The 70,183-nt window shown below is 51.9% G+C and overlaps 2 protein-coding genes and 2 long non-coding RNA genes across 8 annotated transcripts in view; 2 read left to right on the top strand and 2 right to left on the bottom strand.

Moving 5' to 3' along the window:
• Positions 1-11,060: 11,060 nt before the first annotated feature.
• On the top strand, positions 11,061-44,793 carry Angpt4 (angiopoietin 4). The gene is made up of 9 exons (XM_048445615.3): positions 11,061-11,499; positions 26,717-26,872; positions 28,385-28,506; positions 30,120-30,358; positions 33,791-33,906; positions 36,216-36,317; positions 38,589-38,755; positions 42,721-42,851; positions 43,950-44,793. Exons 1-9 carry the CDS (start codon positions 11,185-11,187, stop codon positions 44,108-44,110), a joined length of 1,509 nt encoding a protein of 502 aa, XP_048301572.3. The 5' UTR covers positions 11,061-11,184; the 3' UTR covers positions 44,111-44,793.
• LOC146892801 (uncharacterized) lies at positions 20,992-49,485 on the bottom strand. Its single transcript, XR_015004303.2, has 4 exons — positions 48,607-49,485; positions 36,145-36,298; positions 22,758-22,951; positions 20,992-21,483 (listed from the first exon to the last, which is right to left on the bottom strand). It is a non-coding gene; the product is annotated as an uncharacterized LOC146892801 (long non-coding RNA).
• A 15,165-nt stretch (positions 49,486-64,650) lies between these two features.
• Positions 64,651-70,183, bottom strand: part of Fam110a (family with sequence similarity 110 member A) — a 10,932-nt gene continuing 5,399 nt past the window's right edge. For 2 of the 5 annotated variants that reach the window (XM_048445616.3, XM_048445617.3), the window contains exon 2: positions 64,651-66,187. In XM_048445616.3, the coding sequence (XP_048301573.3) occupies positions 65,221-66,111 (891 nt within the window). In that variant the 5' untranslated portion in view covers positions 66,112-66,187 and the 3' untranslated portion in view covers positions 64,651-65,220. Of the gene's footprint in view, positions 66,188-67,519; positions 68,568-68,665; positions 68,803-69,093; positions 69,519-70,183 lie in introns of those variants that run through there. The other 3 variants (XM_085697229.2, XM_085697231.2, XM_085697230.2) reach the window with 3 other exon arrangements.
• Positions 68,865-70,183, top strand: part of LOC125407781 (uncharacterized) — a 2,268-nt gene continuing 949 nt past the window's right edge. The window contains exons 1-2 of the long non-coding RNA XR_015739043.1: positions 68,865-68,950; positions 69,633-70,183. The exon at positions 69,633-70,183 is cut by the window's right edge and continues 144 nt beyond it. This is a non-coding gene — a long non-coding RNA (uncharacterized LOC125407781). The remainder of the gene's footprint in view (positions 68,951-69,632) is intronic.

The raw sequence follows: 70,183 nt of genomic DNA, 5'->3' as shown, positions 1-70,183 counted from the left end.
TCTCCTCAGCAAGGGTGGCCACTCAGAGTCAGGTGTATTTGCCTCTCTGCTGGTCACATGACCCACTGTCCCACAGAGGAAGGAAATCCCTTTGTTGTAGTGGTGGTGGTTTGCTTTTTTGAGACAGAGTCTTCCGTGTTCTAGGCTGGCCTTGAACTTGCTGAGGACAACTCTATGTTTCTAATCCTTCCACCTTCACCTTTGGGATCTAGGACCCCAGGCATGCACCACCATGCCCAGTTTATGTGGTGCTGGGGATCGAACCCAGGACTTCACACTCTACCAAATGAGCCACACCTGAAGGACTCACTTGAATAGGACAGGAGGTCAGCATGAGAAAGAGTGGCTGTTGGAACCAATTAGTGTCTTTCTAGGGTTTCAGAGGATTTGAGACAGGAGGAGAATCCCTTGGAATGCTTTCTGTTATCCCCAAGAGGGATCCTGTGTGGTATTCAGTTTTCTCCTAGCTGAGAGTGTGGCCTTAGGGTCCAGCGGGTTTTTGGGGGTTTTGTTTTTTTATGTGCCCTCACCCCCCACACACACACACACACAACCACTGCCACCGACCCTGCTTTCTGTCAGGGTTGCACGATGGTGTGCAATCCAGGCTGCAAGCTCATCTTCAAAGCAAGAGGAAGCAGGAGGGCACGGACACATCTGTCCCTTGGATCTTCCTGCAGGTCTTCCCTGCAGTGATGTTCACCCACATGTCCCAAGCTGAGCTTGTCATATAGAACGACAGGGAAAGGCATATTTGACTGCACAGCCCCCAGAGGAGGACTGTGCTCTGAGTTAGCCAAGCCTGGGTCCCACTCCAGGGTGCAGGTCTCTGGGCATTCAAGAAGGCCTCTCAGAGAGCACATAGGGAGCCTGGGTAGGGGAGCAGGAGAAACACAGGGACCAGGATGAACATAGCCATGGCAAGCCCAGTCTGTGTCAGAAGCCTGAGGGTGGGGGACAATGGACCAAGAAGCAGGGCTCTGCAGCAGCTGATGCTCAGCCACGGAGAAATGGACGAAAACAGGTGGCTGGAACAACTCAGGAGTCCCCAAGATTTTGCCTTCTGTTTCAGAAAACCACTGAAACCACAGAGGTGAGCCTTAAATAAGCATTTGTCTGTCTGAAATTCTAGCCCATGGGGCTTGAATCTGCCTTCCAAGAGCTCATGGTGCCCCTGTTCTGCACGGCTGGGGCACCTGCCTGCAGATTGTGGGGCCAGCCACACTCTGTAGCACACGGAGATGAGTGTGGAAGAGGGGGTGACTTCCCTGGGTTCACTAACCTGGGGGGCGGATGATGAACCAGGGTGTGTGAGTCCAGAGCCTGAAGTATGCCATTATTGGCAGCTGGCATGGCGTGTAGACCAGCTCGGTAGTGCACACAGAGTCTGTGGTGTGGACAAATTTGGCAATGAGACTTAGTCTGCAGTGTAGACCACTTGAGTCAGTGATGTGGACTGAGCGAGTGCTGCCCCTTGGGCTCATTAGGACTCCATCAGGTCACTGCATTGTCCTCAGTCACAGAGTCCCTAGCCTGTGGGAAGTCCTTGGTAAATGTTCTAGCAGCCAAATGACAATGATAACAATGCCCATAGTGTGAATCTGGCCAACCTTTGTTCCAAGAACTGACGGTGTTGAATGCAGATCTAGTATCATCGCCCTGTAATAATACATGGTTGGTGAGTACAGGACTAGACCCATTTTGCAGGTGAGGGAACTGAGGGTCATGGACACCAAGCCTTTCACTCTCTCCCTGTCACTCTTGCTGTCAGTGTCCATCACTGACTGCGGGAGTCTGGTAAACACCAGCCTCAAGTGTCTACACCCAGATTGTCATCTGAGGGCCAGGAGCTGGAAGATGTCCGTGCCTCTCAGCCCCTTGGCACTGCTACCCTGACCCCAAGAGCTGAGCAACAGCCTTTAACAGTACGGGCAGAGCACACAGTACAGTCCCCCAGGCAGGTGCGGGAGGCTCCAGGGCTTGGAAGCAAGACACGTTGTAGGGCTTGCAGGGACCTAGACCACAGGTCTCACTGGGCCAGCCAGAGCCCAGGACAGATTCCTAGACATCTCAATAGTTTTGGTTTTGGTTTTTTTGAGACAAGAGTTCCTCTGGGTAGCTCTGACTATACTGGAACTTGCTCTGTAGACCAGGTTGGCCTCGAACTCACGGAGATCCCAAGTGCTGGGATTAAAGGTATGTGCCGCCACCACCCGGCTTGCCTGTTTTAATGAGTGTTTCTATTATTGGATTTGGATGCCTCTTCACAAGTACCTAACTCTCCCGTCAGATACATATTTTGCAAAATTTTCTGTGGTTTTCTTTTTTAATTGTCTTACACTAATAATTTTTAAAATGTAAAATGGCTAAGTTTGGTGAAGTTCGACTCAGGAGCCTCTTGTCTTGAGTCGCATGTCCTGTGACTTGATTTTGTGACTCCGAGATCACACCTGACAGAAACTGTTTGCGGTAAGACAAACATTCTCGCCACCCTCATGACCTGCCTCCACCAGACAGGCCACGTCGCCTGAAGTCCCGCAGCCAACATAGTGCAGCTGAGTTCAAAGCCTGAGCCTGTGGGGCACTTTACAAACTGGGATGTGTGTTTCGAATTTTTGTTGGTTATGGTTTCTTTAAGACACGTGCACACACACACACACACACTGCAGCCCTGGCCGTCCTGGGATTTACTGTGTAAACCATACTGGCCTTGAACTCACAGTGATCCACCTGCCTCTACCTCCCAAGTGCTAGGATTAATCAATGAGGTTTTTAACTGTGTGATCCACTTGGAGTCTTGCTCTGGGATACTGAAGGCTCTGGGTTTGCTCCAGTTCCCTAACCCACTGGAAAGGGTAGGCTCCAGGCAGACACCAACCAGTCCCCACAGGCATGGGTGGGGTAGTGGTGGGGGTGGGGGACCCCTTTAGGTTCAGGTGACAGCTGAAGAGTCTCCCTGTGGCCATGCACCACACAGGTGTCTCTCAGTGCCTGCCCCTCCCATCCGTGTAGAGTGGGCACTGCCTGGAGAGAGGGCTGGGCACGTGTGGTTGTACAGTCCACAAATCAGACAGAAACAGGAATAAATGGACGTGACAAACCAAGCATGTGCCCAGTGCCCAGAAAGCCTCCCTTGGTAGCCATATTAGTCAGTGGATTTTAGTAAGTCCCTTTCCCAGGCTACCTGAAGTAACTGAAGTGCTACCTGAAATGAGAAAAGTGGGCCTCCCCAGAGCTTCGGGACCAGAAACCTGTCATCACTATACATCTCCTTCTGGGACTCAACCGGTCCTTCCCTGCATCTTCCCAGCCTCTGGTGGCGGCCATGGTCCTGGTTGACAATAGCTTACAGTCACATTGCTTCATCTTTGGTGACATCGTCACAGGAAGCCCTGCCTGTTGTCCTCTGTAAGGACACCAGGTGAAGGGTTAGGGAGCTTTTCTGCGGTAGGAGTGGGGGCTGTTCAGCCGGAAGTAGGAGTGGGGGCTGTTTAGCTGTAGGATTTGTCACACTCAGCCTTACAGTCCCATATCCACATCTTCCAGAATACTCCATCAGGCTAGCGAGCTCAGAATAGAGCAATCAAGAAGAAGCAGAGAGGTCACTGGTCATGCCTGAGACCCGACAGCGGCAGGAACTGTGGGGATTGAGTCCTCCCTGCGTGGCACCCACATGCACCGCTCATTCCATCCCAGTGACAGTTGGATGCATACTCATGTTCACCCATTTAGAGTCTGAGGCTCAAAGCCTATAGACTGGCTGACCAGAGCTGCTTTGGCTCCTGTTTTCTCACAAACTCCAAGACTGGGTGTCTTGAAGAACCAATGTCCTCCTCTGTGATTCATGTGGGCTCCATAGTCCAGGATGATCCAGTCCGTCGGTCTAAGGTGGAGTGACAGGAAGACTTACTTGGTCATATGTCTTGTCCTCTAGCGGGCTCGCTCAGTCTCACTCACGAGGTGGCCACAGGGTTCCAAGGAAGTAGAAGAACAAACCCCAGGCCAGGCCAAACCTCTGTAGGCCTCTGTTTGAAAGTGTCCCTCCGGCCAAGGCAGGTCGCAGGGCCAAAACCAGATTCAAGGGCTGTGGAAGAGAGCTTACCTCTTCATAGGTTGAGCTGAGGGCATGGGGACATGGGAGAGGAACTTGTTTCTAGGTAGTGGGGAGGCCTACCACAGAAATACCCCACTGTCCAACAATAGGGGGCACTTAGAGAACTCCCACTGGAGGCGAGGAGGCCTAGGCCACTGCAAACACAATGACAGAAGATTGTGCTGAGGAAAGTGTGTCATCCTTGTGTGTCATCATGTAGGAAGAGAGAGTTCCCAACCCCCAGACAGTCACAAAAGTAAAACTGGACAATACCAGCGGCAGGTGGAGTGGTGACCCAGATGGGTGGGGAGTAGCCTATAAAGCCACATCTCAGCAGGGACACCCTTCACTCAATCCCTTAGACACTGGACACTTGCTCTGGGCCAAAAGGCTCTGAAGAGGGAGAAACACAAATTCACTAGGAAAAGCAAAAGTTCCTGAATGGAGCCAGCATCTATCTGCAGGACTGAAGGAACACGGGGTATAATTACAGAACACAGCACCTCCCAGCAGGAGGGAAAATGACCCTAGGCTTGAGACCAAGGCAGGATATGCAATCTAGACAGACCTGGAAAGAGTGAGCTGGAAACAGCGGGCAGTAAAGCATATCCCACAGAAGACTGCCTGCCTGCCTTCAGAAAATAAGAAAGTGCCTGTATCAATTGTACATATCCATAGGAACCGAACAGCCTGTGAAGGCGCATGCCTGCATTGCCTTGGCTGCTGCAGTCCTCTCAAAGTTGAAGACAAATTTAAAAACTCTTGATCTAAGTGAGGGGTGTGTGCACTGCAGGGTGGTTTGCTATGACGTTTTTCCAAAAGAAATCTGAAATAAGTAAAATAAAATTTAATTAGAAACTAGCTCTCATGGGTGTGTATGTGTGTGTGCGTGCGCGCACGCACGTGCACAAGTCTAGGAAAACATCACTGAAAGCCTATGTAGAAATTGCTCAGGGAAATGACTGTGGAGCTGACCGTGGACTATGCCCCAGCTGGGGAGCACTTTCCACCAGGGACATACTGTGCTTGTTAAATGAAAATAAACAGAATCCAGAAGGGGCTGTTGGTTCTCTGGGTCATAGGCTCCTCTAGGCCTCTGCAGGGTCCCAGGTTCCAAAATAGATCTACACCCCCACCACCACCCTGACCTGGCAGGCCTGGTCCCCTCATCCTGGAGGAGAGCCAGAGGCAAGCTGGGCTAAGCTCCTAGCCTGAGAAAGGACAGGCATGGCAGTGGCCCAGGCTATCCAGGGCCGAAAAGAAACATCTTCCACTGTGGTCCTCGGGGTCCCTGGTTTAACAGGACCGAGGTAACACAATGGCTCAGGAGCTCAGAAGGGAAGGCAGAGGCCAAGAGGATCTTACATGGAGCTCGTGTGTCTGACCACAGAGGTAGTTGTGTTTGAGGCTCATCTTCCTGGGATGGTGCTGACCCATTGGGTGACTTGGGACAGAGTCAGTGCAGTCTCTGGACCAGTTTCTCCAGCAGCATGCAAGGAAAGAATCCTGCCTTCCATCACACCTTCGATGTCACGGGGACAATCTGATGCAAAGAGACGCTGGCGCTTTCCGGCGTCAACACAGGTGGCAGCAGGCCACCTGGAGTTCTCTGGTGCTAACACTTAAGTTGTACTTCCTCACACCACCCTGTAGTGGCCAACATACCACCCAGGTGCAGTACCTCACATCCTGCTCCTCGCTAAGGGGTGGATCTCTTTGGCCTGTCCTTGCCTACAATGCTGAAAGCTCGGGCCTGAGGGACTTGGATGCTTTCTGTCCCGCTTTGGGATTCTCTGCCTTGGAAGCCAAAGAGCTGCCATGTATATGGAGCCCAAGCCTCTCCGTGACTGGACTGTCTCAGCCAATAGTCAGAGCTAAGGTTGCATGTAGTGAGGGAGGGAAATGCTGTTTCTTTTCTCTCCTTCTGGTGTGTGGTGTGTGCGTATGTGTGTGCATATGAATGTGAGTGTGTGTGTGTGTGTGTGTGTGTGTGTGTGTGATGTGTTCTGCATCCCTGAGTGCCAGGTACTGGAGTAGAAAGCATGTGACACATTGTTGCCTTGGGTGAAAGATTGTTAAGCACAACGTGGTGGCTGCTGCAGGAAACTTGGCCCCTGACTTCCTGGGGACACCGACAGACCATCCTCCAGGGTTGTCACCATCCCCTGAGCTTCCTGCCAAGACCTCACCATGCCCACCAGTGCTGAGGGAAATGCCCAGGTAATGACTTCTGGGAGGTGGGTAACACTATGAGGCCAGGTTGGTGGCAGCCCTCACTCACTACCCAAAGGATGAGAAGCAAGAATCTGGGGGATGTCATCTGGAAGGTGCAGAGTGACCATCAGTAGGGATATAGATGGGTGATATTTATCTTCTTTCTGCTCCAGGTATTTAAGGAGACCAAATTAGCAAGTGACTTAACAGGAATGGCTCGTTTCTCACCTGCGTTCCCGAAAGCAGAAAAATTAACTATTTTGGACCACTCAGGCCTGCGTTTGACTTTGGTGGTGACCTTCGTCTCCCTGTGTCGATTCCCAGTGACAGAAGTCCAAGGCAAGGCCCAGGACCCCACAGGCTCACCGGGGAAGCGCAATGCCTCACTTGGATGTCTGAGCTCCAGCGTGGGTGGACAGGTGGGTCAAAGACTTTGTGACCCCTTGGGTTTCCTGGAAGGCTACCAGGGTCTCAAGAGACCAGACCCTGTTCCCCTGTTCCAGGCTTTAGCATGCAGGGCAGTGTGACTAACCCATTCAGTCCTCCAGCTATTGCAACGGGTCCAGGAATAGCTGTGTGCCCTGAGCTGGAATGTTTCCAAAGCCATTGGGAAAGTGGCTTTCTATTTCTGAGGGCTGCTGAACTGATGGAAGACAGTAGCGTCAGTGGCGGGGATTGTCAGAGGATGAAGCCGAAAGACGAAAATCATCCTGGAGAAGAAGAGGGAAAAAAATCCCCACTACTGTCTAAGCTCCGAGACCCAACCATCTCTGATGCTAGACCCTGACTTCTCAGCTGTATTGCTCACAAAACTCTCTCTTTGACAAACTATTGAGCAAAAGTCGAAGTGTTAAATAGCAAAAGCGTGTTCTGCAAGCTCTGCCTCCATGCTGGAAAAATGAACATTCACCTAGAAGTCTACTCTTGGAGGCAAGACACTTAGAATGGCCCAAATGGAAACTTCCTGCCACCCCAGGCCTGGAGGAGAAAGATGACACTAAGTTCCTCTTTGGGGCTGTACCAAGCCAGTTCCTACCCAACAGTGGGAGTTATTTGTTCAATAAACTCTTATGCATGCTTCTGTGAAGCTGACCTTGGACAAGCTCCAGGCACTAAGTCAGAAAGAATGGCCACAGCCAGAGGGTGCTGAGTCTGGGTCCAAGCACAAGCCTTTATGAGGCAGGGGAGTTCTTTGGTAGGGACACTGTGGCCGGGGCCATTGGAGCAGTAATAAGAGGGAGGGACAAAGCAGGGAAGTGGCATTGCAGGATGCACACGGGGTGACTTCCAAGTACAACTTCATACAGAAATGCGAGCCTTAGGCCTCGGGTGCAGAGCACACACAGAGGACCCATCAGGTGTCAGACGGTCAGAGAACAGAGGATGGGCCCATGAGTATGCAGAAGAGAGCACTTGGTTGCCACATTGGAAACAGACTAGCCTGCCTTCCCAGCAAGAGACAGGCATCCCTCTGTGACCGTGACAGCAGTTTTTTGGTCCACACAGGCTGAGAAGTAGCAGAAATCATTGAGCTGCAGTTCTGGACTTCTTTCAGGAAACCCAAAGCAAGACGCTAGCCGGAAATCCATCTGAGAACAACGTTCTGCACTGCAGCCACCCCAACTGTCACTCAAAATCAACACACCCCTCTCTCTCCTCAGCAATCCCCACCACCACCACCACCACCAAGAACCAAACCCTAAGCTTACCATGCCCTTCTGGACCTCTTTCCAAGGGTGTTAATCCTGTCCATGGGACCCTGCCCTGCCCTCCTTTAGCCTCCTTCCCAAGGCCTTTCCAGTTGATACATAGACTTGATAGGTGCCTACCTACAAACCCTGGGGGCAGTCCATCTCCAGACCACAGGAAGGAGTGACAGCTGGTCTTCATTTAGCATGCACTGTGCACTGACATTATCAGGCAATTGTGGCTAATATCCCCATAAAACAGAATAAAAAGAGTCAGTGAGGTGACTTCACTTGGCCATGGCCACAGACAGATATATACAGGCCATTTAGAATTACATACAGACCAGACCGGTCAGTGGGCTCAGGACACTCAGAACTGGAACAGGACAAAGCAAAGCTGGCTGGATGTGGGGCCGTGCAGAGACACAGAGGGAGATCACGGCTCCTGAGTAAGCCCAGCTACACAGCCCAGGCTCCCACATGGAACACAAGCCAAGTTCTTTGTGCGTCCACTGAGAACTTTAAGACATGATGCAGTGTTACGCGCAGCTTGGTGGAAACACTTGAACTCATCTCTGAAGCCCAATGGTGAGAAGTAGTTCGGCCTTTCACCTGGCTCTCTGGAGCTGGGTACCTCTGTATCCCTCAGTGGCCTCGTGAGAAACCTACATACCTGAAGCCACTACACTGGTGACGACTCTGAAGAGACCGGGAAGGTCAGCTGCTGACAGATGAGAGAGGAAGCCTTCAGATAAAACCCGATCAACCGTCACAATGCTGTGGGGAGGACCGGAGCAGAAGGCCTCAGGGAACACCCACACTCCTGACCTGACCGACAAAAGCAGTTTCTGTGGTTAAAGCCACCAAGCCCTCGGGTCCCTTGTAGGTGCTGTGATGAATGGAGAGGCAGAATAGATGGACGGCAGTGCTCTGGACAGAGAATGTGCACACGTGCAAAGGTCCTCAGAGAAGAAGGGATGTGTCACAGGTAGTGGGGCCAGCAAGTAGCCATCCCAGCACAGCCACTGGAGACCCCGCTCTTCGTCTGGTCTTGCCGATGCTCTTCTGTGAAGTATGCTGAGAGAGAGAGAGCTATTAGCGTAGCCCTGTGTCTATTTGGCAAACCCTGCACAGGGAGTGAAGCCGTGTTACTTTCATTCCTTTGTTCATTTGTTCTCTCCATCACCAAAGGTGTCTCCTGTGCAGGAGACTTTCCACTGTCGTCTGGAGTCCACATCACAGCCCACAGGAGGTGTGAGCACTCTTTTCCGAATCGACTGCAGACAGGCTGGGTTGGTGGAGGGTCTTGCCCGCTGCCAGGGCTAAGAGGCAGAGAACAGTGGGACTGGCGAGGGGCGGGGGTAGAGGGGAAGGTAATGGCTACCGAGCCTGACCTCCTCTCCCTCCCTACCCCCATCCAGCGCAAGGTCTTTCAGACTATGTGTCTTTGAACAAATAACTCAGTTGCTCTGGGCCAGGCTTTGTTTTCTTTGTGGTAAAATGGAGAGGAATCCTACAGGCCTCATTGGGGTCAAGAAGCATGTCAATCAAGAGTCATGGTGACAGCTGTCCTTTAGTCTACATTCCTGTGTGTCCGGCACATCTATGAGGCTGTGCTCCTAGTCTGAATTCATGGGTTTCCTCCTCCACTGCCCCATCTGCAGTCAAGGTGAGCAAGGCAGAGGTGGCCCGCTAAGCAGGCATCTTGAAAGCTAACTTCTGCCCTCATCTCCAGCTGTTTTACCTACCAGAGCCTCACACCTGGTCCAGGGTCCAGGCCCCAATGAGCTCTTGTTCATTTGTTCATTCATTCATTCATTCATCCATTCATCCATTTACCAGGAGTTCACAATACAAAAGAGAAGAAACACTACCATGAAAGTGGACTAACTGCACCCTGAGAGGCAGGACCCAAGGACAGCCCATAAGCACAGCTATCAGTCCCAGTTGCCATGGCCCCAGGGACAAAGCTCTACATTCTCAGACTTTGACTGTAGTATCCACAGGAGGAAGAAACACAAGCTTGTGGTGACACCACACCTCGCTAGTGTGTCCCTGCACGGCATGGCCTCATTCAATTGCTTTCACTCTCTGTAAAGTGAGTACTGGCATTTTTCTTGCTCAAGAAGAAGCCAAGGCACAGAGGTTAAGCGACTTGGTGACAGTCACACAGCCGGTAAACGGTAGGGCTAGATTTTGAACAGTAGACTGAAAATTCCTCAAGTCCGTGAGCCAGGACTTACAGCATTCCTCAAACAAGAGCTGGGCTTTGCTCTGTTTTGCAGCAGGAGTGTGAGATTTAGGGCCAGCCACCTCTGATTCTAGGGGTACTGGCCAGGATACTCCCCAGCCCAAGACTTACCACCCAGAACAGGAAGTCCTGGGACAACCTACCCAGGAGACTTCTGATTCCTGGCGCCACCACGAAGCCAGAACCACCACAGGGCAGAATGCCCCCGCCCCAGGCCCCAAGGGAGAAGGGAGGCCAGGAGCCAATCGTGCTGGGCACCCACAGGACTCTCCTCCAGCCTTGGAAGGCTTTCTGTCTCCAGGCTGCTTCCCCAGCCTCGCCTTGCTCCCTCCTTCCCCAGGCTGCTCTGGGGGTCACTGCCTGTGTTCCAAGCCTAACTTGGAATCAGAGGGGGAAGGTGGTGGAGGGGCCAAAACTTGAGAACCAGTCTTTGGGGGACAAGGGTGGGGGTGGAGGGGATAAAAAACTGGGGAGAGGAAAGGAAGAAGATTCAGATGCTTCCCACTGGGGAGGGACCTTGGATGAGCTGTGGTCCAGCGTGTGCATGTGCGTGCCTGTGTGTGTGTGTGTGTGTGTGTGTGTGTGTGTGTGTGTGTAAGGGCAGCCTCGAGTCTGTCCAGGGAGGACAGGCCCCACTGCACAATCAAAGCCTCAGAAGCAGAACGGGACAGAGAGAGGACAGAGGTGGGGGGGGGAGGTTGGGGGGAGAGCAGGAGGCGAGGCCTCACAGGGGAAGCCAACAGCTGTGGCTGCCCTGAGTATAAATAGCCCAGAGGAGCTGGCCCTCAGGACTTATAGCAGTAGGAATCTGCAGCCACAGTCTGTCTTCACAGGCCCCAGCTGCCCAGCTGCACAGCACATCTGGGCAAGTGCTGACTGTGGGTGGGTGCCCACCCTGGTACCTCTGACAAGATCTTCTCATCACCATTTGTTCTGAGATGCTCTGCCAACCAACCTTGCTGCTAGGTGGCCTCCTCCTGCTGGCCACCATGACTACAGCCCGGCAGAGAGGGTCAGCAGCCAGTAGGCGCCGCAATATTCACCGGGTCCAGCACGGCCAGTGTAGTTACACCTTTGTGTTGCCGGAGCCTGATCTCTGCCAGCTGGCACCTGAGGATTTGGGGGGCTCCAACAGCCTTCAGAGGGACTTGCCTGGCTCCAGGGTGCCCCTGGCAGACTTGCGAGCCCAGCGAGCCCAGCGTGTGAGTCAGCTGGAGAAGCTACTAGAGAATAACACGCAGTGGCTGCTGAAGGTACAGCTGGGGTTGTGTGGCGGGCTAGCGGGTGGACAGGAGACTGCCCTCTTATCAGGGGGAACATCCAGAGATGTTCATCCCAAGACAGAGGGGCCGGGGCTTTATGTTGCATAGAGCCTCTGGGATGTGGGGTCTAGAGAGGGCCTGGGATGAGGATGGCTATCAGGCTTCATATGCAAGGTTGAGCACCATGTGGCCGGGAAGCCAGATGTTCATTCATTCATCTAAGAGGAATTTGCTGAATGCCGACCATGAGTCAGGACCATTCTAAGTGCTGGGCATCCCCACAGGAACAGGACAATACATTCTTATCTAATGGGCTGAGGAAAGGGTGCGAAAAAGTTGTCTGCTTGTGTGGGGCAGAGACAGAAAGAAGGCACAGGTTGGCTCTCCCAGTCAGATCCTTGGAGAATCTCTGAGGAAGTGAAGAGAGCAAATGGGTACCTGGAGGGCACCCTGGCAGAGGTGAGGCTATAAGAGCCCTTAAGTTGGGGTGGGGGAAGGGGCATTCATGGAGGGATAATTGGGCCGCAAAGGCCCTTGGGACTTTGGTGTCTAAGTGACTTGGCTACCACAGTGTTGTGAACAGGCTGAGACTAGTAGATTTGGTGTAAGTAAAAGTCATACTGGGTAGAGTGGCCTCTGGGAGGTCAGGTGTGAGGTCTCCATGGATACTGCAAGCTCTGTACATTGAGGGTCTGGAGCCTATAGAATGGCTACCTGATTCTGATTCATGCTGAGGCTCCCTGATAAACTGGAACCAAAGAGCCAAGAACCAAAAGGTGAGTACATCGCTGCAGTTTGGGCCCAGTTTGGGCCCAGAAGGGTCTCTGGCAATCCTCCCCCACTGCCAGGAAATGCTGCGAGCAGTGTCTGCCTAGGTAAGCGCTGACTGAGTACAGAGTCGAAGACAAACCAGGCTACGAGCGTGTGGGCGGGATCCTGTCCTGTGGGACCTGGATGCTGTCACCCACCAAGAAAGAGGAGACCTCGCGCCATTGGGGGCGGGGGAGTGGACTGAACCAATCCATGGAGGTTTAAAACAAGGCAGACAGTAGACATGCCTGGTAGACAATGAGCCAAACCGGACAATGGCCATCCAGAATGCCTCTCTCGCCCCTGTGGTTTCCAGACTGTTGGGTTTTTTTTTACATTATTATTACATGTATTAACTTATCTGTGTACACATGTGTATTTGGCATGCACATGCCACATGTGTGAAGGTCAAGGGATTCTTGTGGGAGTCACGTCTCTCCTTCTACCACCTGGGTCCCAGAATTCAAAGTTGGGTCATTAGGCATGTCAACAAGTACCTTTATCTGCTGAGCCATCTTGCTAGACCCTGAACTTCTTAAATCATACACTCAGTTGGTAGGGAAAGGTTTGCTCTCGCGTAGAAGATGCACATTTGGGATTTACACACACGAGCTTATATCAGTATAATGCACCCTGGATGGTCTCCCTGTAATGAGCAGGCTATGCTACATGTACTGAAGCCCTGTCCCCACATGCTTTTACACACCCACCCCCACCACACATGTAACCTCTGGTCCCTGCTGCATCCCAGATGCTGCCTCTTGCCTCCTGCCCCTCAGCATCTCTAGCCCACTCCTATCCCGGGTCCCTGTCCCCATGGAAGGCTTTCTCGACTTCCCACACTGGCTGCTCCATGCTGCACAGAGCCTGGTTCTGTGGGCAGCTGTCCCCGCGTTCTAGGAGATGTCTGAGTCAAGCCTTCCTCTGTAACCTTCCCCTTCCCCTCTCCAGCCACCTCGCACCAGATGAGTCCCCAGATCTAATAAACAGTAGAAGCTATGGGGATTGTCCCATGCCTCCCAGTCCCTAGACCTTCCTCAGGCTCAGAGGGAATAGGGCTCCCCTTAACCTCCTCATCTCCATGCTCCATGTCTCTAGGGACTTTCCTCTCTCTGTTGGTCTGCCCCTCAGCCTTTAATCAGCCCCAAGCACCCCATGCTCAGGAAGTTGGAGGTATTGGGAACAACAGCAGCTATGACCCATACTCTGCCTCCTCTTCCTCCTCAAGTCACCTCCCAGGCCCCAAATCCTATGCCCACAACTCAGCTCAACTTCCTAGACTTCAGGACAGTGTTGGCGGCCAGCATCATCCTCTCTCAGGTCTACCCAGGATCCCTCTTCCTACACCCAGTCTGTCCCTCCTAGCCCCGCCATATCACACCTGTACCAGTGTTGGCTTCTCTGTGCTCGCTTACCCAGGACTTGCCATCTCTCCTTTAGACAGTGTCTTTACTTCCTGCTAACTCCCTAGCCCAAGTCCCACGCTCTCGTCCCTTGAACCCCCTAGTACTAGTGTCTGGGAAATAGCAGAGTCAGTAGAAGATTTTGACTTGACGATCACCGAGACCAGTCACTTGACCCAGGTACAGGATCCTACCTGGGTGTCACCCACCTAGATTGATAATCCGGGGAGTCCCGTGGGACTGAGGAATGATGAGAGAGTCCTCCAGCCTGACCTCACATTGGTGGGTCAGGAGGCCCTGATTAGTGACATGGTTGTGAATGAACAAGCTTATTTCCTTATCTCACAGTAGGTCAGGGGGCACTGAGCACATCATGAGACTCCCAGGCACCCTTTCTGTTGTGTCCCATTGGTATCAACCACACCAGCACTGTGCAGTTGGTGCAGCGGCGGTGGGTTGATGGGTTTGTAGTCTCTCAGCACGGTCCACACCTGAGTCACCCCAACTCTGAACTCAGTCATGGTCCCTCTTATTCACACGGAATAAAGGGCAGTGAGCACCCCTTCGGGCAAGGAGCGTCACCCACCCATGCTGGATTCACAACAGGTTCCCAACCTGGGCCAGTCTCTGGTGGGTAGTCTTGCCATCTTCTGGGTAAGGGGCCTCTTAGGTTGAGCACACCCTTTCACAGCCCTCAGCATTCATGCCTGGTCACCCAGCCCCTGTAAAGCCCGCAACACATCAGACCCACGGACCTACACTGGCCTAGAAGTTTCTTGACTTGAATATGTTACCTCCTTGGGTGACAGCAGAGCCCAGAGCTTCAGTTATTCCTTCCCTTCATGACTGAGAGAAGAGGCCTTGCCTCCCCAGGCCTCACCAAGTAATAGCACTGCCCTCTTCTAGGGAGATTTAGCCAGACAATGCCCAGGGCATTCTCTTCTCAGTGGGTCCTTGGTGAGTCCGGGGTGTTTACTCTAGGGTCCTCTGTAAACAGAGGTGAACCCTAAAGGTTTGAGCCTTTCATTGACCCCCAATTGAGATGTGTACCCCTTCTTCTTTGAATAATCACACACACACACACACACACACACACACACACACACACACACACATTGTCCCCCACACATTCATACCCCTTGAACATGTTTCTCATCCGAGGCAGGGAAGTTGGGCCTTCTGTGGCTGCAGCTGGGACTCTCTTTAGGCTTCTGTCCCTTCCCTTCCTGGCATTGCCTCGAGGCCATCAAAACTCCAAGTTTCCTTTTTTTTTTTTTTTCCTAGAGTTTGGAAACATTCCCTGATCATATCTTCACAAAGCACTGCTAAGCCTGCCCGAGTGCTCCATTACAAGTTCCTTCTCTTGAGCTGCAAGGGAGCCCCTCCCTGGTGTAGGCTTAAGCAGCCAGCACTGACCTGCATATCTCTAGCTCCCTGCCTGTTCCTGCAGTTTACCTATGAGGAACCTGAGGTAGGAGGGGTCAACAAGTCCACGTCCAACTGTGTATGTCTTCTCCTGACTGTGGAAGCTGGACGCTGGAGGGCAATGCTGGAGGGAGCCTGTAGCCACGCCTCCCCACCGTGTGGCTGCTGGGGGCCTACCACCCACAGTCATGTGAGCCCCAGCCTCACCTTCCTTCTCGCACTCCTCCTCCCTGCACCCCTCCTTTGCCTTTCTTTACCCTACTCACACAAACACCCCCACCAGAAAACTTCTGTTCAGTGACTCATGACCCACAATGCCTATCGTGGGCTGGATGGTGCTCAGTTCCGCTCCATGCCCCCACCTGGATGAACTGCTGTGGCCGGGAGAGATGAGGGGCGATGAATGAAAGGGGTTCCTACTGAGTAGTGTGGCACAATGGTTAGCCACAGCCCTACCAGGATGACCAGGACCTTTGCTGGGGCAGCAGATATAACACAGAGAAGGAAAGGTCTCCTCGCCTGAGACCTGGCAGGAGAATGCCTGGCCACAGCCGATACCCCAGAGCCCTGCCTTTCCTTACTGGGGTTCTCCGTTCCTTCTCACAGGGTTCACCAGTCTCGGGTCTTCCAGCCATAGAGTGCCTTCCTTGACTTCTCTCTGTCCCCTCATCTGTCTGTGAATGAGGAACACCCACTCCAGGCCCCAGTGCTGGGCCCTAACCAGTGTCCACTGTCGGAGAGCAGCATGTCTTCCCAAGTCTCTAAGGCCACAGGGGAAGAGCAGACATCACCCATGGAGCTCAGGTCCTGTGCTTCCTCGTCTGCTCTGTGTGAGCACTGCCTTGGGGTTCTGAGACCTGACCCACGATCTGTCTCTGCCCCCCTGTTCCTAGCTTTCTTTCTGTCTCTGTCTCTGTCTCTGTCTGTCTGTCTGTCTCTGCCTGTCTATCTGTCTCTTTCTCTCCATCCCTCCTTTCCTTCCTCCCTGTCACCCTGCGCTTCTCTCTTTCTCCCTGTCTCTTCCTGTTTCCTTCAGGCTCTCCCCCAAAGTTCCTAAGCCACCTCTCCTGCCTCTTCCTCTCTGGGTGTCCAATCTGGAGACTTGGATCCAGGACCCCAAGGTGCCCACCCTCAGCCAAGCTGCTTGGCTTGAGTCCCTCTGCCCCCTCTGTCCGCAGCCACAGGAAGAGCAGTGGGGCTCCACCAATGTGCAGGCTCCTGGCAGCAAACAGATTATCTGGGCTCCTCAGCCCGGTGGCCTGGCCTGCAGGCCAAGGGTCAGGAGGGCATTCAGAAGGAACCTAGTGTGGGGTCCTGGCCCCACCCAAGACCCTCCCAGGCTGACAGGGGCTCCCAGAAGCCCTGGTCTCCCCAGGCTGCCTGTAAATTCTTGGCATTTTCAGCCTTCGGTTATGCAAACAAGAAATAAATCTCAGTTGCCACAAGAAATAAATCTTGGTTGCCGAATGAAATAGCTTGGGGTTGGTTTCCTAACCTCTCCACAGGCTTTCTGGGCAGCCGATGCGGGGGATGGGGTGGAGCAACAGCCTCTGCTTCTGAGAGGAACGGGATGACTTTTCCAAGAAGGGCTTAAGAACTGCTGCTCCGGGAGTCCTGGCCCAGGATGAACAATTGGCTGATACTCAACTGGAGGCAGCAACAGTGGCTGCCTAAGGCCCGTCCTGCCCCCAGAGGGACAGGTTTATTTGTTCATGTGGCTTGGCCAGTCAGCCTGTGGGCCAGGGCCACGTGTGTCTAGCTCTGTCTCCTCCAGTGCCTAGAGAGCTCGGGCTAGGATGCACATCCTCCCTGTTTCCTGATAACAGGAAGTGCAAGCCCAGACGGGTCCATGAGCTGTACTTCCTCCGCGACGTTTGGTCACCTCAAACTCAGCCACATTCAGTTACTTCAGCCTCCGAGGGGCCCTGAAATATAGCTGTGTTGACCTTAAGGGCTCCCCGGGGCCTGGTACAGCTGAAGCTGTGGTGAGGAGCACGTCCTAAGGGTGCATTGACCAGCTGTGGGACCCCGGGAGAAATCATCTGTATGGGTGGTTTCTTTAGGAAGTGAAAGTCAACGTACTCCCTGGCTCCCAGCATAACCAAAGGATAAGGACAGGAGAAGTTAAGGTTGACATTTACGGGGCACTTTCTGTGTAGCACACATTTGTGCTGTGTACTCTGTGGAGATTTTAGCATTTCATTCTCATGGTGACCCCAGGAGATGAGATTGTCAGTGATGAGGAAACAGGCACCGGGAGATGGGGTGACCCGTCCACAACCGCAGGGTCAGGAAATGTAGATCAGATAAGAGCCATGCTCTAAGTACCAAGGCCAATTTCTCATAGCTGCGGAGGCTTGAAACCCAGGGAGTGCAGATCCTCTGTCTGGGGATCCCGGCTGTACCGCTCCATCCTTAGCCAGGCCACAGGATGACTTGTGAATCCCAGCGGCATGCCTGCCAACTGTCTTTGCAGCAGCTCGTTCTGTTTTCGGGAGGGGAGACGGCACTAAAGTGTGCACTAAAGCGTGGATATCGAAAAGGCTGACGGACCACCAGGGCTTTTCTCCCAGGACACACTGCTGTGGAGCTGGAGAAGGCAGGGAATTGACACTGGAGTCGGTACCCAGGTCAGCTCAGGTCTCTCCACTTACACAGAGCCTGTTTTTTAAAACTCCCTGAACCTCAGTTTCCACATCTGCGAAGTAGGGATTATAATAAATTCCTCCGGTAAAGACAAAGTAAAGTGAGACCTGAAAACTATCTGGTGGGGTCTCAAGGTAAAGAGATACCTGGGGACCCACTTCCCTCAGGCAGTCAGGCCAGCGGAGCGTGTGGACCCCTGCTCCAGGCCCTAGCCCAGCCTCCATTGGTCTACAGAACAGGAGGTCTAACACGCAGGGGTGAATGAAGGAAGATCATTTCTGAGCAACTGTGGGTACCTCCCTCAGGAAGCTCTACAGAGGTACGATTTGATCTCAGAGGGAGAAGACAGGAGAGAGGGGCCAGCACTGCCCATCCGCCTGGCATAGTCTGCTCCTTCCAGCATTCTCGTCCATTTGCTCAGCTTGATTGGAGACTCATAAAGTCTTTCTGGGCCTCCTCATCAACTCCAGCCTGGTTTCCTTGCATTCCTTTGGGCGCTTTAAATGTTTGCTGAGATGGTTCACGTATATAAAACGACAGGGAGAGGAAGCATCCCGCTACAAAGACCAAGCCTCACCAAGGCCATCATGCTCCTGCCTCTGCCCCCTCCTCCCAGCATAAAAAGCCATTCTGTATTTTGTGCTGGGATGCACAGCCTCTTCTTGTCTCCTCCAAGCATGAAATGCAAGCGGCTGGGCCCAAACCCTGCCCGTCAGCTGCACATCCTCTACCACATAAGGTCACATCAACCTCCTCCGTGACCCTGTACCTGGCCCTGCTCTCTTCCCCCGTGCCGTCTTCAGAGTCTGCCTCCGACTGCTAACGACTCAGGCGGGGCCTGCAGAAGCAGTTCTGCTTACCAGCCTCAGGGGCAACGCTGGGCTCTCCCAGCCTCAGGGGCAACGCTGGGCTCTCCCAGTCTCGGCTTGCTCATTTGGCTAGTAGGGACCATCACATTTCCCTCTGGGATGCTGGGGACCAGGTTAGGGAGAGCCGTGCACTGCAACTGAGCAGGGAGGAAGAAGAGAGCTGGAAGCCGCTCTCGGGATCACAGCCCAGGTGATGTCACAAGCAGGGTGAGGAAAGGCAAGAGACTCCTGTCTGAGTTCTTTTCACAGACCTACTCAGGGGAAGCTGGGATTCTTGACTTTGTTGCAGGGAAGAATTCAGGATGAAGCACAGTTGGATTTTATTTTAATAAGGAACTTTAAGCATGGGGCTAGCAGAAAGAGACACTTTAGAAAAGGAGACGGCACCCTCAAGTGTGGATCCTTAAGGTCTCGCTCAGGCATCTTGGCAGAAACCATGTTTTCGATTTTGATTTTGATGACTCCAGGGTTACATCTCAAAAGGTTGCTAAGAAACTTTTCTCTTTTTTCCTTCTTTATAAAAAAAGTGGGGTTATAGGGTAGTTCTAGGGTCTCTTAGAATGGGAAATAATCTCATAAGATAAAACCATGGGTCATACGGGTGAAAGGGGCTTAAGACATTCCTTTGACTGTAAATTGCATTCCTTGTGAGATTCCTAACAAATTGCAGGTTACAGTGGGGAAAGGAGGGAGGTCTCATGTGCTGAGACCTTAAGCATGACTCATCGCTATTTTGACGTTCTTCTCTGAAAACGTCTTGATATCGAGAGAATACTGTCTGTGTGTTGGCTGCCTGCACAGTCGATATCCACTGTGCTGGAACTGTCGGCTCTCGGGGGAGGTAGGAGGCGAAAGCTTCTACCAGACTCCAGAGCGAAGTGCTCCCTTCCTTCTGTACCACCCGTGGTTCTGGCCCAGGGGACCTTGCAGAGCACGGCCTGGTGGAGCATTCCTGTAAGTCAGCCATTCCCCTTGGAAGGGAGTACTGAGTGAGTTCCGAGCAGGGGTGGAAATAGACTCAGCGATGTGGAGGGCCACTGGGACCGCTCTCCCAGCGGCCACAGCCAGAGGAACTGCAGCTGGACAGGGATGGAGGACCTGCTGTTCACACGGCTCCTCTTGGCTCCTTGGAAGTTTGAACCTTGTGGTTTTATATTTGCCTTCAGAAGAAGTTAAAATTGTAGCCAAATGAGGAGCCCAACTGTAATTCTAGCACTTGGGAGGTAGAGACGGGAGGAACTGGGTGTTCAAGACCAACCTGAGCTACATAACAGCCTGACTTTAAAAAAAAAAAAAAATTAAAGAGTGAAAATTAGAGACATGTGAATTGAAACTGAAACACAACACACACAGAGAGAGAGAGAGAGAGAGAGAGAGAGAGAGAGAGAGAGAGAGAGAGAAAATTACCTGAGGAGAAATATCTGAAAATATCTGAGTTGACCCATGGCCTCACACTCAGGCACATACACACGCAACATTAAATGTTTCGAAACAAAGGAAACAAATTGTCTTGTGAGTTCCTAGAAACAGATCTGTGTCTGGTACAGCCAATCTTGCTTCTCTATTCATCCTTGGACTACATGGATCTGGTAGCAGAGCTGCTCCGTTCTGTGCACAATATCACAGGCGCACGATGATCTAGCGAGGACTCACATCCCTTCTGTCACCAGCAGCTGGGGGCACACCTCCATTGTAATACCCACAGGTATGTGGACATGAGTATATCTGTCATTTCCACTGGTGACAGAGCACAGTGACCACCACTCTGGTCGCTCCTGGCCTAATTCCATCCACATAAGAAAAGTTCGCTTTAGCAAGAAATTATTTGGAGGGAAAAAGATCTTTTTTTTTTTTTTTTTTTTTAGTCTGCAGATTCCCTGAATTCTACTAAGAGATCCTTTGGGAACCCAGGGACACAAGTGAAAAATAAGTAGAGGAGCTGAAGAGATGGCTCAGCAGACAAAAGTGCATAATTGCTCTCCAAGAGACCTGGAATTCAATTCCCAGCACCTACATCAGGCAGTTCACAGTTACCTGGAAATCCAACTCCTCTGGCCTCTGTGGACACCTGCACTCATTTACACACACACACACACACACACACACACACACACACACACTTAGAAATAAAATAAATCTTTGAGGAAAAAAATGAATATCTGGTAGTGTCAGGCAAGGTGGAAGACTCCTATGATCCAAGCACTGAGGAGGCAAAGGCAGGAGGATCACATGTTTGAGGCCAGCCTGGGCTGCATAGTGAGACTGTCTCAAAGAAACAGAAGAATATCTGGTATATATGTTAGTTGTTAAATACATTAATTATACCTGTATTCACCCACAATTTAATTTTGACGTTTATTTATTTTAGTGTGTGTGTGTATGTATGCACATGCATGTGAACACGAACACACATACATGTGTGTAGAGGTCAGAATGTAACTTGCAAGAGGTGGTTCTCTTCTACCATGAGGGCTCCTGATATCACAGTCAAGTCATCAGACTTGACCGCAAGCTCCTTTACCCACTGAGCCATCTTTCTGGCCTTCCATTGCGCTTTTAAAATACAAACGTATTTGAGATGTGTAATGCAAACAGAAGATGACTGTGCCCTCACTGTCACTCCTCCCCAGAGTTTAGTCACACCGGCTAACAGCTTGCCATCCTTGTCCTCCATCTATGCACACACAGCACGCATCACCAGCATCTTCCTTCCACAAGAGTAGGGCCATGTCATGCAGGAGTGGATCTCCACCGTGGCAGGAGTGAGTCTGCACCGTTGATGGTGCTCTGGTCTGGTCGCGACAATGCTCACTCGCACACATCTGAAGAGGAACAATGGAACAAAGAAGAGACTCGGTTGTGGTGTCAGCCAGCATTGCCAGGCGGTAACTGTAGCACACATGTACTAGGGTTTGTCACCTGCTGATTACACAACCACACCAAGCTGTTTACGCAGTCACCTCAACAGGGCTCCTAGAAACCCTGGGGGTAGAAGCTGTGATTATCCCTGTTTCAGTGAAGAGTCGCAGGCAGATGGAGACACTTGTCCGAGGCCAAGTGGTGGCCACCACTGATCCAAGGCTTGACCCCCTTTCTATAACAGTGGCTTTTCTGAACCCTGAGCCTCATGCACCCCAGAAAGACACATGGAGTATGTTGCTCTCACCAGCCTCGACCTTCAAATCCCACACATACTCCTTTCTGCCTTCGGGCCTTCATTCTTGCCTTCCCTCCACCCGAAACCTCTCCATCCTGGCTTTCCTCTGGCTGTTGGGATCTCATCCTCTTACCCCAGATGACCCTAGCCAGCTTGCCTTGAGTGTTCATCCTGCCTGGTTTTGTTCATGATGTATATCACTACTGCAGGTTGACTTGCTTACCTAGTAGGGGCCCTGGAAATAGAATACTTGTTGATTTTGTTTATCCCTGACTCCGTATACTAAGGGCAGGGTTGGTTATGTAGCAAGGGTTCAACAAATACTCCTGAGTGGATATGTGCTCGAAACTCAAGGTCCCATGTTGGTATAAGAAAACAGTTCAAATTATAATTCATATTTATCTGAGACATTTCTAGAAACTTGTGTTGGGTTTCTTTTTTATTGAGGATTAAACCACATATCGCAAAATCCATGTACTGCCATCTCATGGTATAGGGTATTGCCGGCAACCCTAAAAGTTCTCGTGTCCCTTTGAAGACACACATGCCCACTCAAGGCCTGGTGACTGGAGATTATGACTTGCTCAAATGCCCCACTGGTGGGGTCCCACATCTGCAGACACTGAGTCTGTGTTTTTCGCTTTGGAAGCCTGTCACTGTGGCTGGGTACACTAAGGACTCATTTGTTCCTTCTCTTGGAGTGGAGCCCACAGGGTGACTGGGGCTCAACTATTCAGCTTTTGCCAATTAAGATCCAGTTGTATAGATAACAGCATAGCAGACTCCCTTGGACCTGCTCAGTCACCGAAACTACATACTGGGGTCTGCATGGAGGACCCTTCCTTTCTTCCTTAGTCTCTGCCTGCTGAGACGTCTCCTTTCCCCTCCTCTTCTCTGCCCTTTCCACATGCCTTCTTCCAAAGAGAGGATTGTACTTACTGCCTCCATAGAACATATTTGGAAAGTGAGGTCCAGGAGCATCCAGAACGCTTCCAGGGTGCACAAACAGGAAGGCAGCAGAGCGGGGGCTTGAAGGTGAAGGAGTGGTGCCTGCTGGGATAGGGTATGCTGCTGCTTGGCTGCTCCAAGGTGCTAGGAAAGATTCTGATGGTCTGATCCTAGTGGAGTGACATCTGGAAAGCAGCAGAACCCTGCCTGGGTCAGGTTCTCAAGAGGGTTTCTTTCCACATCCATTGACTAGTGCCTGGACCAGCCCTGGCTGCCTGTCTCGACTGGTCTTAGTACCCAGAACCCCAGCCTGGCTGAACCAGGCCATCTGGCTGGGATTATCTGCCGAGGGCCCAGGCCAGTGGGTGGGCTAGCCGGCTGGATAACAGGATCCAGCTGTGGATGGTTTAAGCCCCGCCCAACTACTTACAGTCACAGGCCCAGTGGGGAAAATCACTCAAGAGGCCCTAAGTCACCCTGAGTCCTCAGCCTGGCTCTATAGACTGAGGGAGGCCTCATGGAACCTGCGCTTTCCTATATGTGGGTTCTGACTTGAAATCTACAGTGTGTAGAAGCCACATCAGCCCTGACATGTAGAGAGCTCTCTAGAAAGTTCTCTACTCAGAAATAAACTTGCTGCTGACTGTCTAAGTAGAAGCCAAGGGCCCTGGAGTCTGCACCTGACCCAAGTTCTAGAAGGTTCATTTTGAGCAGAGTCAACAGGCAGATCCGGCCCTGCTCCGTGCACCCTAGCCACACTGGTGGGCCCCAGACAGTCACACAGTAGTGTCCCTGGGGAGCTGAGGGAGGAGGCAAACAGACTGGAAGTTCTTACTGGGAGCTCAGCAGACAGATTTAATAGCAGGATGTGTGGGATGAACAGAAAAGAAGTCAAGATTAAGGTCTGGGCTTGGGTCTTCAGGACTGGGTGAGGCCATTCACTGAGATGAACAAATGGGAAAGGCCTGAGAGATCCAGGGATGTGGAAAGAGGTAGGACTCAGGCCTCTGCTGGGCACTGGAAAAGGCTGGTTGTTTGGTTGCTCGTTTCTTTACTTCTATCTCTACTCATTTGTTTTTGAGACAGGGTCTCAAGGTAGCCCAAACTGGTTTTGAGTTCACTAGGTAGCTGCAGATACCCTTACATTACACGTCCTCCTCTCTACCTCCAAGTGCTGAAATTCCCATATCCAGTTTTAGAGATGCTTGCCTGAAACCTGTGTAGCTATGGAGAGGTGTCCAGGAAGAATTCCTGATATAGAAATGGTAAGTCATGAGCTATGAAAGTCTCAGGAGTGACCAAAGCACACGTGCAGTTCTCAGGGCTTTGGAGCACTGAATCCTTGTGTCTGACCCCAGAGAGAGCCTCTGCGTTTTCTGAGAAACATATACAATCAACAAGGTATGGTAGTACATGCCCATGACCCCAGCACTCAGGAGGCTAAAACAGGAGGGTCGTTGTGAACTCAAGACCAGTCTCCTAAGTTCTGGGCTATAGAGCAAGACCCTGTTTCAAAAGGCCATACAAACACATGCACAAAAGAAAAACTAAAGTCAAGACCCTTGGAAGAGCATCTACTAATACTGTAGCTATAATCTAAATATTAAAGACCAAATTGACAATGAAGTTGTTGCCTCATCCAGTGGTGGGTTGGTAACTCCCATAATTCCATAGTCATACTCAGTGGGGGGAGGGGGAGTTCTGTAGATATTGGGCTAAAAATATAAGCATTCAGAATTTCTCTTTGTCATGGAGTCACAGGACATGCTGAGCCAGCTCGTCTTTGTGGCCTGGGCTAAAGTTGATGAAAATGTCAAATTGCAATCACAAATTCATGTCCAGTGTCACCTTGCACTCACTCAATGCCATGGACTCCTGAAATCTCTTCGCAGACCGTCTGGTCCCCTGTTGAGGACCCCTGGCCTGGGGAAAGAGGGGATAAAAAAGCAAAGAGACCAACACTGAACCTTGAGAAGGAGGATTCAGCAGTGCCCAGGTTGTAAGAGGAGAGTGTATTTGATTGTATGTGTGTCCGGCAGCTTTGCTGGTGATAGTTACAGTATGAGACAAGGTGAATTAAAGGATCTTGGCAGGACTAGTGATAGAACCCAACAGATAGAGCCCTTGCCACACAAGCATGAGGACCTGAGTGTGGATCCCCAGAACCCAAGGAAAGCAAGGTGCTAGTAGCACATGTCTGCCATTCCAGCCCTCCTGCAAGATGGGAGACTGAGACAGGAGAAATCCCCCAGTAGCTCTCAGGCCAGTTAATCGGCAGGGGTGGACAAGAGACCCTGTCTCAAGCAAGACAGAAGGTAAAGACCAAGACGCCGGGGATAGAGAAACTGGGAGGCAACTGGAGGGGGAGGGTTCTAGTTTTTAGATGGGTCTGTGAACACATATCCTCCATGTGCTGCAAGAAAGGGTTAGGACCAGTGATGATGCCGAGGAAGAAGGAAGATGAAGGCAGAGGCCTGCTGATGCTCCAGGTTGCTCCATGTGTCTTCCTTGTGTGTTCCACTTCAAGGTTTCAGTTTAATTAAAGAACACACAGCTGCTCCATGTTTGGTAGTATTGGACCAGGTCTGGAAACCCACGTTTCTAACCAGCTCCCAGGTGAGGCTGCTCCATGGATCACTCTCTAGACATTCCCAGCGCTCTCCCTATGCCCGCTGGGACTTGGCAGTGGAACGTACACTGGAAGTGTTCATGGCAGGAGGAGATGGGTGGGCAGAGGAGTCGGAGAATGAAGAAAGAATCAGCCCAAGGGAGCCAGACCTCCATTCAAGATCCCCACCCCTCCGTGAGAGCCCTGGCCTTCCAAGGGCCCCTTTGAGTGGCCCCCGTGGATCTTAAGGAAGCCTGAGTTCTGGCCTGAGAGACAGAGGGACCCAGGCCGTGGGTGCAGCCAGGAGCAGTGAAGCAGAGGCTCAGCCTGAGGACTCGCTGTTCACCTCTCCAGCTTGATCTTGGCTTCCAGCAGACCAGCGCCATGGCCTCTCAGGAAGAATAACAGCCTTTCCAAAGAAAGCAAGCCAGCTCAAGGCGTCCAAGGCCCTTCCTTGGATGCTATGAGTTCAGCCGTTTGGCAGACAGCAGGGCTAAAAGAAAGTTCGGTTTGGTAGATGGACACAAAAACCTGTACAAGGAAAATATGTGAGCCCACCACATCTCTCCTCTGCCATAGGCCAGTTCTCCCCTAGGAAGCTGGGGAAAGGCAAGGCATGAAGGCTACACTCTGATCCTTGCTGTACCCCTTTTCCTATCATTTCCTTGAACACAATTATTGAGTAGCCACTGTACACCTGGGGGTGTGTTAGATGTGGGAGATGAAATATTGAGCAAGACTGTATCCCTGGCTTCCTGTAACTGACACTCTGGAGGGTGAGAGAGATCAAAGGAAATGCTTGTCATAAAACTAAGGACTGGTAAGTGTGACATCAGTGATATAACATGAGGGAGTGACCGTGTAAGAGGAGAGGGGTTCTGGAGAGTACAGGGGGCGTAGCATGTGGAAAGGCCTAAGGTGGGTGCGTGGCTGCCTAGGAGGGATGCGTGGAGCACGGCCCCTGCAGTAGAATGAGAGATGCAGGGAAGGATGGAGGAGGGAGTGGACTGGCTCTGGAGGAAACAGCAAATCCAGATTTTTAGCTTTTCTTGTAAGATGGGAACCCTGGGGTAACGTAGAGCAAAGGAGGGGTGTGGCTCACCTAGTTTCAACAGGACCCTTCTGGCTGTCCAGTGGAGGACAGATGGTTTGCAACAAGAATAAAGACAGGCCAGTGGGGGAAACCTAGGGAAGGGGAACACTGGCCTGACAGGGCACAGTCTCAGCCAGGGGTCTACCCTAGCTGCTGCTCTGTACTCTGCCATGGAGCTTTGCGGGAGGGAGCAACAGGAGGCTCCTCCCAGCCCCTGCCCTGTCACTGCAGCCCTCTGTCTCCCTACAGCTGGAGCAGTCCATCCTGAGGAGTTTGAGGTCAAACCTGGTGCAGACCAAACAGCACACAGTCCCGAACCAGACAAGCACCATGATAGCACTGGGTGCCGACGTCATGAACCAGACCACGGCTCAGAACCACAAGTTGACTGATGTGGAGGCCCAGGTAACAGGAGAGTCACCAGAGGGCTTCCTTTCTCTGCCACTGTACCAGTGAGGTCAGGGGCCTTCCCTGGGCCTGAAGTCCCCTGGCCTCCTCTCTCTGATGACACATCCATATAGCCAGTCATCTTGCTCTAGACTACAGTCCTGGGTCCAACTTTTCTGTGAAAGCTCAATGACAAGACTGGATTGGGCCCTGGAGGAAGGCAACATTGACAAAGCAGGGAGCAAGGGAGTGGGGAGGAAGGAGCAACTGTTTGCTAAAGCCCTCGTGTGTGCCAGACACCATGTGAGATCCCGGACCCAGGCTAGAGCTGTAAACAAAACAGTCAAGCTTCTGTTGCCCCAGACCCCACCAAAAAGGCAAGCGGATATACGGCCCCTGTGTGTTACTCAGTGGCAGTGCCAGGGAGCCAGCAAGGCACAGAGAGAAAGAGGGGTGTGCTGGGTGTGTGGGTAGAATGGGAGGCTATGAGTCCAGACAGCAAGGTCAGAAGGACACTGGGATGCAGTGCTAATAGGATATGGACCACGTTGCAGAAAAGCTCAGAAGTAGAGCCTGGGCTGCTCCAGGAACATGGAGGAGGGCTAAAGCCTGAGAGATGGAACAAGGAAGCAATAGAGGGAAACTGAGTCAGGGGCCTAGTGAGGATGAGCTTTCCACAGAAGGGTTCTGAGCAGAGGGGCCACAGCATGAAAGGCTGCCTCAAACCGCTTTGTAGGAAAGGGATGAAGGGGGAAAGGCAAGAGCAAGGAGCCTGGTGAGGCCAGCGCTGGACACTGGATGAGAGGCAGCAGACAGCGAACTAGCTGGCTTTCTGTTGCTATGGTAAACACCATGACTAAAAGTAGCATAGGGAGAAAGGGTTTGTTTAACTTTTGCTTCCAGATAACAGCCCATCATCATGGGAAATCAGGGCAGGAACTCAAGCAGGAACAGAGGCAGGAACCATGGATGGATATTGCATGCTGGCTTGCTGTCCACGGCATGCCCAGTTTGCTTTCTTATACGACTCGGGACCACCTGCCCAGGAGTAGCATCATCCTTAGAGGGCAGGGCCCTTCTACATCAATCAACAATCCTGAAAATGCCCCACAGACATACCCTTAGGCCAATCTGAGAGAAACACTCTCCTAGCTGGGACTCCCTCGATAGCTCTGGGCTGTCGACAGCTGAAGCTAACTAGAAGCAGCCAAGATGCGATATGGCCTTAGGGGGAAAGGAGATGGTGAGGGGCCATTGGGAGATGGGGCTGATAGACTGATTTCATGTGGGGTCAAGGATATGCCTCTGGAGCCCAAACAGCTAGAAGATTGGCACTGGCGTGCAACAGCAGTAATGAGGAAGGGTAAGTCAGAACCGGATAAATCAGGGAGGGCCTGAGAAGAGTAGTAAGCTGGTAGCCATGGAAACTCATAGCTCAGGTTGCCATGGGTTAGCAAGTTTCAAGAGTGGCAGGCAGGCCCTTGGGCCTATATAGCAATGCCCCCACAATCCTCCTGCTTGTTGAGACAGGTCCCAAACCAGACATCACACATACAGATCCAAATGCTGGAGAACTCACTGTCCACCAACAAGCTGGAAAGGCAGGTGCTGATGCAGAGCCACGAGCTGCAGCGGCTACAGAGTCGCAACAGGTGAGCGAGGGCGGGGCTGGGGCTAGGCGAGAAGTTAGAGCTTGCCAACGTTGGCATGGGGTCAGGGCCTGGATTTGCACTTGGGTGAAGGATCACTGTGGGATGGAGCTAGGACGAGGAACAAAGCTGGGGTGAGGTTGGGCTAAGGAAGCATCAGAACTAGGCTTGGCATCCAAACAAGCCCTGGTGATGCTAGGGTGGGGCTAAGCACAGGCGGCACCAGGCCTGGCTCCCAGATTTGGTATTGACAGGAATGTTACATTTTCCTCTGATTCTTTTCCTTCCCACTCCCCTTCTTGTTGTGGTGCTGGCAATAGATCCCAGTTCCTTGCACATGCTAACAAGCTCCCCACCTCTGAGTCAACCCTCAGTCCCCCCTCCCAGCCCCCACACACTGCCCTTGTTTGGAGTTTATGTTGGTGGTGGTTTTGTTTATTTGTTTGTTTGTTGTCAGTTTGTTTTGCTTGAGGTGGGTTCTCACTATGTAGCCCAGCTGTCTTCAAACTTACTATGCTCCTGCCTCAGCCTCTAGTACTGGCCTGATAGGCTTGTGCCACCACACCCATCTCTCTCTTCCTGTTTTAATTTTTTTTTATTGTTGCTGTTGGTTTTTCAAGACAGGGTTTCTCTGTGTAATAGTCCTAGCTGTCCTGGAACTAGCTCTTCTAGACCAGGCTGGCCTCAAACTCACAGAGATCCACCTGCCTCAGGCTCCAGAGTGCTGGGATTAAAGGTGTGCACCACTACTGTCTAGCCTGTTCACATTGTGAACTTTAACTGGCTGCCATAACTGTCAGTACACAGTCTGACCTGACCATCCACGCCCCATCCTGGAGAAAGCAGTCCCCGGCATCTGTCCTCACAGTCAGTCTGGTGCTCTGGACGCCTGAACTTACACAGACAAAAACAGCGCTGGGGTAGAGATAAGGCAGGGAAACCCAACACCCAAAGCCCAGGGCTTGGTTCTGCAGCTGAGTGATGCGCATTTTGTTCCTTTCTCCAGCTTCCCAGAGTTGCTCCGTGTCTATTTCCCAGTCCCCAGTCAACGGACGTTAAAGTCATTTCCAACTTTTTACTAATCCACCCAGAGGTGCGACCAGTACTCTCGTACCTCATCTTCCACAGACAGGAGAGAACTCCCAGAGAGAGAGAGATGACTGGAAAGCTTTCTTTTCTTAAACGTGTCTTTGCTTTTTATACCGGGATATTTCTTGTGCTTATTGTGCTAACGGAGCTGCATGAGACTCAACTCGAAAGTGGAACACTCGCTTAGTATGACCCAGGGCCTGGCTTCCACCCCAGCCCTGCAAGTGAACAACTAAAGAAACACTAGCAATGCACTCCAGTCACGTGTCCCTGTCCCTCTACTCACTCCCGTTCCTGTGATTCCACGGCCTCTCTCTCCTCCTTGATCTGAGCTGCAGGGGACACAGACTACAAGGCTCTGTGATCCTGCAGCAGCAGTCACAGACTGAGCAGCTCTGAGCCACTGTACTGCATGTGTGTAGCTGTCATGCTCAGCCCCTAGGAAGCAGTGGTTGGGATTAGTGTTGGGGGAAGAGACCTTGCATCCCTGCCAAGAGACATGAGCATCCCTGGGTCCCACCTGGCAGGGCACTGGAGAGCAGACTGCAGGCTTTGGAAGCTCAGCACCAGGCCCAGATGAGCAGCCTCCAAGACAAGAGGGAACAACTGCAGAACCTCCTCGGCAAGCAGACCGGGACCCTGGCTAACCTAAAGCACAACCTGCAGGCCCTCAGCATCAATTCCAGCTCCCTGCAGCAGCAGCAGCAGCAGCTGAAGGAGTTAGTACAGCGCCTGGCCCGCATTGTAGCCCAGGACAAGCGCACTGGTGAGTAGCATTGGGTGTGCGTGGGTTGGGGTAGAGAGCCAAGGAGGGGAGGGAAGAGACCTTAGCTATGCCCCTGTTCCACTCCTGACCTCAGTTTCCCCATCTGCTGAATAGAGGTGAGATAACAACACAGACAGCCACAGCCTATGTGGACTAGTCTGTGTCTCCATTCCCCTTTTTCTTTTCTTTTTTCTTTTTCTTTTGAAACAGGCTCTTAACTGATAGCTCTGGGTTGGAACTTGTTATGTAGACCAGGCTGGCCTCAAACTCACAGAGATTCACCTGCCTCTGCCTTCCAAGTGTCAGATTAAAGCCATGTACCACTATACCCAGCCACCCAGCTCCTCTTGCTTCGCTTGCTACATGCCTCTCCGGACTTTAGTTTCCACATAAAATGGAGGGGTTGGACACAATGAGTCCCAAGAATTTGCTCCCTTTAATGCTCCTGCCGCTAGGCCTAGAGAGCCACAGGGAGCTGGGAAGAATGTGGTAAACCCAGGCTGCCACAGAAACGAGAAACATGCCCACCTTGCTGCACGGGCCTCTCTGGCACGCCCAGTTCCATCTGCGGTCTCCCAGACAACAAGCATTTATTGAGCATCCACTGTGTGCCACTGTGTGGCAGGAACACAGCAGCACACAGCTGTCATGGTCACTGAATCCGACAAAATTTCCTACCACTTGGCAGGTCTCAGGGGAAGGAGGAATAACGCTTCTCCATTGAGGGCTCAGAAGGCTAAAGGGCTGAGCCAGGAAGAGGGTACTTCAACTTAAGGCCAGCAGGGGCACAAGAGGGGCTACGTGGGGTAGGGCTTCTTTCAGAAAGCACAGGCTGTATGGAATGGATACTGGCTTGACGGGTGAGATACCAAAGGGCCTCCTGGTGTAGGGCAATCTGCAACCACCTTGGGGGAGGCTGGGCCTTTGGTAAGGTACCCAGCTTTAAGTACGTGAAGGAGTTCCAGGATGGTAGGGAAGTGGGGCAAAGGATCCCCCGTGGCTTCTCCCTAAGCCCAGCAGGCCAGGGAATCCATGAGTGGGAGAGGTAGATGCCTTCTAACCCACAGGATACGCAATGACCAAAGCCATTGTTGTGCTTGGGGTTGTGCACAGCCTTGGCAGTGAGACAATCTGAATGAGTCCCATGTGTGGGTTTCTCACAGACAGGACCAGGACCAGGGCTGGTGCCTTTCCCTGCAGGCCTGCAGCTCAACTGCTCAGCCGCTGTGGCTAAAGATCTATTCCCTGAGCCCAGGGGGTGGGTGTGTCAAGCACCCATCCCTCGCTGTTCAAACACCTGCCCACTTGCCTGACTGTCACCAGGAAAAGACTTCTGGGAGTTACTTTTGCCCTCTGTATGGACGGAGAGCTCATGGGAGGCTGAGAGAACAGGAGCTGAGGGGAGGATGGGGCAGCACATGCTGAAGCCGGGTGGGCAGCCAACCTCCTCCTCTGCAGAGCTTCCTCCCAGCCAGTGACGACTGTGGAGAAGAGGGTGAAAAATCCTAGCTATCTCAGAGAGTCAGAGTCACAAAGTGAGAACAGGGACCCAGCCCCGTCCACGTGATAGCAACACCCCTGCAGCAATCCATTTGCCCAGCTTCCCTGTACTCAGATGAGACACCCAACCCCAGGAAAAGATAGAGAGGGGAGGGGCTCACCAGTAGAGGGAGCAAAGTTCAAGCCTGGCTACTTCCCTCACCTCATAACTCACCCAACCTCTTGCTTACATGATAGGACAGGAGCCTCCAGAAGCCCCAGCACATCTGTGCAGAGAACACACCAAAGGCAAAAGGGGCTTCACATGGCACCTAGAGCCAAAAGGGGGTGGAGCCGGACAGCGTTAGCACCAGGCACACATTCCACCCAACTGTTTCATTGGCATATCAGCCCCATTTTATTTTCATGCTGCCCCCTGAATCATTTTTTCTGGCTCCCAAGATGCTCTCAGCAGAAGCTGGCTTCCTAGGAAACCGTCCAGCACAATGGTTTCAAGTAAAGGCACTGTCATTATTGATCTTGTTGCCCTTGCTCACTGAGGAGACGGTCTGTGAGCAGAACCTTGGAGAGAATAGCTAGAGAACCCAGGCCAGCTCCCAGCCCTGCCCTGATTTGTTAGGTATAGCATGTCCTGTCCCTGCCTGCCTCAAAGTCAATACCTCCCCTGTATTTGTCTGGCCTCCCGATTCCCATGGGCTGTGAGGATCTGGGGGTTGCTGACATGTTGGCCCTGGAGACCCCTGCTTAGGAAACATTCTGGAGATTTCATTTGTGGTATGGAGCAGCCTCCTTCAGATGTCTTCCAATGCCAGAATTTGGGAGCCACCATCCAGGTGTAAGGCCCAAAAAGGAAGTCCCGCCCCCAGTAGCATCCTGTCTTTTTATTTGTGTTGATAACCACCCCTCCACAACTTCAACTCCATCCTTAGGTACCTGCCTCCCAGAGAGATTGGGATCTAGTAGAATCCCATCCCAAGCCTACTGCGTGAGACAGACAGACGATTTTTAACTCCCTGTGTGTCCAGAGGATCATGATAGATTCCAGTCATTAAATTAATAGCCTCCTGGCCTCAAGAACACATTGCTTAGGGAGTAGACTGGGCCCTTGAAGACAGGAAGAGCAGAATGAGTGGTCTCTAACTGGGGCTGCAGGGGAGCCAGCCTGTCAGTGGGCCACAGGAAAACCCAGGCCCCACAGGAGGGAGAGGCTGGGAGCCCGTGAGTCAGTCCTCATCCTGTGCCTCAGCTTCCTGCCCTGTGATGTAGGAAGTGTCTCAGTGGGTGGCAGGGTCACCTGCCCTCTTCATGAGCTGGAACCTGGCAGCCCAGCTCCAGTTTGCCTGCTTTGGGCATCCTGCTCCAGCCAATCCACCCAGGCAGAGCACTGTGCCACAGCCTTGCAGCCAGGTTTCTCTGAACCAGGCTTCTTACTGTTCATTCCTTCCTCACCCCATCTGTGCCACCAGTGTCCCCTGATCTCACGGTGGACACGGATGACCTTTCCTTCTCCCCATCCCCTGCACTGAGAGCTTTTCCTATGTGGGGATATTGATAACATGTTGTTCCCTCCACAAACCCCCCCACCTCACGTGGATGGCCCCAGCTCACCATCCTCTCCTGGAAGAGACCTTCATCTTTCTGTCTCCATACCACCCCAGCCAGAGTGTGCACAGAGCAGGCAGGTGTGGCAGCCTGGTCTCCTCTCTCTTCTCGCTCACTTCCAGCTGACATCTTCTTCTCTCTCCCTCTCTCAGTCTTTCTCTCTCCTTCTCTTCTTCCTTTCCGTCCTTCCTTTATTTTGAAACCAGATCTTATGATCCAGGAAGGTCTCAAATTCAAGATGCTCCTACCTCTGCTACCCAAGTGCTGGCATTCCAAATGTGCACTGCCATGTCTGGCCCTCCAGCTGACGTTTGCTTTGTCCCGCTGCAGCCTCCTTAAAGGTCCCTAAGCAGCAGTTCCAGGACTGTGCAGAGATCAAGCGCTCCGGGGTCAACGCCAGCGGCGTCTACACCATCCGTGTGGCCAACATGACAAGGCCTCTCAAGGTTAGGGGCTCCTGGAGATGGTGCTGAACTGAGGGCTTCTCTGACAGACTCTCCCGCCCCACCCACCCCATCAATACTGGACTTTAGGGAACCCTGCTTCTGGAAACTCTCACCAGGCAGGTTTCTGAGGAAGTGAGGAAGCAGACGTTGACAAAGCCGGCAGTATAGCCTTTATCGCTGTCTTCTCCAGAAGCAGGCTTCTAAGCAGAATCTCAGGAAATTGTTCTTTGTTGGTTAAGATGGCCAGCCACTCACGTAACTGACAGCCCTAGGCACTCCTGTATATCTTTGCCCAAGCAAGTTATTCCATTTACATAGTCCAGGAGAAGCAAGAGTTGGGTCTATGAAGCTGGTGATGGGCTGACTGGGGACAGGGTGCCATCTGGTGAGAGCCTCCAAGGTAGCCCCGAGCTTGACAGTCATCCACAATAGAAGGTTAGGGGAATTACAGATGTCAGGAGCAAGGTTTGGGTCAGGCGAGAGGGAACGGGAGTGGTCCTTTTGCTGTACCAATCTGACTTTTCTGCATATATTGGGGGCAGTAACCTGGTTTGACCCCAGACTGACTTTTGTGTTTCTATTTAACCTGCCACACTCCCTTCTCCACACAAAGATCAAGCCAAGGACCTTGCCCTGGCAGAATCTAGCTGGTTCTTCACAACACTCTTGCTTTCCTCGCTGTTCACTGCCATCCGGACAAAGCGAGTATCTCTGGCTTTCCTTTCACAATACTGATAAGACTTCCTTTCCAATGGGCGTTTACCCTGTGGGCGTGAGCCCAGAAATGCCAGCACTTTGAAAGCAAATGTGTCGCGTGAAATTGAGTGAGTTCAGCTGTTCGGCTGTGGTGGAATGTGGGCAGATGTGAATGGCTGGAATTTGGGACCCCTGATGGAGACACGGGAGCTGGCCTGAGAGGCAAGCCTTCTGAGCTCAGACCTCGGTGTGTCTTTGGTCTCGCTTAGCTGCACACCTCTCTAGGCTTCCTGTACCCTTTGAGCTCACCACAACAGGTGCCCTGCCTTCCCTCCCTCTGTGGACCTGCTGAGCCCCACTCCTGCGCTCTCTCTCTCTCTCTCTCTCTCTCTCTCTCTCTCTCTCTCTCTCTCTCCTCTCTCGTTCCATCCACCTCTACTTAGAACCATCCCTTCCAGGAAGCTTTCCAGGAGTCTCCAGGGACTGCCTCCTTGTAGCTACTCAAGCTGTCCCACTCCCAGTAGTCAGCCTGCCCTGTCAGAGCCTCCTTCAAAGCAGCCAACCCTGCAAGTTGATCTATCTATCTCCTATTTACCAATAACTCACTTAATGCAGGGCCAGGCAACATATCCATGCTCATTGTTTGATGAACATGGACTGAACCAATTGGAAGAATGTGCAAGCAAAGTCAGGCTTGAAAGAGTCAGCTGTGCTAGGCTGCAAACCCTTTGGAAGAAAGGCCCTTGTGTCTTATTCACACATCCAACCCCCGCCTTAAACAGAGGTTAACATGAAGGTGCTCAGAAGACCTTCATCCAGTCTTTCCATAGGAAGAGCGCTTCCCGAGTCTACACTGAATCCAAATTCCCTCTGCTTGCTATGGTTCGACCTGAGTACTTGGTCTTGAGCTGAGTACTTGGTCTTCAGCTGGTGGTGCTATTCCAGAAGGTTCCAGAAAGTACAGGCAATAGAGCCTAGTTGGAAGAAGTGGGTCAGTGGATCAGTAGGAGCACACCTGTCAAGCCTCAGTCCTTCTTCTCTGCTTCCTGTCTACCATGAATCAAAGCAATACACGCACATACACACGCACATGCACACACATACACACACACGCATGCATGCATGCATGCATGCACGCACCTGCCACAACATTTTGTCCCAGCATAGCATGCCAAGCAATTGTGTCCCTGAAAACACTCTTAAGCCACAAGCAAAATAAGTCCTTCCTCCCTCAAGTTGTTTCTGTCAGGTGTCTAGTGTGAACTCTGACCCTGGCTGCACCCCTGCAGTACTAACAAATGAGAAGCACCCCATGTATGTGCAGCCTCTATTCCGAATGCTTTCGATGGTTTGCATCGCTTGTGAAGAGGTCACAGTATTAACACCCCCACTTGGCAAACAAGGAGGAGGCTCTGAGAGGGTGTCCCTCACCTGCCTCTGAGAGAGATGATGGCAGTTGAGTGGGGAGTCTGGGTCTGTATTTTTCTGATGCCCTTGACCCCGGGTGCACTGCTGCTGGAGAAGGACAGAGTTCAGGCTTACAGGTTACATTTAGGCTGAGAGTTGGCTGGTGGCGCCTCCAAGAGCTTCCAGCTGTGTTGTGTCCCCGCCAGGTGTTCTGTGACATGGAGACTGACGGAGGCGGCTGGACTGTCATGCAGCGCAGGCAGGATGGAAGCATGAGTTTCCAGAGGACCTGGGATGAATACAAAGAGGTAATATGCTGTCCTGGGGGCTCCCAGCCCAGAGTTTGTGCACAGGGTGCTGTGGGTGGGGACTGGTATGCCCTTACCTCTCCCCAGGGTGAAAGCCCTGCTCACCTAAAGTCAACTGTACTGGCTCCTTTGTTTTTCCAAACCCCGGCCTCAAACTGAGTCCTCTTTTGACATTTCTCATGCACCCTAAGAGTGTAATTTTATTTTTGTTTTAATATTTGGAAAAGTAACACATGCATGTTGGTAACTCTTTTTAAAGACCCCAAAGGAGGGACTGGAGAGGCAGCTCAGTAGGTGAAATGCTCGCCCTAAGTTTGATCCCCAGAATTCATATAAGAAAGCCAAGAAGGGTAGCACACACCTGTGGTTCCAGATCTGGAGAGGCAGACAGACAGATCCCTGGAGTCCAAGACTAACTAGCCTAGTGAACTGCCCAGCTCCTGGGCGACTGAGAGATCCCATCTCAAAACAAAGAGGAGAGTTCCTGAGGAGTGACAGTTGGGGTTGATCTCTGGACTGCACACACACACACACACACACACACACACACACACAGTACATGTACGAACACACACACAACCCACAGCATACACACATAGCACATGCACACAACACGTGCACACACACGCACATAGCTCACATAAACACACATGCACATGCATATGCACACACACATACACACGTTCATACACACACAAATAATGCAAAGAATGAAACAGGGAAAAAACTCCCCATTATCCATTATCCCTGACTACATGGCTTAAATAGATTTTTTTGAGACAGTATCTCTTTACATAGTACTGATTTTCCTGGAACTCATTCTGTAGACCAGGCTGGCCTCAGACCCTGAGTACAGGATTAAAGATGCACGCCACCAGCCTCTACAAATTTCTGCATCTTTGTACACATCTGTAACACATCTACAAGATAAATTTCTCTTCTTCTTCCTCCTCCCCCTCCTCATCTTCTTCTGGATTTCTTGTATTTCAAGTTGACCTCAAACTCTCTTTGTAGTTGAAGATGGCCTTCAGCTTCTGATCCTTCTGTCTCCACCTTCACAACACTAGGCTTATAGGGGTAATTCCCCAAGGTGGGATTGCTGCCTCAAGGAACACACGCTGTATAGGATGGCTCAGCTGCCTTCCAATTTTATGTTTTCAGCTAAATTTTGAACACAGGACTTTTGGCAAGCTGACTTAAAAGCCCTTAAAGTTTTCAAAAGCAAAAGAAATAGAAAGAGATATTTACAAGGACCCAAGCAATCGACATCCACCAACCATCTTCCAGATGAGGACTTTAAAGTAGTTGGCATCAAGCAGCAAGCAAATCAAGGGCACGAAAGACGCCGTGTGCCCCTGTCCTTGGTCCTGAGAGATTTCTCTGCCAAGGTCATCAGTTTCTTGCTACCCTGGAGCTCAGATCACAAAAACACTCTGAGAACTTGTAGCCTTGCATTTCTCTGTGGCTGAAACTGTCTGGTCTCTCTCCTGCCTCTGGGGAAATGTGCTCCTGCCACTCCTGCCCGGCAGCTGGCTCAGCAGCTCAGCCGTTTCCTTCCTGCTGAGGTTTAGCCTGCATGTAGCTGAGTCTACAACTATAAAGCAGAAAGCTCCGTGAATTTTCCCACAGGCTCACCCGTGTGATCTCCATTCACAGCTAAATACCCAACTTCCTGGAAAGTCCCCCTGTGCCTCGTCTCCCTAGGTGTGTCCCCAAAGTAGTGGCTATTTCTTTCTTATGTTTATCTTATTGTCTGTGGGTGTGAGTTTTCCTGTGTGGAGTACCAACACATGTGGGTCTGTGTTCCCAGTCATGCTAGGAGGCCAGTGGGGGATGTCGGGGTCTCTTACTAGCTTAGAGCTAGACCAGTGGCCGGCAAGCCACAATGATACTCTTGTCTCTGCATTGCCCAGGGGTGTCAGGGGTTCGAACTCAAGCCCGCATTCTTGCCCAGCTTCTGTTCTTCCCTCACTGAGCCATTCTCCCAGCTATTCCTATATCTGTCGCCACAAATGAGTTTTGAGTGTTTCTGACTTTAGAGGAATGTGATTTCGGTTATTTTCTAGCGGGCTTCCATCTTACAAACAGTTTATCTTTGTTCTCTGGGAGGAATCTCCTGTCCCAGGGCTGTGCCCACTGTTCTTATGAACTTGCTCATGAGGCATTGACTTCGGATAAGTGGCCACGGAGCCTGGACTGGCCCAGCTCCTCAGCCACAGACACCACCTCCCTCTTCAGCACACAGCCACCCTTTCCTCTCCTCCCCGACAGGGCTTTGGTAACGTGGCTAGAGAATACTGGCTGGGCAACGAGGCTGTGCACCGCCTCACCAGCAGGAAGCCCCACTTGCTGCGTGTGGAGCTATGTGACTGGGAAGGCCACCAGACCTCCATCCAGTATGAGCAGTTCCAGCTGGGCAGTGAGAAGCAGCGGTACAGGTGGGCTTGGGGCCCAGGCTTGTGGGTGGTGCGGGGGCCCAAGGCAAGTGGCTGCAGAGTCTGCACCATGGGTCATTCCCTGGGCGTCTCCTATTTCCACCATCTGGCCCCTATTTGGGCGCACGTCATGGGATCTGGAGGTGGCTGCTTAGCACTCAGCACATGTCAGCCACTGGGTGGGGTGAAGAGACTGTCAGGGACGCCACCGAGCCCCGAGCAGAAGGGAGCTTCCAAGGCTAGTCAGCCCACTTACAGGCAGCAGGAGTGGGGGTTGACTTCTCAGTCTGTGCCCTGTGGTGAGGTGTGAAAGTCCCCACACTAGGAGAAAGAACACGTTCCAGCACTGCTATCTGCAGCAAAACTTGGGCCCAGCCAGGTCAGCATTCTCTGGGCTCCTCAGCGGTGCTGAGCACAAGGGTATGGTCCAGTCATCAGGGTCTCCTGCCCCTCCCTCTGTCCGGTTTGTGGTATGTGATCAGGAACAGCAGCCAGCACTTCCCAGGCGCCTGCTGTGTTCTAGACACAGTTTAGCCCTCTTCTCAGGCTTGTAAGGCGGACATTACTTTCTATGGTTTGATGATGAAGGGACTGAATCTTCAAAGTGACAAGTTAGGTGGATACTGGATTTGAACTTAGTTCTCCCTGTTGTCAAACCCACTGTGTCTCTACTCTGTGATGTCACCTCTCTGAGGCACTCACTGATCTTTAAATTAAGCCAGTATCTTAGCTATCTTTGGATCAGGCTAGAATAAGCTTGTGGACTCACTCATAGGGTTACAAGGATGTCCCCTGGCACCTGGTGCCTCTACAGCTGCAGACAACTTCCAGAAAGCTGGGGAGGCTCTTACTTCCTCCCAGGGAAATCTCTAAATGACTCTTCATGGAAATGTACTTCTGAGAACCTTCCCTGGCATCTCTCCCCCATGCTTCCCTTTTCTTGTGAAAGGTCCTTGCTTCCTCCAGTGGAGTAGGCCTGCCAGCCTCCCTTGTGGGGACCACCCTGAGGCCTGAGGTGCAGGAGGCAGGAGCATCCCTAAGGCTGAGCTGCACAGGGCTGAACCAGATCCTCAGGGCTAGCCAGGGGAAATTTGGCATGTCCTGCGCATGCCTACTGATGCCACTGACCTGTAAAGAAAAGCCGTGTCTCACCCACACCCCTTTCTGAGTGACTCTGAACATACTTCCCTGCCCAGTTCAGAGAGTGCGGGCTCAAATGTGGGGTTCCACCTAAAGCACCCTCACAGTACCTGGAAGGTAAATAGTATTGTAACAGCTGTTCCTGTTGGCAGCCCTATCATGTCACTGGCCTGCTCTGTGAGAGTCAGAGTCTGGCATCATAACCTGTGGCACCTAGCAGACAGTGAGTGCTGGGTAAATGCTGGATATCTTTAAATGCTAGATTCAAAGGCAGAACTACACCACCGCAATATCTGTCTAACAGTGTAGGAGGTTCGCGACTACCACACAAAGCTGTGCTCAGGTCTCCGCCCTCCTGAAGTTCTTACATGTAAACTGGGTGTTTTATATATCTCCAGCTTTGCCTCTGAACCATGGAGAGCTCCCCACTCCCCGCTCTGTCATGCCTCAAAGAGCAGCATGTACTTAATAGCTGCAGAGTCCTAATGACAGGGTATTGAAACTCGCCCTGTGCCAGGCATGTGCTGGTCACTTAGAAAAGACTCCGGCCTGGACCGATTTCCTCAAAGTTGCTCATATCCCAGTGTGGTGACAGTGTGGTGGGGGATAAACATGTTCACAGGCAACCCACTTCCTCCAGAGAGGCAGTAGCTGCCAGGGACAATATCCAGGGCCTTAGAGACCCTGGACACTCAAAGAGCTTCCTGGGAGAGGAAAGGTTCATGGCAAATGAGTCTCTTTCAGAGGGGAATCCCAGAAAATGAGATTTGCTCCAAAGCAGCAGAGAGGGATGGAGAGATAGCTCAGTCAATTAAAGCCCCTGCCTTTCCTGCATAAGGACCCAGGTTCAATCTCCAGAACCCAAAATTTTAAAGCCAGGCATGATGACACATGTTTATATGCCCGGTGCTGGAGACGTCAAGAGGATCACTGAAGCTCACAGGGCTAATGAAATAAATACCCTGTTTCAATAAGTAAATAAAAAGTCTGAGGAAGGACACCCGAAATTGTCCTCTGGCCTCCATGTGCACACAAACATATATGTGCACTTGTACACACAGACACACACACACATTTGAAAAAGACAAAGAGTTGGCATTCAGCTGGGTTACACATTCTCCAAGCCCGAATAAGATGTTCACTAGGGCTTCTGGGGCCAGGAAGACTGACTTAGGATGGGCATGGGGGTCCTAGAAACTACTGAAAGGCCTGGAAACTACCAAAGGAGGAGCAGGGGAGAAGGATGACCGCTTGCACTGGAACCCATCTCCAGGTCAGCAGCTAGGGTGGGAGGACCCACAGGAGAGCCCAGAGGAGGGAATGAAAGGGCTAACAGCCACAGGCAGGAGGTGCCCTTGTATGTCAGATGCAGGGACAGGACCACTCAGAACATAGTGGGACACCCTTCATGCTCTCATTTTGGGGATTCACTAGAGACTCAAGCATCCGTGCTTCTTCAGACACACGTGATCAAAGTGAGGTTTCCCGGACGCTGAGGTAGAGGTACCCAGAGAATCACTGACTCCCATTCTGGTTCCCAGAAAGAAGAGGGACATCACCAAGTTTAATGGCCCGAGGAAGAAGACAGAGTCTATCAGTGGGTGAGCAGCTTGGGAGTCTCCACATTGGAGCCCATAGCCAGTCACACCTCTGTACAACACCTCTGTACCCTGGGGTTAGAGTAATAGGATCATGAATACCCTGCCTTGCCACAGACAGATAGAGCCTGTGGGTGAGAGACATGGATTGAGCCATGCTTCCTTGGGCCTGCAGGTCCTCTCCATCTGCTTCCCTCTACTACAAAAGCGTCTTAAAGGCTCTCAAGTCAGCTCCTGCCTCAGCTGCTCAAGTAAGCTTCCCCTACATTTTTCAGTCAGGCTGACCTGTCCCCAGGACTAAGTCACCAGTCCTGAATGTATGGGGCTCTCACCAACCACCCCCCAACCCCTCAGCACACTCTGCCTGCTGATGTCACTAAATCACAAGGTGAACAAAGTCATAGTAAGTCTCTTGTCACCATTTACATAAAAAGTGAAGACACTGAGTCTCAGTGGGGTGAAGATGCCTTCCCAAAGTCAGGCAGTGGCCAACTGGCCATGCTGGGGTTTGAATCCAGGCATTCTGTCCTACCCTGTTCCCATGGCTATTATTACACTGTAGGCTTGGGCATAGTCACCAGGGATAGAGAGTCTGGCAAAGCATCAAAAGCCCTCTGTCCCCTCGCTGGGGGTTTCCTGAGTGTTGATCTATGGGGGCTGGTGTGCCCTGTTCAGGGAAGGCTTCAGAAGAGATGTGGGATAGAGTGGCTGCGGTGCACGGAGGTTGCTGGGCTGTCAGTTGGTAAGCCAAGGATGTAACCGTGCCCATACCAGGCCACTCCTAACTAGAGTCTAGCTCTGATGGCTACTGGTTCTGAGAACCGAACAGCCTCCTTTGGCTCTTGCTTCCCCCACGTCCTCATGTAGAACAAGGTATTGTGAGGTTTAAATGAAAAACGAGTTAGCTCTCTCAAGACACTGTAACAATGCCTGGCCCAGAGCAGACGCTCAAAAGATTGCTAGCTGCTGTCCTTATTCTGTGCCTCTCACCCAGAGCTCTCTAGGACTCAAATTCAGCAAATAAGGAAGAGCCAGCAGCAGTAAGGGCTGTGACCCCAGGGTGGCAAGTGAGGAGGGTCACCAGGAGGGACAATGGCCTGGGCATCAGAGCGGGCTGTTTCCCCTGCAAAAACATCAGGAAGGAAACTTTGCCAGAACAAAGCCCTTTGGAGAGCATCAACCTGACTCTGCACCCCTTTCTTACCCTACCCCTCTGTCCCCGGCCTCTAGCCTCTTTGTAAATGCAAGCAGCAGCTCATCAGGGTTCAAGAACAGCCTGTCTCCACAGGGCACCAAGTTCAGCACCAGCGACATGGACAATGATAACTGCATGTGCAAATGTGCTCAGATGATGTCTGGAGGTGGGTGTGCCCAGATGATGTCTGGGAGTGGGTGTGTCCAGATGATGTCTGGGAGTGGGTGTGTCCAGATGATGGTCTGGAGGTGGAGGAGGGTATGTCCAGATGATGTCTATAGGTGGGTGTATCTAGATGACGTCTGCTCAGATGACGTCTGGAAGTGGGTGTGCTCAGATGACATCTGGAGGTGGAGGAGGATGTGTCCAGATGATGTCTGGGGGTGGATGTACCCAGATAACATCTCAAGGGGGGGAGGGTATGTCCAGATGCTATCTGGGGGTAGGCATTCCTGGTGAGGCTCCAGCCAATCCTCCCTCTTCCAGGTCATTAGAGTGCCCATGGAATTGTATCTTCTATAGAAGGTACTTCTATAGCAACACCCCTAGAATTCCTTAGAGACTAGCTGGGAGACTCCAAGAGTAGCTCAAGGAAAACACAATGCCCATCAATCCCACTCTCCTGTCTGAGGATTCCCCTGCTCCCCAGGCCAAATGGAAACAGCATCGGGGAGACTAGAGGCAGGAAAGGCAGGTCCATTCCACACCTGTATGTCTGACAGTGCTCTGGTCGGGACAAAAATCAGAGGACGGAGATGGGAAGGGGAAAAACAGAAGAGACTCAAGTCATAGAGACAAGGGCCAGAGGAGGCCAACAGTGACACAAAGTGGTAGAGGCAGAGAGGTGCAGGTGCAGCAGACTGAACAAGGAGAGGAACAAACCCTGGAGATAGATAGGAGGTGTGCAGAGTGCACTGGAGACAGAGCCCCAGGGGAAGGACAGAAACCGCACGAGCCAGATGGCACACAGAGGGACATCCACAAACAGAGACCTCTAGAGAGAGCAACAGGAAGGTGTGATAGAGCATGGTAGGAGCTCATCAAGGGAAGAAGAGGGAGATAGGGTGTCAGGAAGACAGCAGGAAGTCACAGAGGAGCCTGAGCTGTGGCCAGAGTCTCTGCTGACCTCCAAAGCTCTGGCTATACCCAGCCCATGACCTTCAGCAAACCGGTACCCAAGATGACATCCCTCCAGCCCTGCCCTCCTAGAATCTAGGCCAACACATCCCACCTCCTCCAAACTCTGTCCTCCCTCTCCCACTAGGGTGGTGGTTTGATGCCTGTGGCCTCTCCAACCTCAATGGCATCTACTATCCAGTTCGTCAACACTTGAACAAGATCAATGGCATCCGCTGGCACTACTTCCGGGGCCCCGGCTACTCACTGCACAGCGCACGCATGATGCTGCGGCCAATGGGTGCCTGACGCACAGCCCTACAGAGACTAATGCCACGGGAGGATGCTCAACCCAGCCGGCTCGGTGCAAGCTTGGCCCTGCCCAGAAATCAGAGCCCAGGGCTCATCCTTGACATTCTAGGACATCAGAGCCAGCTTACCTTGCCCCCAAATTACAAAGAGTTGCCTGCCTCCTGTGGCCTCCATTGTGAAGTGCTGGGTGCCTAAGGCACTGCCTTCATGGTACCTATAGTCTACTTCCTCCCGCCACCTGCAGGGACTCCTTGCCACAGCCTGAGGAAGACTGAACTTGACACCTCAGAGGGCGGGGTTACAGCAGATAGGAAAATCTTGCAGACTGGGGGGTGCCCTCCTCCAGAGGAGGCTGAAGTCTATTCCCCTTCTCCAATTCCAAGTTTCTCCAGCCTTGAGATGACTGCAGACTTTCTTTCCAAGGCTTAGACACTGTTCCAACTCCCCTACCCACAACCCCAGTACTAGCCGTTATTTCCCAGTGTTCTGTGACTCCTGGACTTCAATGGCTAACCGTCAGACCTGGTCTCTCAGAAGGTTCTAGAAGTACGAGAGGTGTCTTTTGACTCCAGCGTGCCCTAGAGAGTGTTCCCCACAGGTATTAAATAACCAAGGCTCCTCTCTAAAGTACATAGGAGGAGGCGAGAGAAACAGCAGGTCAAATAAAAAGAATAGGTTTTCTTAACTGCATTACTTGTCAGAATCTTGTGTTCTCAAGCCTTGTGGCCACCCATGAAGGGGGTAGGGGAAGCAGCTTTCTCCAAATGTACTTATTTGAAAATGAGGGCTGGCAAGAAGGCTCCATTGGTAAAAATTCTTACCTTGCAAATATGAGGACCCAAGTTCGGACGCCCAGAACCCATGTACAAAGTCGAGTGTGGCCATGAGGACCTGAACTCAGCACTGGGGAGGCAAAGACCAGTGACTCTCTGGAGCTTGCTGGCCAGCCAACCTAGCTGAACCAGTGAGAGAAAAAAGTAAGGTGGAGAAGCGGCTGAGAAAGACCTGAGTTGACCTCTGGCCTCCACATGTATGTATATAACACAGGAACACACACACTTTTTTAAAAAATAAAGTCATTCTTTCTGTCTCAGGGCCATGGGTTCCCTTGGAAAAGCTGGCCCTCACTTGACATGGGGAGGATGCCTAGGGACATGTCCTCCACTTCACTGCTCCACCTTTGCTGGCTAGAAGGATCATCGGGAGGCCTCAGACGGCCTCTAAAATACAACTAGCAGGAACCTTGCATTAAAATAGACACATGCCGGTAAAGACGGTTCAAGAACAGAGACCTTCTCTGTGCTAAGAGTTCATCTCCTCCAGGGTTCCTTCTGACCCCAAGAAGCTGCCCTTGGGGCTCCTCAGCCACCCTGGCTCACTCCGGCAACTGTCATGCCTGACACCAGTGCCAAGGGATCCTTCCTGCCTCATCCAACACAGCGTTGCCCTTCTGTCCCTGGAGGAGGTGAGGCCTCATCAGTCATAGCGCCCCCGTGGCCTCTAAGAGGCTCTAACTGAAAAGGGGGACACACAGCGTGCTCTTGCCTGGTGCTTCACTGTGCCCCCTTCTACAATCTTCACAATGCTGTTAACACCCCTGACACCCAGCCTAGTCAGGAATCACTTTTCTGAATTCTCCCAGGCAAGCTAGGCCTGCAGGGTGGGCTCCATCCTCCCTGGAGTCTAACAATGCAGGGGCATCTCTAGCAGAGCCAGAAAAGAATTAGGAACAGGCTGCTGCCCAGAAAGCTCAGATCATCTTACTCGGCATTTACCCAGCAGAATTTTACTTAGTACCTACTATATGAGACTGGGAAAGGTAGAGGAGAGGGTCAAACTGACTCTGAGACCCTAAGCCAGTCGTTCAGCTTCCCATGGCCTTTATTTTCCTGCCCGAGAAATGAACCCGGTAATGGTCCCTTCCAGCTGTGCTGTACTATGGAGGAATGAAGCCACACATAACGATGTCCTGGTCTCCTGGCAGAATGTTAGTTCCTGAGCTGAGGAGATGGCCTTGTCAGTAAAGTGCCCATGTGGGCACATCATGAGAAACTGAGCTTAATCTCCAGAACCCATGGGAGAAGATGGGCATAGTGGCTGCTCCTGTCATCCCAGCACTGAGGAGGCAGAGACAGGTGGGTTTGGGGGATCACTGGAGAGTCAGTCTGTGTAAGCGTCAGATCTGAGTGAAAGCCAAAAAGGGTAGCTCCTAAAAAATGACATCTGAGGTTGACCTCTGCCCTACACACACACACACACACACACACACACACACACACACACACACACACACACACCACGCTAATTCCCCAAAAGGCCAAAGGAGAGAGGAAGACTACCTCTTTCCAATGTGTGCTACTACTCCTGATCCCAGCAAGCAGGGAGCATCTGGCTCAGAGATGCAGATGTGTTTCTGAAGAGCCCTGGTCCTCTCTGAGCATCAGCGTCTCATGAAGCATCCACCAATGGCCTGAGGACGGCAGCGCTGGCTCACCACAGCTGCTGAAGGAGCACCGCGGGGACAGAGGTGGCTGGGGGTCAGGCTCCATCTCCTGGGGCTGCAGTTCCTCGGAACTAGATCGGGGATATTTGTTCCTTAAATTCCTACCCCAAATCTTTGTTACCTCTTCTTGCCTCAGCTCAGAGTCCTTCCATTTCTGTGGTGGAGGAAGAGAGCTTTGTCTAGGTGCATAATCTCTCACTCTGGCACACATGCAGCCCCAAACTGCCCCCTTCCTTGAGCTCTGTGGAGACATGTGGCCACCTACCATAAAAATGCTAAAGTGCTGTCCCTGCTGCCCACCACAAGAGCTAAGGGAACTTTTTAGAAAGACCTCCAAGACCAGCCTGTCCTCACTGGTGCCTGGGGAGTCCTGGTAGGTCCTGGTGGAGCCAGCCGGGCAACACACACTGTTCCTAAGAGCATTGTGTGGGACCAGAAAAGGCAGTTTCTATACTGGAGTTCACTGTGTTCGTGCCAGGGACCTAACAAAGGGCAACAGCTAAGGTGGCCCTTGGAGGAGCAAGACAGGAAGCAGGCAGCCCTCGTGGAAGGGTTCAGGTTTTCCTTCCCATTACAGGATGTGTAAGCCTTTGCTTCTCTTGTAAAGATGCTTTGGAAAGCAGGCATTGTTGCCTTGGCAACAGTAGCAGCAGCAGCAGCAGCCTCTTTAGTGGAGCAGCTTTTCAGCACTGGACCTGGTAGGTTCGTCAGTGTTCACACATTCTTTCATGGGTGAATTCACTTGCACAGCTGTGATTGATTGAAGACCTACCTGGACCAAGGCCTAGCTTGGTGATTTTGGACTGGGGCAGTGTGTGAACAGATGTGTACAGCCCACCTTGCTGAACTGAACAGACTTAGGGGAGACGGCAAAGGAGCAAATTAAACGTAGTCAAGATGAAGTGAATAAAGAATACACCACAAATGTAGACAATACACAGGACAGACCAGAGAGAATTACAGAGAAAACAACTCAGAGACCTCTAAGGAGATCTGGTGGGTGGGTGTGTGTGTGTGTGTGTGTGTGTGCGCGCACGCGCACGCGCTGGGAAGGCCAGAGGATGACTTTAGGTGTCTTCCGCAATTGCTCTCCACATTGTTCTGAGACAGGGTCTCTCATTGAACCTGGAGCTCCTAGACTGCCTTGCCAATTAGCACCAGGAATCTTTCTGTCTCTGCCTTGCCAGTGCTGGAATAACAGGGGTGCACCACCATGTCAAGCTCTCAATGTGATGGTGATCTGAACTCAGGCCCTTATACTTGTGTATCAAGCACCTTACTGACTGAGCCATCTCCCCAGCCCTAAGGAGATGATCTTCTCCTCCTCCTCCTCCTCCTCTACCTCCTTCTTCTCTTCTTCCTCCTCCACTTCCTTCTCCTTTTCTTCCTCCTCCTCCTCCTCGTCAAAGTACCACTTACCTCAACCCCAGTGGGGTCTATTGCCCTGCGTTCCAAATATGAGCCCTGAAGCTCAGAGACTTTTGGATATAGGCTAAGCTAATGGAGTCAGAATTCAGCGGATTCAATAGACCTCATCACTACATTCGCACACACTAAAACTGAAAAGAAAGCCATGCTGGGGAAAACACGATTTTGTAGAGGAATTCTAAGACAGTTACACTCTATGTGCCTTTCCCTGTGGCATGGGTATCCCAGCTTCTAGGATCCTCCCGATAACTCATGGACATACTATGCTTCTGGTAAGAAAAGACTGGCTTCAACCCAGATGAATAAATTGTACTGTTTGTGCATATCCCAGAATTCCTGTCTTAGCAGCAAGATCAAGCACTCTGTATCCTGTCCCACCTATGGGTTCCATGGTAAGGAGAGCCCATAGGCTCCAGCACAGCAGCCTCGGCCTAGGTGGGCACCACACACCACCCTGTGTTTGATTTGGGTCTCGCCAAGTGTCCAGGCACACAGGCTCCCCACAATTCTATGCTCGCGGGGAATTGTGCTCACCACCCGTGAGCTGCAGGCACCCACTTACCTCCTCACAGGCATATTGCATCATCTGATCAGACCTCTCTTCTGACAGCAGGTTCCAATACAAGAATTTCCACACAATGACAAGAGAGCCTTAAAACAAGAGAACGGCCCCTCCTGCCTGGTGCAAGACCAGGGATCATGGAGGCCAGCAGCTGGCAGAGCTGTTCTAGCGAGGAAATGGAGGGCAGAAAGGGGTGCACGTGTGTCCGCCGCAGTGTCTCGTCAGAGCAGTTTAAACAAGGCAAAAATCCATCTCTCACATAAGGTGTGCGAAAGTTGACAGGTCAGCTCCTCCATGAAGAGAACCCCAAACCTTTACTACCGTTTTGTCTCCGTGTGGCTCTAGCTCCCCTCCTGCTGGGCTCCAACCATCACATGTACCTTACATAAAAGGAAAAGGGCAATGCCAAGGGCCCTGCTTCTGGCCACCTCAGTTCCAGCAAGCCGTTCTCCTATCTCCTATTTAGGAGTTTCTCCCTATAACTTATCTGCCGAGGGGTTAGAGAGTTGGCTCTGTGGTGAAGAGCATCGGAGGCCCTTCCAGAGGATGAAGGTTCGCTTTCGCTTTCCAGGACACGCAAGGCAGTTCACAGCTCTGTAATTCAGGTCCAGGGAATCCACTGCTTTGCCCTCTTCTGACCTTCACCGGGCACACATGTGGCACGCAGCCACACATACAGTCAGACAAAATACCCACAGCGGTAAAATATTAAATATATAGATAAATAAATAAAATTATCTGCAGAACCTAATCACATGCCTGCTCAACATGGGAACATGACTTCTGCATGTGCACATTACCCGCAATACTGTGTGTGTGTTAGAAGAGCAGTACATTCTTTGATAGTCTCCCCATCAAGGGTGATTCACCATCTTGTCCTTCCCCAACTGAAGTCTTGTGACTGCTCAGACCAGTAGAGCAGGCAAAAGAGGCATTGTTATAGAGTGACCTTGAACAGCAGGCTGTAAAAGGCCATAAAGTTTGTACAAGACTGGTCTGGAATAAGAATCTGTTTGTTTGATGGCTTAAGGCCTGAGCTCCGGAGCCTGTGCAGTTTTTCAGTGTTATATGTGGTCTTCAAATTCTCACTTTCTCTTTGGTCTCATACTGAGTCACACTCCAGTCCACTCTTCACACCCAGTCCACTCTTCACACCCAGTCCACTCTTCACACCCAGTCCACTCTTCACACCCAGCCCATTCTTCATACCCAGCCCATTCTTCACACCCCAGTTTACTCTTCACACCCAGTCCACTCTTTACACCCAGCCCACTCTTCACACCCCAGTCTACCCTTCAAAGGATAAAAGGTCCACTTGAATTGGTGTTGGTGTCAGCTGAGAAAGAGGGAAGTAGAATTCAGAAAGGGACTGCCAGGCTCAGGCGTCTCTGCAAGACAATTCGAGACTCACAGTTGACAGGTACAGCCTGTGTGGGGCATAAGGACTTCACACGACACCATCAAAAGACATACCGTTTTATGACTGATGAATTGGACAGAAACAAGTCCTCTCTGTCACTGTGTCTGTAAAAAACCCAACATGACCATGTCTAGACCGCAAACCTGGCTCAATTTCTCCAAATCGTGCCAGGAGGAGAAACAGAGGAGAAACCACTGTTTCCATGTGGGTTAGTACTGGTCTAGATCCTGTCCTGTCTGCCTCCACTACAGAAGGTTTCCTAAGACACCACATTCCCCTAAATCTCAATATCCAACCCAGAGCAAAGCTCATCTGCAAACCCTCTTCACAGTCGCCTAGCTGACCCAGATCCCATCTTACGGCCACTGACAGGCCCCTAGACAGCAGCTGTTTGCACCTGCAATGATCTTTGTTAAAAACTGTGGGGCTGGAGAGATGGCTCAGTAGTTAAGAGCACAGGCGGCTCTTCCAGAGGTTCTGAGTTCAATTCCCAGCAACCACATGGTGGCTTACAACCATCTGAAATGAGATCTGGTGCCCTCTTCTGGCGCGCGGGCATACATGGAGGCAGAAAGTTGTATACATAATAAAAACAAATAAATAAATCTAAAAAAAAAACTGTGGGGATGCTCCCCAGGGTTTTAGGCTAGAGCTCTCTAGACTGAAAATGAATTAAAGTAATTAATATATATTAAGAACTATATTGCTGGGCAGTGGTGGCACATGTCTTTAATCCTAGCACTCAGGAGGCAGAGGCAGGTGGATCTCTGGAAGTTCAAGGCTGGCCTGGTCTATAGAGCAAGTTCTAGGACAGGCACCAAAGTTACACAGAGAAACCCTGTTTCAAAACAACAGCAACAAAAGTGTATGCATAATTATCGATAATTATCATTACTGACCTGCCTCACCTCTGCACTCATACTTTCCTTGCTTCAGGAAATTAATTCTCAGAACTCGCCCTCCCTGGAGAAGTGCAATCCCATCCACTTACCATTAGGCTGGATTGCATGTAATGGAGCATGAAGGCAAAGGTGACGGCACACGCCTGAAATCCCAAGCACTCAGGAGCTGAGGCAGGAAGATCAAGTGCAGACTAATCAGAGCTACATAATGAGACCCTGTCTCTAAAATAGGAAAATTCAAATAGCTCTCGTTTAACAGTTACTATTTTGCTATATTTTAAAAAAAAAAATCACCTGCCTCACTGGAACTTAGATGGCTTATGGTATTCAAAAAACAAACAAACAAACAAACAAAAACAAGGTGCTAGAGTGTGTGTGAGGCCCAGGGTCTGACCTCTGGATTTGCCTGGTCCTGCTGGCTGTGTGGACAGGCTCTGAAGGGGAGGGGCCAACAGGTTCTGACTGACCATGCATCCGCAGCAGCTGTGGTCAGCAGGCCAGCTCAGAGCTGCGGTGCAGCCTTATCCTCCAGCAGCCTGGCTGGGTTTAATGGTACTTGCCTGGGTCTAGCTTTGGCCTTTCCTGTTAGTCAGGGCAATTGGTCCCTCCTGTTAGTCTGGACAAGATAATATGAAGGTCAGAGGGAAGAGATAAAAAATGCCAGGCTTGGAGGGGCCTCCACGATAGAGGAAAGGAAGGACTCTCACACAGCTGCTGGGAGATGCCCACCTCAGGGTGTTGCTCTCCCACGCCAAGGAGTCTGCAGAAACAGTGAAAGCCCTAAAGACCAGACAGCATCATTTGCACAAGCCCAGAGGGCAGCGGTGGACTCCAACTTTCCAGATAAATATGTATGAGTCATGTCTACATAAACCAATTATGAGATATGAAGACAAGATAAACTCCCATGAAGAAGCATTCTGCGTGTGCACGAGGGGCTACCCAGACCAGTCCAATGGAACTGCCCACTCCCAAAACATGGACTGCACTTAGGACAGACGAGGATGAAAGCAGAGTGGCAATTGTGACAGACAGCCTGCCAAAGGACTAGTAAGTCCTTCTAAGAGCACACCCAAAGGCAGCAAGAGGGGAGGGTGTGGCCAGCTCTGGTGCCCTTCACCAATCACAGAGCCCAAACACCAGGAAATAATCTGAAAGCTCACAAAGTATGCCACATCCCAGAGGAGACAAAGGAGACACAACAGCTGGGTGGGAAGCAGCCCAAGACGCAGAAGAAGCTGTAGGGGAAAAAACTGAGCAAACGTGATGTGATGTAAGCTGACAAGCTAAGGATAATGTGATAATATTGGTTATTTGGGATACATGCGATATGATGTTCCTGATGGACACAGTATGCGGGTTCTTAAGGTCTGAGCATGGGTTCTGACGAGTCAGGTATGGACCCCCACTCTCAACAGGCCAGTTAAAGAGAAAGTCATAGTGAAAAGCTGAGAAAGGAGATGCATTCAGTTCCCATTGGGAAGGGGAACAAAGGCATCAAGGACCACTCAGATCCCCTCCCCACAAGCCCTTCTTGGGGTCCCGACATGACACTTATGTTCAGATGGAAGGGCAGAGGTACGCATAACAGCAGTGAAATCTCTCTCCTGGAGACAGTTCCTCCTCGGCTCGGCTGCTGCATCCTTGTCCTTTCCCAGCATGGGACATGGGATCTCCTGGGAGATCCCAATTTCATAAGGGCCATGATTTTAATAGTGTAGCAGCCCAAAGGAGAGAGACAAGTGTCTCTCCTTAGAATAGCTTCACCCCTGGGTGAATAGCACCTCACCCCTGCCGGGGCCCGCACATATTAATACGCTAACAGTGGGGAAAGCGCTGTGGAATAGGCAAAAACCACACTCACTTTCAAATAACTCTTTGGTTGTTGTCTGTCTGGTTTCTTTCTTTGAGACAGGGGCTTCCTACATAGTCTTGGTTGTCCCAGAACTCACTCCGTAGACCAGACTGGCCTCAAACTCACATAAAGCCACCTGCTCTGCCTCCTGAGTGCTGGAATTAAAGGTGTGCACCACCAGGCCTGACTTTTGGAATAACTCTTAAATGCAAAAACGTTCTAAAACAAGTTTTCTCTTTTGATGTGTGTAGGTGTTTAACCTGCATGAGTGTATGTGCACCACATGTGTGCCTGGTGTCCACGGAGGCCAGAAGAAGTCATCTAGATCCCCTGGAACTAGAGTTACAAACAGCTGTTAACTGACATGCGGGGGCTGGGAATCAAGCCCCAGTCTTCTGGAGGAGAATCCAGTGCTCTTAGCCCTGAGTCAGGTCTTTAGTTCATCACTGGGAATTGCTGCCATTTTCAGATTTATGTGTATATGCGCTTGTCTGCATGTATGTATGTGCACCATATGCATGCCTGGTGCCGTGGAGGTCGGAACTAGAGTTATGAATGGTTGTGAGTCACCCCGCCCTGTAGGTTCTGGGAACTGAACCCAGATCCTCTGCAGCACCAACAAGTGCTCTTAACCAATGAGCCATCTCGTCCCCAGCTGTTCTTTTCTTTTTTTAAAAGAAATACAGAAAGAATCTGAGCAGAGCTGATTCAGTCTCCGTGTGTTGTCAACACCTTGGTTCCTTCCTAACCTCAGGTTGCTTCAGCCTGACTAAGTGATCCATTTTTAACTTCTTGATCCAAGATGGCAGCTGGGCTCTGGCCATAATGCCTGAGCCCTAGGCGAGAAGAGAAACAAGCAAGGGGCTTTCCCTCCTGTGGTACAAGTCTCTCCTAGGAATATTTTGGAGAAGTCTCACCTATTGATTTGCAGTTTTCTGGCAGCCAGTAGCTTCAACAGTGGCCAGCACTATAGTCTGTTGAGGAAGGAAAGGGCAGATTTGGGAAAACAAAGAGGCAGAGAGCAGGGTAAGCGCAGAGGCAGAGAGCAGGGTAAGTGCAGAGGCAAGCAGGAGCCCTTCTGGGCTGGTCTAAGTCTGTTTTGGAGATAAACGCTGTACTAGTTGAGGTTTTTGTCAACTTGGCACATCTCGGGTCATCTGGGAAGAGGGAACCTCAACTGGGAAAATGCCCCTGTCCCGTTGGCCTACACACAAACCTGAGGGGACTTTCTTGATTAATGACAGATGTGAGGGAGCCCAGCCCACTGTTAGTGGCGCCACCTCTGGACAGATGGTACTGAGCAAACTGCCAGGAGCAGCAAGTTGGTAAGGGACACTCCTCCGTGACCCGTGATGTCTATTTCAGTGCCTGCCTCCAGGTTCCTGCCCTGCTGGAGTTCCAGCCCCGGCTTCTCTCAGGCAAATAAAGCTTGTTCTCCCCAATTGGTTCTTGGCCATTGTTTTACCATAGCAACAGAAACCAAACTAGAACAAAACACACTGAGGGTCAAGAGAATGAGTGGCTCTCCCAGAGCCTGAGGTCCAGACCAGGAGGATGTCACATCCAAGGCCAGAGCCCTGACTACATAAAGACCTGTTTGGATTTCCAGCACCCACATAAACGGAAGGGCTCAGTGCACATCTGTAGTTTCAGTACTCAGACTGTGGGATAGAGACTCAAGTGGATTTCAGGGGTGCTAAACAATAAGCTTCAAGTTCAGAGGGAGACCTGCCTCAAAAAATAAGGTGGGTGCCAGGTATGGTGGCACACCCTTTTAATCCCAGCACTCAGGAGGCAGAGGCAGTTGAATCTCTGAGTTCCAGGCTGGCCTGGTTTACAGAGTGAGTTCCAGGACAGCGAGAGCGTCACAGTGACACTCTCCACACATGCACAGTGGCACATACCCACATCTACACACCCACATGCACACACACACACACACACACACACACACACACACATCATGTATATACATATAGTAATTAATAGATCAATTAAATTAATTATTAATTACTTAATTAAAATAGGGTGAAGAGCAATTGAGAAAGACATTCAACATCAACCTCTAACTTCCACGTGCGCACATACATATACCACACACAGGTTCTGATTCCTGAGCACACGGCCCTGACCATTAGGCCATGCTGCCCTATCTTCACTGTGACAGGATTAGCCAATGACATGGTGATGCTGCTTTGCTGAACCTGAACTGCCACCAGTAACATGAATGTGGGGCAGTCAACAAGATGCCATTCCATCCCAGGTCACTACACCCTTCCACCCAACTGTGCTGATGACTCTGTCCTTCCACCGTGTGGCTCTATTTCACCCACAGAGAAATGTCTTCCAATCTTCTGCCTCTGCAACACACAGCTTCTCCTCAGTAGGAATTCACCTGCGCATAGCAAAGCCACCTCCCATCTTTCCTCCCCACCCTTGAGCCAGGGACCAGTGGTGAAATCCACTAGGCATGATCATAGGCCTTGGTTTTAGATCTTGGCTATTGAACCTTGATGTTAGCACCTCAACCTCTCTAGGCCTTGACTTCCCGATCTGGGGAGTGAAAATGTTAGCAGTCTGAGAGGGTTTTAAGGCTTCGGTGAAAACAGAATAGAGGCACAAAGCAAGGTGCCTAGCCCATAGTTCACACACACACACACACACACACACACACACACACACACACGCACAGCAGGACCCAAAATCCAAATGCAAGGCCAGTCAGATGGGATCCGCCCACACTTAGCTGAAGGTCTCTGTGAGTTACTGTTTCAGGGATCAACGCCACAGAAGAACAAATCATTTCAAAATTTTTTGGTCAGGTTCACAAAGCTCCCCTTACATCCCAGCTCCCATTTAAGTTCTGCGTAAAAAGCACCCACTTTTTGGTTTTGCCTCAGACTCTAATTCAGCCATGAAGCAGCAGTTTAACATTGAACGTGTCCTGGCCCCGTCTGCCTAGCCAGATCATGAGATATTGATGCGATTGCCAGAGCTAAGAACTGCACAGGGACCCAGGGTTTGAGGGTTCAGGGAAGAGCAAGCCCCAAAGATAGAGAGGAGTAAGCCTCCCAGTCCTGGAGGGGGTCTTCAAAGGCAGGTGTGGCTCTCCAGGGTCTGCCCTAAACCTGGGGTGTGGTTTTGAGCCCCTAACTGTATCTTTCACTGCATTGCTCACTGAGGTTTTCCATTCCACCCTGACTGCTCCATTCCACACAAACAGTGATTTCCCCACCCCCAACCATTCAGCAGTATGTTCTGGAGAATCAGATTCCAAGGTCAGTGCCCTTCCCAGAGATGTGTGTGACTGCTTACCCAGGCCAGAGGCCACCAACGTTTCCCACTTAGCCCTCAACAGTGCTGCTTCCCTGGTTACCTTGGCCAGGAGGAGTTGAGTGACACCAGACGTACTAACCCAGGAACATGGCCAGTATTCCCAGAATGGATCTGGATGAACCCTAGGGATCCTGCAGGCTACTCCTCCAGCAAGAGCAGGATAGAGCCCCTTTGGAGACTAGCCAGAGCCTGTGGTTTTTCTCTGCATGGCCCCAGAATGTCATGTCTCCCCACCTCTCCCTTCCTGTCCTCACTCAAGACTCAAGTGCCCAAGAGAGAGCTGGCATCTGTGGATGTAGTGAAGCAGCTGGGGTTAGCAGAACTTTTGTGGTGACATCCACCCCATGTGTTCAGCATGTACACAGGTGATAGTGTTCTCGATGGAAGCAGATGAGTCTAGGAGTTAGGGACAGTCTATTTCTTACCCCATACTGCCCCTGTGCTCTGACTCCAAGCACTATGACCCCAGGCTAGCTGCACAAACAGCCAAAAGACTGGAAGGAAACTAGTTAGTTTAGTTTTCCCAAGTCTGGTCCAGCCCAGCCCACGGCACTTGTCACCATGGAAACAAAACTTCTCTCAACCTGGGAGGCTCTGCTCACTGTTCCTTCTGGTGGTGTGATAATGATGACGCAGCTAGCTGACATTTTCGGACATCGTACCATCTGACCTGCATCTCTCTGTCATGGTAGGGTGTTATCTCATGTTGCAGTGAAGAAAATTGGGACTCAGAAAGCATGGGTGACTTCTCCAAGGCCACACAGAAAGCAAGAGGCAGAAACAGAATTTCAGTCTTTAGACAGTCAACTGTTGGGGGGGGGGGGTAAGTCCTGCCCCTAACACTCAACTCTTTAGAAAATGTAGAAACTGGGGCTTATGGAGAAGTCTAGTGGACACATCTATGTAGGTTCCCAAAAGTTTTATCATCTGAGCTCCACAGGCAGGAATTTTCACTGCTTTATACTCTCGGGGCCTATTTGAGAGGGTACCTCACTGAGTACAGGAAAAATGGAGGGAGGGAGGGAGGGAGGGAGGAAGGAAGGAAGGAAGGAAGGAAGGAAGGAAGGAAGGAAGGAAGGAAGGACTGGTGTGCACAGAGCTACATTGGCAAGTTGGGAGCCTGTGAAAAGTGGCATTTCTCCATCCCTCTGGCTCAAACTGCATCATCCCTCAGGTATGTAGACCACGCCATTCCTGGGACTTCGTCATACCCACAACCAGGCTTGGCGGGCACCCAGCACAGAACCTGATGCCCATTGGCTGGGTTTTCCCGTGGGTGTGAAAACCAAAATATTACTCTAGAAGTGGAGTCGCGTAGCCAAGCTGGGCCAAACCCAAAAGGCAGCCCAGGCGTCCAGCTGGGCCTGTCTGTGTTGGGCTTCTTGGCTACTTCCTTTGAAATCTATTTACTTTTTCTGCGTATATAATAAATTTATATACGATTTATATAAATTTGGATTCCAAAGGCACAAAAGGGAGAAGTTTCCCTCCTACCACTGACCCCGGTCAGCCAGTGAATTCTATCTCCAAGGGTCAAGGAGAGCATTTATTGGAGTCCCCCCCCATGCCTTTGCAGCTGTGTTCCTGTCCCCACAGACATCCAACACTGCCCCTGAACAGTCTTCTGTGGTTGCAGACCAAATGTGCATATGGCTCTTTTGACTGCTACGTAGGGCTTCATGGACAGCGTGGCCTGAATTTGGCATTTTCTCAGAGACGGCCATTTTTCATTGCTAGCACAGCAGTGGCGTGGGAAAGAACAGCTCACAGTTGCCGGTGGGATATCTGTAGTCTGTTTGCACTCAACTGCTTGCCCACACTGAAACTGTGAGGGGACACCAGGTTCTGAGCATGCTCTAAAGCCCCACTTCTCGGGAGACTGGGTGCTCTCAGATGGAGACAGTGGGCTGGGGCAGGCCTCTTCATTTACCACCGTCATACACCCATGTCTGCGGAGGGATCACAGATACCCAGATAGAGTGACCAACAGGGGCAAGGTGTGTATGAGCCTTTGCCCTACCTGTGACCTCAAGCATGTGACTGATTTCCCCTTCTGAGACCATAATGGAGCCATATCTGCTTTGTGTTGATCCTGTCCCCACCCTGCTCTGTGGGTGTCTGCGGTTACAGAGGGATTTATTACTGAGTGGGTATATAGTTTTCTTTCCAACAATTCAAGTGTTTAAATATTGATGACAAATCAAAGTTGGAAACTCCTGTGTACTACTAGGATCTCATCCTGACGGTGGCAGGGATGGTGGCACCTCTCCTTTGCTGGGCTTGACAGCAGGGGTAGTCAGTGCACCCTCTGGGGAGAGATCAAAATGGGATTGGAGCCTGAACTCCCTGTGACTCCGTGTGCTCTTGGCCCCCAACTTCACCAATCCCAAGTAACCATAGAGAAGAGGGCATTATTTGGAAGCAAGACACAGACATGTGCACACATACCCACCCACTGGCAGGGGTGAGCAGGCCTACCTGGGCTCCAGTGTAGCAATGCTCCGTCCCAGAATGCCACTTCAGCAAGGCAGACATCCTAGCTAATCCCATGTCTCCACCAGCCAAGCAGTATAGGAGTGAAGTCAGGCCCCAGGCAAGAGCAAACTTTTCAAACTGCAGGATTAAGGGATTATCCCACCCCTCATGGACACAGAGGGAAGGTGGTCAGGTGGGGAGGAGGCCAGCTTGCTGGGCAGAGCCTCAGAACATGGCAGCTGTCAGGTGACCCGGCTCCAGCAGGCTCCAGTTTGGCGCCAGGCAGGAGGGTCCATACAGAGCTGACCCTTCCCCTGCTCCAGCAGGACACCATAGAAGGGTAGGGGCCTCACCAGGGGCCATGCCATGCTATTTTCAACTCCCAGAGGCCAGGCAGAAAGCCAGCTTTGTCCCGCCACTGGTTCTGCTTCTCAAAGTTGGGGCTAAGCGTCCCAGTCTAGAGCTGCTCTCTCGCCTCAAGACACAACTGGGAAAAGAAGAAACAGGAAAGATCCAGATAGAATCTGAACCCAGAGGCTGGGGACACCAGGGCAGGGCAAGTCCCTGTCTCATGGAGCTCCTGTTCTAGTGACCCAGGTAGAAGTCATGGCATGGGACCTGTGTGTAACACACCACAGCATGTGAACTGTGTATAACACACCACAGCATGTGACCTGTGTGTAACACACCACAGCATGTGGCCTGTGTGTAACATACCCGGCATGTGACCTGTGTGTAACATACCCAGCATGTGACCTGTGTGTAACACACCACAGCATTTGGCCTGTGTGTAACACACCACAGCATGCGGACTGTGTGTAACACACCACAGCATGCAGCCTGTGTGTAACACACCACAGCATGTGGCCTATGCAAAACTAAAGCAGGAGAGGGGCCCAGAGGCCACGGCTGACAGTTCTGCTGTGAACTCAGGCGTGGACAGGGAAAGGCTCAGGGAAGAGGAGGTATCACAGAGAGACACTGAACAGCGGAGAAAATGAGTCATGTGGGTCCCCAGCACTGGTCAGGAAACAACATGTGCAAAGGCCCTGGGCAGAAATGTCTGGTGTGCTCCTAGAACAGTAAGGAGGTAGCATGGGATACGGAGGAGAAACAGGACCCAGGTCATGATGGCCTTGTCAAGCACAGGGTGAACATGAGGGTGTAGTCCAGGCTGTCTGGCAGGATGAGCTCTCCCATTATTCAAAGGCTCCCACAGCTCCTCAGAACCTGGCTTGATGCTCCAGTCCAAACCCACCTTTTCTCTATACTTCAGCTACAGGGCCCTTGCACGTGGCATCTGGAATCCTTTTGTTTCTACCCTTCATCACAGTTAGCTCCTACCTAACCATAGCTTCACATCTTAGCTCAGATATCTCAGGCTTCCCCATTCCAGCCCTAGGAACAAGCAGTTGGTCCATCCTTCTAGCACAGAAACAAATCCTCAGGCCTATCTGGCCTGCCTCTTCTCAGGGTTCTCCTGTAACCCGTTCCCTACCTACTCCTGCTCACTTGCCTTTTACAGCCTCCTCTCTATCCCACACCCCTCTCTGAGGTCCACCAAAAGACAGGGCAATCATTACACACATAACACCCAAAACACAGCCCCAAATCCTGCGATCAAGAAATGTTTGCACAGCGACTAAATGATCCCCATGGTACATATGAATGTATCTGAGTTCTCTGGGGACCTGGGATTCCAGGTGGATGGAGAGGTGCAGGGCAGGGGCCACAGCGCCAGTTTGTACCCATCTTGGAGATGCACTGGTCAAGGCCATGGTCACCCATCTAGCTCCCGTCTGCTTGGTCCCCGCTCGGCTCCTAGCACTCGTGGGCCCTCACAGATGCTTTTCTTACAAGTATCCTACCGGTTCTATTTTTTAAGAGTGGCCCCAATTTAAAGGACACAAGGATGGTTTGTTCAAAAGCATTTGAAGAGTTTCTGAAGGGAGACTAAAACCAATAAATGAGCGGCTGTTTGTCATACAACTCTGGGAAAACTGAGGGAATTGTGGCCAGGTTAGGGAGGCACCAGGCAAAACAAGAAAACCCAAGCAAACAGCAACTGGTTGGAAAACAAAGGAAGGAAACGCAAAGGAGATATGCCATGTGAGACAGCCTTTGTAGAGCTGTGACCAAAACATTGTATAATCACAATGAAAAATTGGGGCACACCAAGTTAGAGAAGCACGCAAATAAAAGCCAACTTCCTTGGTATTAATCTAAAGGAAGTTTGAACGCCTGCCAGGCTCGTGCATCATGCTAAGCACATGAATGCAAGTCTTCCCAGCAGCTCAGCCACCTGAAAGATCAGGACTGCTTACAAATGAGAAAACTGACCCCATGGCCAGTGAGGGGAAGGGTTGAGATATGCCAGGCCAGCAGGCTGCTGCCCTCACTATAAAGGCACCAGATGGCAAAACCAATCGATATTTGCCCCAAATCAACCAGCAGCAAAGGAGGACAGCTCCTTAGTAATACAAAGGCAGGTATCAGAGAAAAAAAAAATTACTGAAAGAACTGAAGTGGTTGCTCGGGAGGATCCAGGCTGGGAGGGGAAGGATGCTTTCATGGTGGTTGTTTAACCCATACATAAGCAGAGAGGAGTCTGCAGGTGGGAGCAGGATATGGGAGGGGAGAGACACAGGTAACTTCCCACGGTGATGGTGGTGGGACTTGGGGCACAAGACACACTTGGCTAAACTCAGAAAGTGGTGGCCTTTTAAGAGCTACGAGTTTCACTGTTATTAAAAACAAACAAACAAACAAACAAACGACATGAGGGCTGAGGAGCTGGCTCAGGATTGTTCAGTGTGTGCTGAACAAGCGTGAGGACCTGAGTTCGAATCCTCAGCATTGCAGGGACACACACAAGGGTCAGGGACATATACCGGATGTGGCGATGAGTGTCTGTAGCCCCAATATCTCAGGGACACACACAGGCGAATCTCCAGGGCTACATGGGGAACTCCAGGTCCAGTGAGAAACCCTATCTCAAAAAACACAACAAAACAAAACAAAACCACCACAGAAAACAACAGAGGCAGACAACAGATATGAACCTCTGGCCTCCACGTGTACATGCGCAGGCAAGTTCACCTGTACCAACACATGCACACAAACATCATATACAATAGTATGTCATACCCCGGAAGGAAGTGTGTTAATACTCACACTTTAATTTGAGAAGTTTATTTAAAAGTGTTGATTTAATGGATAGGTGGATGCAGGGTAATGTTAAGGTGCATTTGGAGGTGGGTGAGTTCATTGTATAATTTTTTCATATACCAAGGTTTCCTAATAACAAACTGGGGGAATGGGCCATTGCATTATTTGAAATATATAATATTGTTAAAAAACCTAGCCGGGGGGCTAGAGAGATGGCTCCGCAGTATAGAGTACTCGTTGCTCTTGCAGAGGCCCTGGGTTCAATTCCTAGCAACCACATGGTTACACACAACCATCTATAATTCCATTTCAAATGAATCCAGTACCCTCTTCTGACCTCCACAGTCACCAGGGACCCATGTAGGACACATACATACAGGCAAGCGAAACATTCATATATACAAAATAAAATCAATCTAAAAAAGACAAAGCTAAGAAAACAAAACAAAATAGCAAGCAGGAGAGCTCTGTCCACACCTGGACAGACCGCCTACCTTCTGTGTATGAGGGATAGCTCTAGCCTATGTTCCCACTGTACTCTGAGAACCCAGAGTTCAAGGGCCAATCACCTAACTCCTCACTGCTCCGTGCTCCCCTACATCAAAGATGCCAGGACAGATGGGGAGGTCTGTCCTGAATCTCCTGGGATGCCTTGCTTGAAGAAATAACGATTTCACCAGAGACAGCCCCTACAGTCAGCTATATCCCACTCTCTGCCAAAGGGTAAACTGAGGCTGGTCTATGGGGCCTTTCCCAGGGGCCGTTTACATCTCCAGTACTGGAATGGATCACCAAATTGCATTCTCCCAAGCTGTCATGTCAGCTGGATGGGGAGGAACAGAAAGGAGGTCTCATCTCTGCCTAATTAGGCAGCCGGCAGCTGGGGCCAGGCTGGCTGGGAGCCCCAGCAGCCAGGGCAGCAGCTGCGGGGCCTCTGCAGGGCTGAACAGCAGCAGCACTTGGGTTTAGACTCCTGATTCTCACACTACAATGGAGGCAGAACAATGGAGGAGCTGCTACCCCAGATCCTCAGGCTGCCGGGAAGAGGGGCCCCTTAGAGCCTGCTGCTCCCACAGATTCTCAAAAGACTGGGGGCTTCTCCCAAAATCAGGCAGCGCCTGTGGGAGAAATCAAGCCTGGTCCAGCCCCATCGCCACGTCCAGTAATACTTTCCAGAACTGAGGTTCCTGGACACACCTGCTTTAGAGTCTACCAGATTTCCCGTCCTCTCTACACACTGTCAAGGGGATCGTGTCTGATATAGGTACCCAGGAGATGCTCAGCCATAAGACTGATGAGGAAGAGAGCTTGGGCATATGCCAAGGGAGGAGGGCGAGGGTGATGCTAGCTGCGGAGTGTCTGGAAGAACAGACTGTGGCCCAGGCTGTCTTGCAGTCCTGCCCCGTGATGGCTCATGAGTCTCCACCACTTCATGTTCCACCTTCTGCCCTCAGACCACACACCTGCCTCTCCAAGCATCACCTTGAGTACCAATGAGAGGTGTGGCCAGCACTAACCCCTCCTCCAGGAACAGGGTTCACCCACTGTTCCTGGAATCAGAACCCTAATGTCTCTAATTTTTTTTTTTCTTTTTGCCTTGGTTGTCCTGTAACTCCCTCTGTAGACCAGGCTGGCCTCAAACTCACAGAGATCCACCTGCCTCTGCCTCCCAAGTGCTGGAATTAAAGGTGTGTGTCACCACCACTCAGCCAGAACCCTAATTTCTTCACAGGTACAGCCAGCTCATGTATCCTCCTGGGTGACCAGGGCACTGAGGATTACAATCAGAAAGAGACCCTGACCCAAGGCCAACAGGGTACCCAGAGAGGCAGGGTGGTCTTTAGCATCTTGAGGCATCACTATGCAAGGCTGGCCTGGATCTCTCCACAGTCCCTTTTTCAGCATGGGGACTATGAAAACCCAACGGTGGCAGGTGACTGCCCTCCTGTGCCTTTCTCAATCGGCATCCCCAGTGGGCAGAGCCTGTCCTCAGTTTCCCCTTCCTTCTTTAAACCACCCAGGACTTTGGGGGTTGGTGGCAAACAGGCAGCTGTGCTGACCCAGATGTTTGTCAATAGCCCAGCGGAAATCTCTCTATGCTTAAAATAAAACCAGCATCGAACCTGACACCATGCCTACCCTGATGCTTCCTGTTTCTGAAGACTGGAGCCAAGGCAGCCTGCAATGAGGAAACACCACCCAGTCAACCTCCCCGGGGAAGACAGTCAGGCCATCCCTCAGGTCACCCTTTATGCACCCAGGAGTGCCTGGGAGACTGGTCAGATGTGAGGCCATAGCTGCATAGCTCGCCACTCTGCAGGGCCCAGGCACTGGGATATAGCTCAGTTCAAAAGCCCCAGAATTTAAGGTCACAACCAAAGACCTGTACCACCGAGCTCTCTGCTGAGACCCAGAAGTAAGACTGGCCTGTCCAGGGTCACCCAGGGTCACCGGCAAGGCCACCACTCTGGGTTGTTCTTCCCCAAGTCCCTCTTCCTCCAAAACTCCCACCTCCGGCCCCTACGGAGTCCTGGTGACCTACAATCAGAGCTTTCTCTTGCTGAACCACCTTCCCTTGGGAACTCAGCAGGGCCGGCTGCTTTCAGGGTGAGTGGCTCCACGCCTCCTGTCAGTTTTTTTCCTTGTGCTTTCCTTTTGGTGGGGTAAAGAACCCACTCTCGGCTCTGATCCTACTCACTGGCTGGCCATCTCCTCACCTGTGGAGGATCCCGCAGGTGAGTCTCAGGTGAGGCCTGCCTGCACTGACACAGGTGAGTCACTGACCTCCTGAATATCAGAGGTCAACAGTCATTCCATTTTGAAGGCCCTATCCCAAGCCTTCTCCCACTCCTCCCGCTGTGAACAGAGAAGAGTCTGAAGCACCAGACTTTGAGAAACAGACATTTGTGTTTATTAACCAAAGAGAAGTCTGAGCAGCAGCTCCTAGCCAGGGCCTCCTTTGGTAGTTTACCCACCCAGACCACCTCCTAAGACCAGGAAGAGCAGTAGACAGATCCCATTCTCTCAACCTCCTCCCCAGAGCGAGTTCCCCGGAAGCCAGGGCCCATTTGGTAAGGAAAAGGAAGTCAGCAAAGGAGGACAGAGAAGGAAGGAGGAAACGGCCCCTCGGGGCAGACAGGCTTGGCAAAGTACTTGGTTCCCAACTCAGTGGAGGGGAAGCAGCCCAAATCCAGCCTTACCAGAGGAACCAGGCAGAAGCACACTGTGTCACAAACCTTGTTTAGGGGTTGGGGAGGCCAAGGGCAGCAGCAAGCCTCTGTAGGTCAGTCCTTGCTTGCCAGAGGATGCTGGTCTAGGACTAAGTCTTGGCCTCTACACCTAGTTCAACCAAGGGAGCTGCCTCTGGTCTGCCAGAAGGCAGCCAATGAACACAAGAAAGGACAAGGTGCCAACTGCCTCTTCACGATGTCCTTCCGGGAAGCCTGAGTCCAGGAGACCTAGCCCTCAGTAGCCGGAGGGTCACGTGCCTGCCGCAACCCATACAGCCACTTGATCACGCGGGCATTGCGCTCAATCACAGACACGCCGTAGGGGACACGCTCCAGGGACCGCTCCTCCACTGTAGCAGAGCTGCGGCGTGAGCAGCCCCCTTCGGAGCTGCAAGGTCCAGCACTCGGGCCGGCTAGAGACACGATGTCCGAGCTAGCCCTTGCTAGGTGGGCCACCCCCAATCCTCGTGCTTCCTCGGGATCCAGGCCGCAGAAGTTAAAAAAGCGCTCGAGGTCGGCTGCTGCCCTGGAAAAGCGCTCGCTCAGGTCCGACTTGGAGCGTTGCAGGCCAGGTGGCCGGCCGGGGCTGGAGGTGGCAGTGGTGCCAGGCGATGGACAAGGACGAGCAGGTGACGCAGGTAGGGGACGAACATCCACTCGGCGCACAGCGACCGTACTAGGCGGTGGACGAGGAGGGGTGGCTGGTGGGACCTTGTGGGCAGATCCTTCTGCCCGTCCAGGCGTTCGGCTGGCTTCAGCTGGGGTCACAGGACTATCACACAGGTTGATGAGACTGCTAAGGATGTCAATGTCCAGTTGGGGCCGGCGGCCAGGACAGGGCAAGACTCGGCGGCTGGGTGTGAGCACTGGCCCCCGAGGACCAGGGCTGAAGAGGGGCTGTCGAGCCAGTGGGGGTTGCACAGGCTCCTGGCGGGTGTTGGCCACATGGAGGCTCTTGACATACTTGGCCTTGTCAGCCTCCAAGCGTTCCACGGCACTCAGCTTCCGGGCTCCCCCATCCGCTGGCCTTGGTAGCAGGTAGCTAGGGACCTTGGTTCGCAGGCGAAAAGGTAGCGCAGGAGCGGCGGGGGCTGCAGGGCTCAGCGTGTCCACGGGCATGGCGGTTACATACCCCGAGGGCAGAGGCGAGGCGACAGATACAGGCACAAAGTTGGCAGCTGGATGCCGGGCTCGGCTGCAAGCAAGAAAAGAAGACAGGCTGAGCACGTTCAGACAAAGACTCGGCTGGCTGAGAAGCCTGCACTATTATAAGGTAGAGGGCACGCCCCTGCCTCACGAAGAGCCAATCATCAGGCAGAATGTACTATTGGAAGGCCTGTGGCCCCACCCACACCCTTTCCCTCCAATACTGGGCGAGGACCAGCGCAGCTGCCAGAGAGAGGGAAGAGGCAGAGAAGGCAGGTCCACTTTAAAGAGAGCAAAGCAGGCTCCAGGCTCAGCCCCAGGGTCCTCTGAACAGACCCATTTATGGATGGGAAACTGAAGCTCAGGGAGGCAATGAACTTGCTTAAGCCTTCCCTTGCTCCCAAGATAGAGGATACTAGAGACAGGGTAGTTGGGGTTGCATGGCCACTATCCACATCCCACCTGAACTGCCCAGAGGAGCCAGATACCACCAACATCCCAGAACTAGCCCAGGCAGGAAGCTGTGCAGTGCCAACCACCTGCCTGGACCTGCCAGGCCCACAAAGGGCACAAAAGCAGAGGCTGCAGGGGAGGAACAGAAAGAAAGCCCACACCCCCACCCTCGCGGAGCCCAGACTAGAGTAGCTTCCAGGATATGGCTCCAAGGCCAAGACCACAGAGATCAAGGCACACAGACAGGAGTGTGCCCAAAGCTATCTGTTGCAGGGAACTGTCGAGGTCACAGCCCCACCTAGGGTTATGCTGCTGACCAACCACCATGACAGTGCTCATGGGCTGTAAGGCCCATGCCTGGGTGCTCAAGTGGCCCCATAGTTATCCGACAGTCAGATCATCACCAAGGAAACATAGTCAGAAAGTGCCACAGTTCTCCCCACCACCCCGGCCCCTCAGATATGCAGCAATGCAAAACCCATATCAAACCTTCTTATCCCTAAAGAGGAGAGGGAGGGGGCTGAGCCCGGGGGGGCTACCGACTCTGGCAATTCAGTCAGTCGACAACACTAGCTCCTGAACCATACCAGCCATGCTTTAAGTTCTCCATGGCTGCACTGAGATCGAGCATGTCCAAACACAGTAAAAGCATCACTGAGATATCCAGACATCCCAAGACAGGGACTCCCCACTGTGTGCCAGACACTCAAAGCCACGCACTCTTGAACCACCTCAAACAGCCCATAAGCCACTGTCACCATTTTGTAGCAGGGAAAACTGAAACTCTGAAACTGAGACTTCCCTAGATCCCAGAGAAGATTAAAAAGGCCATCTGAGCCCACTCCTGTCGCACTGCTTCTACACACACGCACACATACGCACACCCTGCTTCTCTTCTCATTATAGCCATGGGAGCCATAGAACTTACTGTGGATATGGTTCTTTCATTCCTTGCTGCCCCCCACTCCCTAAAATACTAGCTCCAGGAAGGCAGGGGTTTCGGCTGCTTTGTTCACCGGGTCTCAGCCTCATGATGTAGCTCTCAGTACATGCTAGATAATCCACAAGTGTGTCCTGAACTGAAATGCCTAGGAGGGTTAGCTGAGAACCAGCACACCAGTGAACTAGAGAAGCCCCGCCCACCGCGGACAGGTGAGTCCAAGGTAAGGAAGGGGTGTAATCCAGAGGGGCAGGTGCTCTCTAGGTTTGTAACTGTGAGCAAATTCCAGCATCATTTTTAAGACTGCATGCACTGGGCAAGCATAGCATATCTGCAGATATATCTGCACTTCCGTCAGCTTCCCCCAGCCCCCCATGGAAACCTCAGCACAGTGATGGAATGGGGGCTGGGAGTAGGGCTGCTCTCGAGACTCAGGGGCCTAACAGGCAGGAAAGGAAGGCTGGCCCCACTCAAGTAGACCCCCACGTGACCTTGGGCAGGAAAGGTCTGGCCATTAGAGCTGCTACAGAGCCCTGCCTAGGTAGCCAGACTCTGCCCCACCTCCTTAACCCCCACATCTGCTCTGCCACCCAAACCAGTCCAACCCGTTGGTGGTGGCTGAGGCAGTTCCCTCCCAAACTTCACCTGGGAAAGAGGAAGGAGGTCAGAGGGGCAGGGCCATGGCAGAAGCTCCCCCCACCATCACCACCTTGCTTCTATACCCACCACCTAACCCTATATTAAAATGGGGGCAGGAACAGATGCGTGTTCCCAAGTCTGGCCTGGTAACCATCCGGGTCCCCACTCTCCCACCAGCCCCTGCCTAGCACCTTGCACAAGCTCTTAACAGACTGTTCCCTTATCTGCTAAAGGCAGTTAAAAATAGACCTCCCTGTGCCTTCGGGTCACCGCTGGAAAGATCAAACGGGTTCGCAGCACCTGGAAAACGGCCAGCGCTCCATAAACCAGGCTCACTGTCAGATACTCAGGCTCTGATTACATGAGTGAGCAGGCCCGCCCCCTCCGAGGGTCTCTAAGCCCCAGCCAGAAGGGCGGATCTAGGCCCTAGCAGGGACAAAGGAGACATCTGGTAGGGGCTGATCACAATGAGACAGCAGACCGGCACCAACTCACGTCACAGGGGCCCCTCCAAGAGGAAGCCTGGGTCCGGGTCACCAAGTGGGATTAAACGTCTCCTCTGGGGACTTTTCTCACCATGGGCTTTCAAATCCTGCCGCAAATGGCCCTAAATGCAGCAATCTCGAGTCTTTCTGGTCACTATTCCAGGACTATAGTCAGACTTTGTCCCTCCCTTCAGGCTCCCAAAGAACGGATCAGGACGCCAGGAAGGCCCCAGTTTTGTTTTCGGCCCTTTCTCACTTAGAAGAAATCCTGGAGACTTAGGCGGCAAGCCTTGAGGTGAGCAGAGGCTGTGTTAACCCACACCCCCCCCTCCCCATGATCTGTCCCTCTCTGAGCAGGAGAGTCCACGTCTGTCTCGAATGCGGGGACTGAAGGCACAATCCCTGCCGCGCTCCCCACTCCCCAGCACCGCAACATACCTGGCTGCGCAAGCCGCCTCCTGCCAGCAGCCTGCGCGCCTCCCGCCCACCTGGCTCAGGTAGCCGGTATTTGCGCAACTTCCGGGGCCTGGTAGGTGAACCCGCCGGCCCGGAGTGTTCGAGGAGTGGGAAGGAGGGCCAGGCAGTGATCGCAATGGGTGACTGGCAGCCTGGTACGGGAACCTGGCCGCAGCCGCGCCCCCAGGCTCGCCCAGCCGGGCTCTTATCCGAACTGGAGCCTGTACAGCCGGCAGCACATCAGGCAGAGTTGCACGGGATTCTAGTTGGCCTTCACTGCCGGGCACGGGAAAGTGTTCTTCCTGAACATTTAATCTTTCCGTGATTAAACGGGGCGCAGTGAGAATTAGTGTGGTCTGGGTAGCCTTCCTATGAGGCAACTCCATTGTCATCCAAGTTGACTAATGGAAACCCCAGACAGGCCAAGCTGAGTCACTTGCCAAAATCAACGGGGGAGTCCAACCTGGGTACTTTCCCTCCCACCACTCCTCAATACCACCCTTTCCCCTGTGTGCCAGCAGGTGGCTGGGCTTCAGTCCCATGAATGAGAAGAGTGGGACCCTAGGGGACAGCCTACTGCGAGTGCTCAAGGCTTGAGGTGCCGGCTACAGCTTTGTGCCAGTTTGAAGGATCAAGAGGGGCAACCACAGTGGAGTGGCGTAAGATGGCCCATTTAACCCCAAAACAGCAGGACCACCAGCAGGGGGACAACCTGAAACCCATAGTTCACAGAGGCCACTGCAACCCTGCTGGGAGGGAACCCTGGCGGGATCCACCTGTCCTCTCTGCCAGTCCAAGGTTCTGTCACTTTCCAGGGTATTGTGAGGTCCAGGGGAAGGAGACCCCAGCCCTGGCTAAACACTCCTCTACCCAGGAGGTGGGGCAGGAGGAGACAGGATATGGTTCCTGTCCACTTTCCTTCCTTCTGAGCATTAAAGGCCCCTCTAGTCCTGTATGTTACAGGACAGAGGACAAGTCACCCACCTTAGCCCGCCAGTTCACTGCCTGGGCCTGGCTGGGACAACAGAGGAACAGGCAGTCAGCAGCCCTCAGGCCCTGACAGCGGACACTA

This window comes from Myodes glareolus, chromosome 10, assembly GCF_982192425.1.
Source record: "Myodes glareolus chromosome 10, mMyoGla1.1, whole genome shotgun sequence".
NCBI classification, from domain to species: Eukaryota; Metazoa; Chordata; class Mammalia; order Rodentia; family Cricetidae; genus Myodes; species Myodes glareolus.
Note: the sequence above shows the minus strand (reverse complement) of the source record. Positions and strands in the feature narration are given on the sequence as shown.

What these genes read in the sequence shown, in the direction of transcription:
- Angpt4 (XM_048445615.3), top strand. Translation starts at nt 11,185, where the DNA reads ATGCTCTGCCAACCAACCTTGCTGCTAGGTGGCCTCCTCCTGCTGGCC. An exon ending in TGACTGATGTGGAGGCCCAG is followed by an intron (nt 26,873 to 28,384) that starts GTAACAGGAGAG and finishes TTGTTGAGACAG; the next exon opens with GTCCCAAACCAGACATCACA. An exon ending in CGGCTACAGAGTCGCAACAG is followed by an intron (nt 28,507 to 30,119) that starts GTGAGCGAGGGC and finishes CCCACCTGGCAG; the next exon opens with GGCACTGGAGAGCAGACTGC.